Raw genomic sequence first — 72,089 nt, forward strand, 5'->3', positions numbered from 1 at the left:
AACAGGAGGGGTCCAATCGCAACATCGTTTGAAGAATATCAAGATGTGTTCCCAGCCAACCTACCAGTGGGATTACCACCAGTCTGGGGGATTGAACACCAGATCGAACTTATTCTAGGTGCTCTATTACCTAATAAGCTTGTGTATTGTTGTAACCCTGAAGAGACGAAGGAATTGCAACGCCAAATCAAAGAATTCATGAAGATAGGTTTCGTTCATGAAAGTATGAGTCCATGTGTTGTTCCGGTTTTGTTAGTGCCAAAGAAAGATGGACGTTAGAGAATGCGTATCGATAGCAGAGCCATTAATAATATCAATATCAATTATCAGTTTCACATTCCGAGACTTGATGATATGTTGGACGAATTACATAGAGTGGTTATTATCTAAAATATCGATTTGAGAAGCTATTACCATTAAATAAGGATGAGAGAAGGAGATGAATGAAAGACGACATTTAAGACTAAGCACGGTCTATACGAATGGACTGTGATTCCCTTTGCTCTTACGAATGCACCAAGTACATTTATGAGGTTGAGAAATGAAGTCCTAAAGTCATTCTTGGGAAGGTTCGTGGTGGTGTATTTGGATGATATCTTGGTTTACAACAACAACATGGAGGAACACTTATCATATCTAAAACAGATCTTTGAAATCCTTAGAGTTCAAAAACTCTATGGAAAACAAGATAAGTGCTCGTTCTTTGTTGACGAGGTGATATTTTTGGAGTATGTGGTATCGAATGATGGAGTGGCAGTAGATCGATCTAAGATTCAAGCTATTCAATCATGGCCTAGTCCTACCAGTATTAGCGAAGTTCGTTCTTTTCATAGGTTGACATCATTTTATAGACAATTGATTCGTGATTTCAGCACTATCACGAGTCCCATTACGAATTGCTTGCATAAACGTACTTGTACGTGGGGAGAATATGCCCAAAGGGCATTCGAGAAGATTAAGGATTTATTGTGTGCCACTCCATGATTGGCACTCCCAGACTTTTCGCAACCCTTTGAGGTTGAATGTGATGCATGCACTGTTGGGATTGGTTCCGTGTTGATGCAGGCGAAGCGCCCTATCGTCTACTTTTCTAAGAAACTGTCAAAACCCGAAAATTTCTATCTTATAAGGTCAAACACATCAACTTAAGGTCAAACTTATGGGTTTCTTGACTTAGTATAAGTCAGGGTTGTGTGTTAAGAAGTGAACCACTAAGGAAACGAGTTACAAGTATTGCGTTCGAGCCATAAAACCTCAACAAGTGAGGTTCACGGCCAAGGACCATGTTCACGGCCGTGAACCCTTCTTAGGCCATGAACTCAAGCTATATAGATGAGTTTTAGCCACTTTTCCTTCACTTCTTCTTCTCTTGGCCGCAATCACTCCATTCTCTCTCAAGTATCATAGCTCAAGAACACCATATTTCACTCTTAAACACCCCTTTTCCTTTGCTACTCCATAGAAGCTTACTAGGATTTTCAAACACTTGCCAAAACACCAAAATCTTCAAGATCTTCAAGAGTTCACGGCCGTGAACCCTTCATAGGGCCCTGAACCCTTCAAACTTGGCCGTGAACACTCACGTGTTCTTAGGCCGTGAACCCTCCCATGGCCGTGAACCATCCTTCAAGTGGGTCGTGAACCTTCATTTGGGCGGTGAACCATTCTTCAACTTGGGTCGTGAACACCCCATAGAGCCGTGAACACCTCAAGCCCAGCCGTGAACACCATATCAGCCTCTTAACTTGATTCTAGCACTCTTTTGGTGAGTTATTCTTGCATCCTAGGTTGTTTCCCAATCACCTTTGTAGTTAGATTCGCTAATTTCATACCTATATGTATCATTATATGTCATTTAGGACTCCTTTGTGCCTCGGGACTTAATTCGTGGAACTTATCGTCCTTATTCGAATCTTCACTTGAATCACCCACATAAGATAATCTATATTTTAATTGTTTTCAAATGCTTTTAGGGGGGGGGGGGAATACAAGTTGAACACAATATAATTGTGTTAATATTTACCTGTGATAACCATCACATTAAAGGAATACCTTTGCTTTTGTAAGTGATCAAATCAATTCAAAAAGTCTTTTAAAAAGATGTTAGATTGTTGTTAATAAAACTCCATTTTTAAAGTACATGCTTAACTCAGTATCTAATTGAGTCTTTCCTACACATCAGTAATAGTCCAAACAAACATACTAGTAAAATATCATAGGTATAGTTTAGGGATTCAATACATACTATAACTAGAACAGAAAGGAAAATACATACTATAACAAGAACAAGATAACAATAATGTGAAACCACTACTTCATGGCATAGCAATATACTTGTTGTGCCATGTTTTGTAACCAGAGTCTTCTGGAGGGGGAGCGTGAGTTTGTGTATAGATCTATATGGGATTGAACATCCTACACCTTGGTGCTAGCTACAGTGGGACCTGCAGGTCTACGGGTGACAAATGTCATACCATTTTCGACACCTGAAGAACGTCGTGTTTTATACTAGTCAATCAAGCATGGTTATAACCTCATCACATTTTACCTTAATTAAACAAATTGGTTTTAAAGGTAGTTAGTACTCCAGTAGTTATTTATATACAACACTATTGTACATCTTCAGTTTTCCATTACATTCATACAGTGATATTCTCACATCAAGTAATACAAACTATTTTCTAGTAAAGATAGCCATAAACTTGGGAAAATATACATTTTTACGAGAGAACAAACGTACAAAGCAACCGAGTCTTGGTACATTTAGTTAAAAGGGGGCCTATAATGCTAACTTTATGATTCATTTGTAGATACATTAGGCATATATATTAATCGGATCCGACAGACAGTAGGATGTATGCTTTCCGCTTCATTTCCTGTTCCTTGTGTGGTTGTGGGCTTAGAGCAGATTCACACAGTCTACTATCTATTCGATCTTAGCTATATATATATATATATATATATATATATATATATATATATATATATATATATATATATCATGTATACACCAAGTAATCATAGGGAGTAACATGTATGGGTCAGGTCACATCATACAAATTCAGTATACCACTGTCTAGTACAAAAACATACTTTTCGGATAGAACATTAAGTAGGTGAAACTAGAAACTTATCTATAAAAGGTTTGATACACATTATTAAACCAGTATAACCTAAAGGATCTTAGGTGGTTAATTCTATAATACCCTAGTTTATACATTAGGGTTATATATAATTAATATCTGATAGGCATTTGAATGTGTACTTTCTGCTTCATTTCTTGTTCCTTGTTTGGTTGTGGACTTACATTTAACTGTATGTTCGATATTAGATTATATATAACTAGTATAAACTAAGTGATTATAGAAGGAACTATCGTGGTTACCATTTTTACTAAAGGAAATATATGATTTTCTAAAGGAATGTTTTCTTCAAATATAAAAGAACTATTACAGTTAACTCCGTAAGTGCCAAATGAATATGCCAGGATTATATACAATGAAGATCTAACAAACAATGGGATGTGTGACTTCCGCCTCATTTCCTGTTCCTTGTTTGGTTGTGGGCTTAGGGCAGATTCACATAATCGATTGTCTGTTTACTCTGGATTGTGTATAACTTGTATCCATTAAGTACTCATAGAAGGAATTGTAGAGTCATTTTTACTTATTATTCATCACATCAGAAAATATAGGATTTTTTGGAGGAACAGGCGAACTTTTCTAAAGAACTTATAGTTTACTTTTCATAACTAATATACTTATGAACTCACCAGCTTAAATGTTGATCTACTCTTTCATAATAACTTGTATACTTAGACAGGTACGCGCTCAGGGATTCAGAAGATGGAGCATAGTAGCTTCATGTCTTGTTTTGTTATTTACTTTGGAGTCAATCTTTTGTGAATCAAATACATTGTAAACACTTTAATATTAATGCAATGGTCGTTGTTACTTTGATTACTATGATGCATGTGTTGTGATACTACATATGACATCCTCCGCCCCCGAACGTTTCCTCCGTTCTGGTTTGGGGGATGTGACAGAAACTTCGAGGAACACGCTTGAACTATTGCACATACGACAAGGAGTTCTATGGAATCGTACATGACTTGGATCATTGGAGTCACTATCTTTATGTGAATCGCTTCATATTACATTATGATCATGAATCATTGAAGTATATCCGTGGTCAACAAAAGTTGAGTTCAAGACATGCGAAATGGGTGGAGTTTTTGCCATCTTTCAGTTTCTCTTCAAAATATAAAGATGGAAAAAGCAATGTTGGCTAATTCTTTATCTGGATGTTATGCACTATTAACAACTTTGGATGTTCGAATGTTAGGATTCGAGAGTTTGAAGAACTATTATGGAGCTGATGATGATTTTTGTGAAGTATTCGAAACGTGTGCAGCAAGTCTAAGTGGGGAGTTTGTTCTTCAATATGAATTTTTCTTTAAAGGCAATCGTCTTTGTGTCACACCATCCAACCAGATGGCGGAAACGTTCGGGGTGGAACAATAATCACAGTATCACAACAATTGTATACATTGAAACACAAGTACATAAAAACCCATCATACCATATGATTATATCAGTTACATGACCCAAATGTTACTTAGTATCAAAATACATTACAAGATTTGCAGGTTATGAAATTAAGTAGTTTCCTGTAATGATAGTTGGTGTCTTGTCTTCAAAACTAGCTCCACTGATCCGAGCTTAATTGTTTCCTGAGATTACATGTCGTTTTAAAGTCAACATAAAGTTGGTGAGTTCATAAGAGTTCAGTTGTAGAAAATTCGATATTTTTTCGAATGTGAAAATTGTATCTCTGTCTTGTCAAAAGTTTTGTGTTTGTACGCCTTCAACGTAAAAGAAGAATGTATGTATGTAGTATGTATCCAACAAACATTTATAAAATAAAAGTTCCCATAACTTCTAAAATTATAAAAAAAGTGTGACTTGTCATGTGATTTTTATTATCCAAAAATCAAGTGTATAAGTAAATAACCATACTTATAATTGTAGTGTATAAGTAATAATAACCATACTTATAAATGTTGTGTATAAGTAAATAATCATACTTATAAATGTAGTGTATAAATAAATAACCATATTTATAAATTTAGTGTATAAGTAAATAACCATACTTATAAATGTAATGTATAAGTAAATAACCATACTTATAAATGTGTTTTGCACTAGAGTTTTACTATTCGATGTTATAGTAAGCCCTTATAATCGAGCTATCGACTGTAATGCTGCCCGCCACGATGCTTCTTTAGACGTCATGAAAATGTTAAGACAATTGTCACCCTTGACCCGTCGATTGTGCTTGTAGCTAGAAACCATATGTGGGGGTTGTCATTCCCATATAGATCTATACATAATTCTCCGCTCACTTAAGATTTAACGATTATAAGGTCCGGGACATAGCGTAATGGTTGAAGAAATGTCTCACATTAACCAGTCGAAAGTATGTTGTTGTAAGTTGTAAGTGAAATCAAAGCTTTCCCATGTTCAAAGTGTTGTTCTACATGTATGTTGGTTACCCAGTGTGTAATAGTATTACCCAATGGATAATGGTATTATCCAAGGGATAATGGTTTTATCCAATGTGTAAACACAAAGTTTTAATCTTTCAAAACTAGACTTTTGGTAAAAATGTTAGTTTGTGTTTATCCAATGTGTAATAATATATCCAATGGATAAAGATATTATCCTCCATACAATAGATCCAATATTAGAAGCTTGTGCATATGAAAGAATGAGGCTTGTGTGTTTTCTTTGAAAACATGAATATATGTATATATTTCTTAATTAGAACATAAACATGCATGTAAGAGTATTACCCAAAGGTTAAAAGTTTTATCCATCATATATTAGATCTAGGACCTTTATGTAAAGTCATTGTCCAAAATGTATTTTGTTTGCATGGCATGTAACCTCCCCCGAAAGTGTAAAATGAGTGAAAAACTAGTAGAAAAGGGGGTGTGAACTCACCTTTGTGATTTCCCTAGAAGATGGCAAGAAATTATGAGAAAGATGAGGTAGAAATCAAGCTTTGGAAGACAACACCTTCTTGAACTTCAAGATCTTGCTAGGATTTTTGATTCAAGATTATGAGTAAAAGTAACCAAAATATGATGATGAATGGTGAAAAGTCTCGAAAATTGTGAGGATAACACTTACCAAGATTCTTGAAAAAAGCTTGGAAACAACTTGAGTGTTCTTGCAAATCACTAGAGAGTGTGTAAGAGAGTTTAAAGATGGAGAAAGGGTGGGGAAAAGGCCTTTTGGCCGAGTTTTATAGAGAGGAGACGGGAGGAGGAGTGGGGTGGGTTGCATGGGGAAGGGAAGAGGTAAGCCTTATCCATTTTTTTTATGTAAGGCCCTTTGATGGTATGGTTTCTTGATTTCTTTAATATAAAGAGGCTAGGATGACGTTGGATATGGTGAGATATGTTGGAAGAAGAGAGACATAATTTGTCTCATATAGTTTTTAAAAAAAACTAGCCCTTTTTATAAAAGTTTGACATTTTTATAAAAGTGTGGTGGGATTTGAGAAATTGGTAAGGTTTAATAAGTAATAAAAATATTGTTATTTAATATTATTAACAATAATATTAAAACGTTATGATTAAATTGTTTTTCTCAAATTCGTTGTATAAAATGTGAGCGTTAAACGTGATAACTTCCGATTTCTTGATGTGTGATCTTTTTCCGGTAATTAATCGGAGTATCAAGATAAATACTAAATCATATGATGTTTGAAACATGTTTATGGATTTGTGAAAACGTAAACCTCGTGTCATGAATATTACCCAATACCTGACAATATTTGTGTGTTTTATCGAATTGCTACTTTACCTTAGTTTATTGTTCGCAATTAAAGCGTTTATTCGATAATTAATTCGAAATAGTGCATGTTGTCTTATAATATTCAACAATGCATTAGGAATATTATGAAAATTACATTTCATCTTTTTAACTTAATTTACGTACAGTTGACTTTTGTTGACCAAATTTGATGGATGTCACATCATCCCTCAATTGAAAAGAATTTCGTCCCGAAATTAGCTTTAAATATCGGATTCCTAGGGATTTGGAAAAAGTTGGGGATACTTTTGTTTCATTTGATCCTCACGTTCCGAAGTATACTCAGGTCCGCGCTTAGCGTTCCAGCGAACCTTCACTATTGGAATGCGAGTTTGTTTCGTTTGTTTGACCTCCCTATCCATGATTTCGACCGGTTTTTCGATGAAATTAAGACTTTCATTAACCTTGATCTCGTCCAACGGAATGACAAGAGTTTCATCGGATAGGCATTTCTTGAGGTTTGACACGTGGAAGGTGGGGTGTACGTTGCTGAGCTCGTGTGGCAGTCGGAGCTTGTAAGCTACAGAACCTATCCATGCAAGGATTTCGAAAGCTCCTATATACCATGGATTGAGTTTACCTTGTTTTCCAAAACGTATCATCTCTTTCCATGGTGAGACCTTTAGCAGCACTCGATCTCCCTCCTAAAAATCCAAGGGCTTGCATCTCTTGTCAGCATAACTCTTTTTCCGATCCCGAGATGCTTTCAATCGTTCTTGTATCTGAAAAGTCTTCTATATTGTTTCATGTATGATTTCGGGGCCGATGAGTGTGCTATTTGTCGCTTGAACCCTACCCAATTGAGTATCGCCAACCTCAGCCCAACATAAGGGTGACCTGCACTTGCGTCCATATAGAGCTTCGAACGGAGCGACTTTGATGCTAGAGTGGTAGTTGTTGTTGTATGAAAATTTGACTAAGGGTAGGTGAGTGTCCCATGTTTTCCGAAGTCTATCACGCAGGCACGAAGCATATCTTCTAGTGTTTAAATGGTTCGCTCACTCTGACCGTTTGTTTGGGGATGGTAAGCTATACTCATGTCGAGTCGGGTTCCTATGGACTTCTTCAACAATTGCCAAAAGCACGAGGTGAATCGACTATCCCTATCCGAGATAATGGACAGTGGCACACCGTGCAGTCTCATGATCTCTTTGAGATACGTCCTTGTCAGCTTTTCCATTTTGTCAGTCTCCTTGGTTGGCAGGAAGTGGGCGGACTTGGTTAATCTGTCAACAATCACCCAAATGGTATCGTATCCACCCAATGTCTTGGGTAATTTTGTTATGAAATCCATGGAAATATGTTCCCACTTCCACTCGGTTATTTCCGGTTGTTGCAACAATCCTGAGGGTTTCTGGTATTCCACTTTGACCTTAGCACAAGTTAGGCACTTACCCACGAAAGTGGAAATCTCAGCTTTCATGTTTGGCCACCAAAATACCCTTTTCTGGTTCTGCTACATCTTGTCTAACCTAGTGTGAATGGAATATTTGGTATTATGCAACTCATTCATAATCAATTCCCTAAGGCCACCAAACTCTGGCGTCCAGATTCGATTCATGAAGTACTGAATTTCGTCATCTCTGAGCTCAAAGTTCTTATCCATTCCTCGTAGTACTTCCTTGGGGGCGTTTTCCGTTTTCAGAGCCTCAAGCTGAGCGTTCTTGATTTGCGCAAATAGATGTGACTGTATGGTCATTGTTAACGATTTTACTCGACATCCTGAGTACTTTTTCTGGTTTAAGGAAACTGAAACTACGTTCTCCTTGCCCGGATGGTAATGAATATCGCATTCATAATCAGTTAACAACTCAACCCATCTTCGTTGCCTCATGTTAAGCTCTTTCTGGTTGAGGATATGCTGCAGGCTCTTGTGATCAGTAAATACTATACACTTGGTATCGTAGAGATAATGTCTCCAAACCTTCAATACGAATACTACCGTCCCAAGTTCAAGATCATGGATGGTGTAGTTGACTTCATGGGCTTTGAGCTGCCTAGAAGCGTAGGCGATGACCTTTCCTCTTTGCATGAGAACGCATCCCAACCCTTGTTTCGAAGCGTCACAATAGACAATAAAGTCCTTCGTGACTTCTGGGAGGGATAGTGTCACACACCCAAACGAAGGATGGCGGAAACGTCCGGGAGTGGAGGACTTCATGTATAGTATCATAATAACGAGTATAATAGTCATCAAAGTAAATACATCAATCATAAATATAATCGAGAAAGTTACATGGTTTCATGAGTTACATGTTTCAAAATCGATTACAATATAATGTTAAAATGGTTTGTCTGACGCCGTAGCGTTCCATCCTCAAAAGATGGTAGCTACCTATTTTTATTGATTACCTGAGAATACAAGTAATTTTGAAAGAGTGTCAACAATTAAGTTGGTGAGTGCATAAGCTTTTGTATGTAGAGTTTAAAACGTTTCTTTGTAAATATAGTGTATGTTCAAGAAAAATCAAATATTTTCCTTATAAAATGAGTTGTAGTCTTAAGACCCAAAGACCGAAATGTACAAGTATTTTCCATACTTATGATAGTATATGCATTTTTAAATAAATAAAACCTTTTTGAATGTAAGAATTCCAGTAAACTATATGTGTCGTTGTTTCCCTATGTGAGTTATTATAACAGTGCAATTGACATAGTAAGCCTGTAACGACGTACTTCGGGCGGCGAAATGATTTGATATTTGTCACCCCAGACCTGCCGGTCTAGCTGTTGCTTGCAGCTAAGGTGCGGGGTTGTCAGTCCCAATATAGATCTATACACAAGTAGCACGCTCTCCCTACATGAGACTATGGTTATAATACAGGACTTTAACAAGTACTCTAAAGAATACAATGAAGTAATGTCTCAAAAATTTGATTCAACGAGTTTACATGTAGTATGAAATGAAAACCCTTTTTTGTAGTATGAATGAAAAATTCCTTAGTGTGTTCATAGTGTTAATGTAGCATAAACTATACCTATTATAGTTTATCATGTGTGTTTGTAATGATGGAACACCCCTATGTGAATAATTATTTCTGTTTTATGGAGGTAAACTAACATGAAATACAATCAATATGTAGCTATTTATTGCTATACACTTTGCTCAACAAGTTACAAAGTGTTAATGAACTTATAAACTATCTTACTAGTTTTAACTTTTCTGTCACTGTTTTTAGAAAATTCATAGAAAAATCACTATAAGTTGAAAACTAAATTCGTAAACTATGAGAGTTTAGAAAATTTGTCTAGTTTGTTCATAATTTTTATTATGATTTTTAGTGGTCTCTAACCAGTGTGAAAATGTTCATCTTAACAGACTGGTCCGAAATCATTTCTGAAATGATAGGCAATTTTGTAAAAATCGCCATAAATTGTAGAAAAGTCATATGAACTTGTGCAGCAGTCATTTGAAAGCTACATACCTGCACTATTTGCATATTGAACAGTTTTGAAAAATAGTAAGTTTAAGATGGTCAAAACAGTTGGCGAATAGACCATAACTTTTCTGTTGAAAGCTGTTGGTTGAGATAGAATATGTTTTGGTGTTGTAACTTGTATTCTCCCCCTTAAAACTTGAAGAAAACATGAAACAATAGGAGTATGAACTCACCGTGAGTGATTTCCTAAGGTGGAAGGTTGAAGAAGGGGAGTTTTAAGTCAAGAACACTTGAAGGATGCTTGAAGATTTGAAGATCCTAAGAACAAATATGTCGATATTTGTGTAAATGGTCCATGATTTGTATGAAGAAGTGTAGAATATTTAGCAGTTAAAGGAAGATACTTACCAAGAATGGAGGAAAACTCAAGAACTTCCTAGGGAAATTGGGCTCCAGAGAGAGAGAGAGAGAGAGAGAGAGAGAGAGAAAGAGAGAGAGAGAGAGAGAGAGAGAGAGAGAGAGAGAGAGAGAGAGAATTTGCTTTGGAGGGAAGAATGAAATATTGGAAGAGAAATGAAACAAAGCTCTTGGATTTGTTTATAAAAGTTGGTTGGATGGGAAGAGTGTTCAAAGAGTTAAATGAATTGACTAGCTAGATGTGAATAGTGACATAAAGTTGATGTGGGGATGGCTTGGTGTCATAACTTTATGGAAAAGTCAAAGAGTACCTTTATGCACTCTTGATATTTTATCCTAAGCAAAATATGATTTATATTAAATAAATCTTGAAAATGGGGATAAAATATGAGTTTAGAGGGTCTAAGATGATAAAAATACGAGTTGGGTGAAAATCCCACGTCAAAAACGGGCTGAGAATGCGAAAGTTGTCAAAAAAACTGGGCATGAGAAGCGAATCTGCGAAGGTGAGAGGGTTGGACGCGAAGAGAAGGTTCATGGGGAGAGGAAGGGCTTTGGGTACGAGAGGTTCACATGCGAGACACAGAGTAAGAAGCGAAACTCGGAATAGGGTGTGAAAGTCAGAAGTGATGCAAACCTGGCCGGGGATGCGAAAGTCCCCGGTTCACAATCAGTGGCCTCGGTCCGAAGGGCTGCGATGCGAGTCTTGTCAAGTAGAAACGAACGTTGCCGGTGAGAAGCGAAAGTACCCGACCAAACACGAATGTGTCCGAGTAAAGGTGAAAGTGGTCGAGTAGAAGCAAAACTCGTCGTGTAGGTGCGAAACTAGTCGTTTTGGGGTGCGAATCTTCTCGGTTAAGTGCGAATATATTCAGTTTCGCTTGTGAGAGGGCCAGATGCGAAACTTCCTGGTAGACACGAACCTTCACCCAAAAACGAAACGTGGCTGAGAGGCTTGCGAGGACCTGCGAGGGTTTGCAGGTGAACAGTAACCTACGAACCTTCAGGCCTCTTTTTGACTTCCTTCTTCCGTTTTAAGCTATTTTCGACCAAGGGAAGGTTCGGGATGGTATGGATGTTCATATAAATGTTGGAAAATGTGATTTTTTTTTACCAAGAGGTTTGAGAGATATTGGGAGATATTTTGGGAGAGATAGAGATAGAGTGGGAGAGATTGAGACTTTGTTTATAGCCTTTGTTAGTGTTTGGCCCCGTAATGCAAGGTTTGTAAACCCCACTTTGTCTCGTTATGAGTGTTTTGCTCCCTCGAAGGGTATATAATAGTGCTTTATAGAGTCGTTACATCACTCACCCTAGTTAGGGTTTAGAATTTCTGAACATATGAAACTTTCGAGTGATACTTTGTATTAAGATGGAGAGTTGTACATTCGTAAACATAGAGTAAGCCCTAACATACAAGCACTAGTTGAGTTTAACGGTTTGACTTTGACTTGACAAGAAATTGACAGTTGTCACATCATCCCCCCGTTAGAGGGAATTTCGTCCCGAAATTAGCGTTTAGCCTGGGACTTCAAGGGTTGGGCAAAAGATGTGGGTATTTTTGTTTCATCTGATCTTCGTGTTCCCATGTGAACTCGGCTCCTCGTTTAGTCTTCCATCAGACCTTCACAATGGGAATGCGACTTTGTTTTGTTCTTTTGATCTCCCGGTCCATGATTTCTACCGGTTCTTCTACGAAGTGGAGACTCTCGTTGATTTCGATTTCGTCAAGATGGATGAAGAGAGTCTCATTGGACAAGGACTTCTTTAAGTTGGACACATGAAAGGTAGGGTGCACATTATTGAGTTCTTGTGGTAATCGAAGCTTGTATGCTACCTAACCAATCCTGGCGAGGATCTCGAACAGCCCGATATACCTTGGATTTAGTTTCCCATGTTTTCCAAAATGTATCAATCCCTTCCAGGGTGAGACCTTTAACAGCACCCGGTCTCCAACCTGCAATTCCAAGGGCTTCCGTCTATAATCCGCATAACTCTTCTGTCTGTCTCTAGAAGCCTTCAGTCGTTCTTGGATTTGAACAATCTTCTCGGTCGTTTCTCTTATGATCTTCGGGCCAGTGAGAGTGCTGTTAAGGACTTGCCCCTTAGCTAGTTGCGTGTCACCCACTTCAGCCTAGCACAACGGTGATCTACACTTGCGGCCATAGAGGGCTTCGAATGGGGCAACTTTGATGCTAGTGTGATAGCTGTTATTGTATGAGAATTCGATAAGTGGTAAATGGGTGTCTCAAGCTTTACCAAAATCTATCACACATGCTCTTAGCATGTCTTATAGCCATTATATAGTTCTCTCACTCTACCCGTCGGTTTGTGGGTGGTAGGATGTACTCATGTCCAGCCTAGTTCCCAGGGATTTTTGAAGTGACTGGCAGAACCGTGAGGTAAATCGACTATCCCTGTCGGAGATAATGGATTTAGGAACGCCATGCAATCGCATGATTTCCTCAATGTATGTCCTGGTAAGTTTTTCCATCTTGTCGGTTTCCTTTATTGGTAGGAAGTGTGCGGATTTGGTCAACCTGTCAACGATCACCCAAATGGTGTCGAGGCCACCCATTGTCTTGGGTAACTTGGTTATGAAATCCATTGTGATCCGCTCCCACTTCCACTCGGGTATCTCTGGTTGTTGCAACAAACCCGAGGGATTTTGGTATTCTACCTTGACCTTGGCGCAAGTCAGGCACTTGCTTACAAAGATAGGAATTTCGGCTTTCATGTTCGGCCACCAATAAAGTTTCTTAAGGTCCAGATACATCTTGTCTGAACCGGGATGTACGGAGTATCCAGTTTTGTGTGCTTCGTTCATGACGGCGTCCCTGAATCCACCAAACTTCGGTGTCCAGATCTGATTCATGAGATAACAAACTCCATCGTCCTTGACTTCTAAGTTCTTATCCATTCCTCTTAAATCCTCTCCTGTCACATTCTCTGGTTTCAAAGCTTACAGCTGAGCCTTTTTGATTTGTGTCGACAGGTATGAATGGATTGTCATGGTTAATGACTTTACTCGGAGGCCCGAGTATTCCTTTCGGCTGAGGGTGTTAGCTACTACATTGGCTTTGCCCGGGTGATAACGAATCTCGCATTCGTAATTGTTCAGAAGTTCTAACCATCGCATATGCCTCATGTTGAGCTCTTTTTGATTTAGGATGTGCTGAAGGCTTTTATGATCGGTGAAGATAGTACATTTCGTTTCGTAGAGGTAGTGCCTCTAGATCTTTAGGGTGAATACTACTGCTCCCAGTTCGAGGTCGTGCATGGCATAGTTGACCTCGTGTGTTTTTAGTTGTCTCTAGGCGTAGGCAATGACCTTTCCTCGTTGCATTAACACACATCCGAGACCCTGGTTCGACGTGTCGCAGTAGACCACAAAGTCTTCAGTTCCTTCCGGTAGGGATAAAATCGGAGCGCTGCACAGGGCATGCTTTAGCGTTTGGAACGCGGCTTCTTGCTTTTATCGCCAGTTGAAGGTTACACCCTTTTGACTCAGGGTGGTAAGTGGTTTGGCGATCTTGGAGAAGTTTTGGATGAACCTCCGGTAGTAGCCAGCGAGGCCTAAGAATTGACGGATTTTTGTAGGCGTCCTTGGTGTTGACCAGTTCTCGATCGCCTTGATTTTGGAGGGATCCACGTGTATCCCTTCCTCGCTAACACATCCCCAAGGAAGTCCACTTCTCCGATCCAAAATTCGCACTTTGATAATTTTGCATATAATTTCTCCGCCCTTAATGTCTCTAATACTTGTCGTAGGTGTTGGCGGTGCTCTTCCTTAATCCTTGAATAGACCAGAATGTCGTCTATGAAGATAATCACGAACCTGTCTAAGTAAGGTCGGCACACCCGGTTCATTAGATCCATGAACACCGCGGGTGCGTTTGTTAATCCGAAGGGCATCACTACAAACTCGTAGTGACCGTACCGGGTTCTGAACGTCGTTTTAGGAACATTCTCCTTCTGGACCCGTAGTTGATGGTATCCCGACCTCATATCGATTTTTGAGAAGGAAGTTGCTCCTTGGAGTTAGTTGAATAGGTCGTCGATTCGGGGTAGAGGGTATCGGTTTTTGATGGTAAGCTTATTCAGTTCGCGGTAGTCGATGCACATGCGGAACGATCCATCCTTCTTTTTCACGAACATGACTGGTGCTCCCCAAGGTGAGAAGCTCGGTCTAATGAACCCTTTTCTTAGCAGTTCGTTCAGTTGGCTGGATAATTCTTGCATCTCGGCTGGCGCTAGGCAGTATGGCGCTTTGGCTAAGGGGGTAGACCCAGGAATTAGGTGGATTCGGAATTCGAATTGTCGTACGGGGGGAACTCGAGGAAGGTCTTCTGGAAATACATCGGGGAAATCACAGACCTCCGGAATGTCCTTGATGTCCTTCACCTCTTGTTTCTTATCCACTACGTGGGCTAAGAAGGTGTGGTATTCCTTGCGGAGATACTTTTGGGCTTTGACGCAAGAGATGATTTTTAGGTTTGTGCTAGGTTTGTCGCGATAAATGACAAGAGTTTCGCCACTTGGCAGATTAAGGCGAACGACCCTTTCGTAACACAGAATGTCGACACGATTAGAACTTAACCAATCCATGCCAACGATGATGTCGAAGCTTTTTATTGAAACAAGCATTAGATTGATTTTGAATGAATGGTTGTCTAGAGTGAGGGTACACCCTGTGTATATATCGTTAGTGCGCTCTGCCTTTCCATTTGCCATTTCTACGATGTATGTATCTTTTAGTGATTGCATACTTTGTTTAAGTAATTGTTTGAATTGGTGGCTAACGAAAATCCTCTCCGCTCCACTATCGAATAATATGCATGCATATGAGTTATTGAGGAGAAACGTACCGGTAACCACCGTGGGATGTTCCATTCCTTCACCATTCCCTAATGCCAAGAACCTTCCAACATCGCCGACATTTGTGTTTCTTTCTTTTGGGCAGTCTCATTTGTAGTGCTCGGTCTCCCCATAGCCGTAGCAGGCTCAGATTGCCCGACATGGGCCAGTATGGTGAAAGCTGCACTTATTACATTTCGGGAGGGTCCCAGCATACTACCTCAGGGGTGCTGGAGCGGCAGGGGTAGTGGCAGCGAGAACCGCCACTATTTGTTGCTTCTTGGCGGAATCCTAGGATGGTTGGTTCTTCTTGTTGTTCCGAAACTTCCTTTTGTTGTTTCCCCCTTTCGCTTGCTCGGGGGTGGCCGCCACGGTGCCATAGCTGGCCCTATGGTCAATGAGTTGTTGTGCCAAATGTTTGGCACTGTCAAAGGTAGTCGGTTTTGAAGCCAATACGTTCCCTTGAATATGGGGGGTTAGTCCCTAGATGTATTTCTCCAGCTTTTAACTCTCCGGGGTGACCATCCCGGGACATATTATGGCCAGATCGCTGAATCTGGCCGTATAAGATGTGATGTCAGAACCGGTCATTTTGAGGCCCCAGATTTCCTGTTCCAATTTCTGAGCCTTGCCCCTTGGGCAATATTCTGCTAGCATTAAGGTCTTCAAGTCCTCCCAGCTCATTGCATTCGCCACTAGGAGAGTCAGTGACTTTACATGACCGTTCCACCAGGTAAGGGCTCGGTTAGAGAAAGTGCAAGCTGCAAATTTGACCTTCCTAGCTTCAGGGCATGCACAAATCTCGAAGACTGATTTACTCTCTTCGAATCATTGCATAAGAGTGATGACGCCCCCGCTTCCATTGAAGGATTTGGGTTTGCCATTTGTAAAATCTTTGTAGGAACATTCCTTTGAGTGTCCCTAACTGTCTCCCTGGTTAGAGTTCGTAGTACCATTTCCCGTTCCACCAATACCATTTGTACTGATTTGTGTCATCGCGGCTGCCACAGTTGCTATCACGGCAGTTTGGAAAATGGCGGGGTCAAATTATGGAGGTGGTGGCGGTGCGTTGTTGAAACACCTAGGATTTTTCTGCGGTGGCATAACTCTGCCACAAGTTTTTAAAGACGAAAAGATGGTAAGCCTTTAATAGTAACGATAAGCCGGTTGTTATTGGACTAGATTATCTGTATTATGTCCCAACTTTAAAGTATTTGCAAGCAATTCATAATGGAAGTCCATATGATTCAATTTATGAATTTAATAGTAATGTCTTGATGAGATCTCATGACCTGATCCATACTAGGTCCTTCTACAATCGCTTGGTGTATGCTAGTTGTGTATAACTAATATTGAATAGATCGTTGAATCTAATGGATCTGCCCTAATCCCACAACCAAACAAGGAACAGGACCTAAAGTGGAACCACCATTTCTAAATTGATAGAATCTTAATTACATACAACATTACTGTATACACTAAGTAATCATAGATTTACCATAAGTAACGATACACACTTTTATGAATTTAGTGGTAACACTCCTAATGAAATATAATATGCATGCCAGTTTAATTGATATGGTTTAGTACATAGTGTTTGGAAAATTTGACCTTGATGTAGGTCTACATCACATCAATGCAAGGAAAAGTTTGGACAGCATTACGATCCTTCGACTAGTGTAATCACTTAATCGCATGATTGAACCTACACACAGAGAAAAGTAGCACCAACGCATACTCATAAACCTAATCTATAAAGATATGTGAGTAGTATGAACCCTACTCACGGCGACCAATCCCCTGCGGTCCCTGAGACGAAGTCGAGGGGCCCTATGTTCTGCCAACTGACGCTCGGCTGCGGTCACTCTCTCCTCGAGAAAAATCCAATATTTTCCTTATAAAATGAGTTGTAGTCTTAAGACCCAAAGACCGAAATGTACAAGTATTTTCCATACTTATGATAGTATATGTAGTTTTAAATAAATAAAACCTTTTTGAATGTAAGAATTCCATTAAACTATATGTGTCGTTGTTTCCCTATGTGAGTTATTATAACAGTGCAATTAACATAGTAAGCCTATTACGACGTACTTCGGGCGTCGAAATGATTTGATATTTGTCACCCCAGACCTGCCGGTCTAGCTGTTGCATGCAGCTAAGGTGCGGGGTTGTCAGTCCCAATATAGATCTATACACAAGTAGCACGCTCTCCCTACAGGAGACTATGGTTATAATAAAACACTTTAACCAGTACTCTAAAGAATACAATGAAGTAATGTCTCACAAATTTGATTCAATGAGTTTACGTGCAGTGTGAAATGAAAACCCTTTTTTGTAGTATGAATGAAACCTTCCTTAATGTGTTCATGGTGTTAATGTACCATAAACTATACATATTATAGTTTATCATGTGTGTTTGTAATGATGGAAGACCCCTATGTGAATGATTATATATGTTTCATGGAGGTAAACTAACATGAAATACAATCAATATGCAACTATTATTGCTTTACACTTTGCAAAACCTGTTACAAAATGTTACTAAACTTATAAACTATCTTACTAGTTTTAACTTTTCTGTCACTGTTTTTAGAAAAATCACTGTAAGTCGAAAACTGAATTCGTAAACTCTGAGAGTTTAGAAAATGTGTCTAGTTTGTTCATAATTTTTATTATGATATTTTGTGGTCTCTAACCAGTGTGAAAATGTCCATCTTCATAGACTGGTTCAAAATCATTTCTAAAATGATAGGAAGTTTTGTAAAAATTGCAATAAATTGTAGAAGAATCGTATGAACGTGTGCAAGTAGTCATTTGAAAGGTATAAACCTGAACTATTTTCATATTGAACAGTTTTGAAAAATATTAAGTTTAAGATTGTCAAAACAGTTCATGAATAGACCATAACATTTCTGTTGAAAGCTGTTGGTTGAGTTAGAATACGTTTTGGTGTTGTAACTTGAATTCTCCCCCTTAAAACTTGAAGAAAACATGAAAAGATAGGGGTATGAGCTCACCTTGAGTGATTTACTGATGTGGAAGGTTGAAGAAAGGGAGTTTTAAGTCAAGAACACTTGAAGGATACTTGAAGATTTGAAGATCCTAAACTGGGCATGAGAAGCGAATCTGCGAAGGTGAGAGGGTTGGACGCGAAGACAAGGTTCGTGGCGAGAGTAAGGGCTTTGGGTGCGAGAGGCTCGCATGCGAGACACGGAGTAAGAAGCGAAACTCGGAATAGGGTGCGAAAGTCAGAAGCGATGCGAACCTGGCCGAGGATGCGAAAGTCCCCGGTTCGCAGGCAGTGGCCTCGGTCCGAAGGGCTGTGATGCGAGTCTTGTCGAGTAGAGACGAACGTTGCCGGTGAGAAGCGAAAGTACCCGACCAAACACGAATGTGTCCGAGTAGAGGCAAAAATGGTCGAGTAGAAGTGAAACTCGCCGTGTAGGTGCGAAACTACTCGGTTTGGGGTGCAAACCTTCTTGGTTTAGTGAGAAAGTATCCGGTTTCGCTTGTGAGAGGGCCAGATGCGAAACTTCCCGGTAGACACGAACCTTCACCCAAAAACAAAATGTGGTTGAGAGGCTTGCGAGGACCTGCGAGGGTTCGCAGGTGAACAGTAACCTGCGAACCTTCATGCCTCTTTTTGACTTCCTTCTTCCGTTTTAAGCTGTTTTCGACCAAGGGAAGGTTCGGGATGGTATGGATGTTCATATAAATGTTGGACAATGTGATTTTTTTTCCCAAGAGGTTTGAGAGAGATTGGGAGAGATTTGGGAGAGATAGAGATAGAGTGGGAGAGAATAAGAGAGACTTTGTTTGTAGCCTTTGTTAGTGTTTGGCCCCATAATGCAAAGTTTGTAAACCCCACTTTGCCTCGTTATGAGTGCTTTGCGCCCCCGAAGGGTACATAATAGTGCTTTATAGAGTCGTTACATCACTCACCCTGGTTAGGGTTTAGAATTTCTGAACATATGAAACTTCCGAGTGATACTTTGTATTAAGATAGAGAGTTGTACATTAGTAAACATAGAATAAGCCCTAACATACAAGCACTAGTTGAGTTTAGCGGTTTGACTCGTTGACTTTGTTTGACTTTTACTTGAGCAGAAATTGACGGTTGTTACAGATAGGATCGGTGCACTACATAAGGCTTGCTTCAACGTCTCAAAGGCGTTCTCTTGTTTGTCTTCCCAGTCGAAACTCACCCCTTTTTAGGTTAGCGTCGAGAGAGGTTTAGCTATTTTAGAGAAATTATTTATGAATCTCGGGTAGTACCCAGCAAGGGCCAAGAACTGGCATATCTCTGTTGGCGTCCTTGGTGTTTCCTAGTTCTCTATTTCCTTTATTTTGGATAGGTCAACATGTATCACATCATTACTGACCACGTACCCTAGGAAATCTACCTTTCGCAACCAGAACTCGCACTTAGAAAATTTTGCGTATAATTTCTCCTTTCGTAATAACTCCAGTATCGATCTCAAGTGCTGACCATGCTCCTCTTCATTTTTATGAGCATATCAACATATATTGGATGAATACAATCACGAACTTGTCCAGATACGATGGTTCATAAGGTCCATGAACACCGCTAGAGCGTTGGTTAGTCCGAATGGCATTACTACAAACTCAAAATTACCATATCGAGTTCTGAACGCTGTCTTCGAAATATCTTCTTCCTGAACTCTAAGTTGGTGGTACCCTGATCTCAAATAGATCTTTGAAAAGTAGTTGGATCCCTGTAATTGGTCGAACAGGTCATCAATTCTGGGGAGTGGGTACCGATTTTTGATGGTTAGCTTGTTCAGTTCCCAGTAGTGAATACACATTCTAAAGGATCCATCTTTCTTCTTTACAAATAGAACCGATGCTCCCCAAGGCGAGAAGCTCGGTTTGATAAACCCTTTATCTAATAACTCATGTAATTGAGTAGACAATTCTTGCATCTATGTTGGGGCTAGTCTGTATGGAGACTTTGCTACGGGGGGGCTGCTCCTGCGGCTATATCGATTCTAAGTTCGACTTGTCGAACTGGTGGTAACCCCGGGAGGTCTTCTGGGAATACATCAGGAAAGTCATGAACTTCTGGTATATCCTTGATTTTCTTCACCTCTTTCTTCTTATCTACAATGTGGGCTAGAAATGCATAATACTTCTTGTGTATATACTTTTATGCTTTCATACATGAGATGATTCGAAGGCCCTTACCTGGTTTGTCACTGTACACGACGAGGATTTGTTGTTCGTCAGGTTGAGTCAGACGGCTTTCTGATGACACATGATGTCGGCGTGATGAATGTCTAACCAATCCATACCGACTATTACATCAAAACTCCCAATAGTCATATGCATGAGGTTGATTTGGAAGATGTGGTCGTTTTGTGTTAGGGTGAAGTTTAGGTAAATTTATTTAGTATTTTCGGTTCTTCCATTAGCCATTTCTACTATATAGATTTCTTTAAGTGGTTGGGGGTTCTGTTTTAGTATTTGTTTGAATTTATGACTAACGAAGCTTCTTTCGGAACCACTATCAAAAAGTATGCATGCATAAGAGTTATTGACAAGGAACGTACCCGTTACGGCGGTAGGCTCCCGCATTGCTTCCCTTGTTCCCATGGCCAATTCTCTGCCATGTCCACCTCCACTTGAACTTTTTTCCTTTGGACAATCCTTTTTGTAATGTCCAGTTTCCCCATATCTGTAACAAGCACGGGTCACCCCTGAGTTGAATGTCTGATTATTTCCTTGGGTCGGTGTCTTACATGACTTGGCAGTGTGCCCCTTTTGTTTGCAGTTGAAGTAGTACATCTCCCGACATGCGCCAACGTGATGATACGAGCACTTTTTGCATTTGAAAGATTTTCGGCGTATTGCTTTGGTTGATTGGTGGTTGCAGGGTTGGTAGTGGCGAGGACTGCCACCATTCCCTGCTTCTTCTGGGGGCCTTGTTAAGGTCTTTGTTTCTTCTTATCCCAAAATTTCCTCTTGTTGTTCCTCTCCTTTGGAGGTTCAGCTTTCGGAACCATGGTCCCTTGTCGGATGCCCTGTTCAGTAAGTTGATGAGCAATGCGCTTTGCACTGTCAAAGGTAGTTGGTCGAGAAGAAATGACCATCCCTTGAATCTGTGGGACTACGCCCCAGATGTACCTCTATATCTTCTTGTACTCAGGAATAACCATTCCTGGGCACAAGACCGCCAGGTCATTGAAGCGATTAGTGTAAGTTTCTACCTCAGAACCTTTCATGGTGAGATTCCAGAATTCTTGTTCCAGGCCTTGCATCTCGCTTCTCGGGCAGTATTCTTTTGTCATCATGACCTTTAACTGCTCCTAGCTCATGGCATTTGCAGTAGTAAGGGCCATAGTCTTTACATGGCCCTTCCACCATGAGAAGGCGGAATCCATGAAGGTTCTTGCAGCAAAATTCACCTTGCAGTCATTTACGCAGGAGCTTATCTCGAATACGGATTCAGTCTTTTCAATCCAGCATGTTAGTTCGATTACCCCTCCATTACCATAGAAAATTTTGGGTTTGCAGTTAGAAAATTCTTTGTAGAAGCCAATTCGGGGATTTCCCCTATTGTCGTTATGGGAACTGTTATTTACGTGTCCTGACCCATCGTGTCTATCGGCGTGGTAGTTGGCTACCGCGTTTGCTACTCTTTGTGCCACCATTTCTTCAATTGCAGCCACGTCCATGGATGTCGGTATTGGGGTTGGTGTTGATGTTGGTGTTGGTCTTGGTCTCGTACGAATTCTTGAGCTTCGCCTGATTGGCATGACCTTGCTTCATGGATCAAGGTTTGAAACATGTTCGTAAGTGACTCGAGTTGTTACTAGTCGTATTCTATGGATATGATATGTTTTATTGTATGCTTTCCAGTGTTTTGATAAGCACTATCCTAATGTACTTAAGATAACAAGTGGTAGTAGTAAGCACATAACATTGGCTACCAAAGCGGGGTAATAGGGGTCTCCGTGGTGAAATCCTGCCATGTCTGAGAAGGAAAAGGGGCGTATAAGTGAGTGCACTATGTGATTCCTAATACAGTAACTAATAATATTAGCGCAGACTCTTGGCGGGTTTATTAAGTGTTGTTATGTAGATTACTCGAGTTTTTATATTGGTGTCCACTATGCTCACACTTAGTTACGTGTCGGTCAAACCCTAGTCACGCGTAGTTGATCAGGCTACGTCCGCCCATGATTCGACAACACGTTATACTAAGTCTATTGATAGTGTCCAACCTAAACTCCGATGTTCTTGGTTTTTTTGATTGCGACACTACCTTCGGGTGTATATGTATACTTTTATATATTATTATTATTCTATTCTAAAGTATAAGTGTAAGTTATAATTTTTAGTAAGAGGTATTAGTCCCCATATCTATAGTTGTATTTCTTACATGGAAGAATATACTGAGTTCACTATCAACAACTGCTCTGATACCAATTTTTCACACCCCCAATCTGGATGGCGGAAACGTTCGGGAGTGGAACGAGAATCATAGTATCATAATAATTGTGTACATTGAAACACAAGTACATAAACAACCATCATACCATATGATTATATTAGTTACATGACCCAAATGTTACATAGTATCAAATATCATTACATGAAACTACTTAATTTGATAACCTGCAAATCTTGTAATGTATTTTGATACTAAGTAACATTTGGGTCATGTAAATGATATATTATATGGTATGATGGTTGTTTATGTACTTGTGTTTCAATGTATACAATTATTATGATACTATGATTCTCGTTCCACCCCCGAACGTTTCTGCCATCCGGTTTGGGGGTGTGACACTTTGTGTGCAGAAGTATCCAATTCGAGAATTATTGGTCCGAGAAGCGCATGGTGGAGGCATATCTGGTCACTTCGGAGTAAATAAGACGAAGGAAGTATTGAAGGAACACTTTTACTGGCCAAAGCTGTTTGGGGATGTTAACAACATTGTGGGGAAATATGTAACTTGTCATATGGCGAAAGGATCGTTTAAATCGGGATTATATACTCTAGTACCTGTTCTAGTCCGTCCTTGGGAGGATGTTTCTATGGATTTTATTGTGGCTTTACCCCAGACACAAAGGGGCAAATACTCTGTTATGGTTGTTGTTGACAGGTTCCTAAAGATGGCACATTTCGTAGCTTGTCACAATGTAACATCCCGACTCCCAGGTACATATTTTAAAGCTTTTATATTCATATTATTATGGGAACTCGACGATTCGAGGCCCCAAATCATCGCGTAGAACATGGTCGGCCCGCGTGGATTCTAGAATATACTTGACAAGTTGGAGGACCCCAACTCGATGAGTAGATACTGTGCATGGAAACCCTAATTTTTTAGGGTTTGCATCCTATTTAAAGGACCTTAAGTCCTTTCCCCCAGCCACCCTTGCCACTTTTGACGTCCAGAAGCAAACCCTAATAGATCTAACCCCATTCTTGAGTATGTGTGAGGCTAAGTTTGTATTTTGGTGTATTCCTTAAAGAGGCTTGAAGATTTAAAGGCTTGGAACGGGAAGAAGCTTGTAGATCCAGTATCTTCATCGTGTTACTCGGACACATTCGTGTTTGGTCGGGAACTTTCGCTTCTCACCGGCAACGTTCGTTTCTACTCGACAAGACTCGCATCGCAGCCCTTCGGACCGAGGCCATTGCCTGCGAACCGGGGACTTTCGCATCCTCGGCCAGGTTCGCATCACTTCTGACTTTCGCACCCTATTCTGAGTTTTGCTTCTTACTTCGTGTCGCTCATGTGAGCCTCTCGCACCCAAATCCCTTCCTCTCGCCACGAACCTTCTTTTCGCGTCCAACCCTCTCACCTTCGCAGATTCGCTTCTCATGCCCGGTTTTTGACTACTTTTGCATTTTAAGCCCGTTTTTGACGTGGGATTTTCACCCAACTCGTATTTTTATCATCTTAGACCCTCTAAACTCATATTTTATCCCCATTTTCAAGATTTATCTAATATAAATCATATTTTCCTTAGGATAAAATATCAAGAGTGCATAAAGGTACTCTTTGATTTTTCCATAAAGTTATGACACCAAGTCATCCCCACATCAACTTTATGTCACTATTCACATCTAGCTAGTCAATTCATTTAACTCCTTCAACACTCTTCCCATCCAATAAACTTTTATAAACAAATCCAAGAGATTTGTTTCATTTCTCTTCCAATATTTCATGCTTCCCTCCAAAGCAAATTCTCTCTCTCTCTCTCTCTCATTATCTGGAGCCCAATTTCTCCAGGAAGTTCTTGTGTTTTCCTCCGTTATTGGTAATTATCTTCATTTAACTCCTAAATATTCTACACTTCTTCATACAAATCATGGATTATTTACACAAATATCGATATATTTGTTCTTAGGATCTTCAAATCTCCAGGCATCCTTCAAGTGTTCTTGACTTAAAACTCCCCTTCTTCAACCTTCTACCTCAGGAAATCACTCAAGGTGAGTTCATACCCCCATCTTTTCATGTTTTCGTCAAGTTTTAAAGGGGAGAATACAAGTTACAACAACCAACAACTTTCAATAGAAAAGTCATGGTCTATTCACGAACTGTTTTAACTTGGCTTTCCATTTCCTAAATCTCTTTGTATGTTAGTTTATGAGCATTTTGGTGCAAAATGGGGGTCATTCTCTGGTTGGAGCTTGTGACAAGGATATGGCTTCAGATTTAGACTCCTCAAGTCCGTCTTTGACATAAAGCCTCAAGCTTTATGAAGCTTTGGCCCTCCTCCATGTCCAAAACCTTCTATAAGGCTAGTTATCAATGTTTTAGCTTCTTGGAGCCTTGCATGCATGTAAAGTTAGCAACTTTACGTGATAACTGCAGCCTAGGAGCCTAGATCTATAGTTTGGAGCTTTGGTTTTGCTTAAAAGCGTTTGAATGAGAAATGGACTGAAGTAACTCGACGAGTTGGATAGTTAACTCAACAAGTTGGATGAGGGTTTCCCGTTTTCTGGATTCTGCATGAATTCGGCGAGTTAGAAAGGTAACTTGACTAGTTGGTTAGGGTTTTCCCGACATTCTGAACATTGCATGGACTCGACGAGTTGTCTGGAAACTCGGCGAGTCGACTAGGGTTTTCACGACTTCTTGAGTTCTGAAGGAACTCGACGAGTCAGTAAGCTACACTCGACGAGTTGGGTCAACATGGACTGTTGACCTTGACCGTTGACTTTGACTTTGACCAAGGGACTGACCACTTTGACTTCTGGGGGTATTTTAGTAATTTTCAAATTTATGGAAGTGGACCGTTGGTGAATGTAGGTGTTTAAGTTTGGAGCTGTATTTGGGGAGTTTGACATTATCATCCCGAGCTACTTGTGAGGTGAGTTCTTCTCACTATATCAACAGGGTCTAAGGCACCAAGGTCGGCCCTTTATGCTTTATATCCTGGTTATAGGATTATGCTATGTGGTTGGTTAGATCTGTATCCTGGTTATAGGATTAAGCTATGTGATCTGTTAGATCTATATCCTAGTTATAGGATGATGCTATGTTAGTGACCGGTTAGGTCGGTATCCTGGTATGTAGGATGATGCTATGAAATTGATCAGTTAGATCGGTTGGACTGTTTGTATATGCTAGCATTTGTTATCTATGAGTTGATTTTATGATTGGGGGTGGGTTGAGGAGGACCTGCTTTGTGCTGTAGGCCAACATACCTAGGGTGGCCGGGATAGACTGCAGGCCATGGGGGCATATCAGTCAAGCCGAAGGCCCAGAGAATGGTCCAGACAGGCTGAAGGCCCGGTAGGGCAGACCAGACATGCTGAAGGTTTTGAGAGTGGGCCAGATAGACTGAAGGCCCAGTGAGGGCGGTCCAGTCATACTGTAGACTCTATATACATGCTGCTTGTATGATATTGTTATGGTTTGTATGGCGTTGGTATTTTGGGGGAACTCACTAAGCTTCGGGCTTACAGTTGTTGTTTTTGTTTCAGGTACTTCTGATGGTCGCGGGAAGGCGAAGGCGGGATCGTGCACCTCCTTATGTTTTTACGATTTGATTTCTGTGATACTCTGACATGAAACCATTTTGAAAACAAATTTGTAATAATTATTGGTTTTTGATGATTTAAAAAGTTTTAAATTGGCATGATTTTTATGGGTGTTACACACAAGACGGACGATGCAAGCAAAGTGGCGGATCTATATTTCAAAGAAATAGTGCCACTACATGGAGTTGCAAAGACGGTTGTTTCTGATCGTGATGCAAAGTTTCTAAGTTATTTTTTGGAATACATTATGGAGAAAGATGGGTACAAAGTTATTATTTAGTACCTCTCATCACCCACTAACCGATGGGCAAACTGAGGTCACAAACCGAATGTTGGGAGCATTGCTGAGAGGATTGGTGAATAAAACACAAAATGATTGGGATTTGAAGTTGACCCATGCAAAATTCGCTTACAACCGCTCTCCTACTTTTTCCAATGTTCATTCACCGTTTGAAGTTGTTTACGGTGCGAATCCATACATGCCTTTGTATCTAATTCCCTTACCTAAGGAAGGGTTGGTCCATAAGGATGCTAAGGCGAAACTGAATTCCATGTTGAAACTTCATCAACATATCCATGATCGCATTAAAGCATTTAGTGAAGTCTATAAGAAGAAGTCCAACAAATACAAAAGGCCTCAAGTTTTTGTTGAATGTGACTTAGTTTGGTTACACTTGAGAAAGGAGCGTTTTCCAAATAAAGGCAAGAACAAACTCATGCCAAGAACCGACGGTCCTTATAGAGTAGTGGCACAAGTGCGTGATAATGCATATAAAATCGAACAGCCGGGATAAAATGGATTTCATGCAACTTTTAATGTTGGAGACCTTTCACCCTGCCTTGATGACGATGGCCTTATAGAATTTGGGACAATTCCTTTTCAATAGGGAGGGAGCAATATGAATACGGAAGGTAGTGCGAACGTCGAGTCACCTATATTGGATGTGAATGGTATGTTGGATGCAAATTTTATGTTGGATGTGAATGGTATGTTGGATGTGAATGGTATGTTGGATGTGAATGGTTTGTTGGATGCGAATAGCCAATACGAATGGATGCGACTGGGCGCGATGGATCGCAAGCTGTCACAAACATTTGTGCGTCAAGAATCATTGGATCTTCGTTGCAACTTGAGTATTGGTACAATGGGACATAGTATTACTACGACTGGATATGAATAGGAGCCACATTACGAAAGAGAGATTGGTTCCAGTTGCCTTGGTTCTAGACGTGGAGTATGCATGCTAACGTTAGAAGGCTGAAGATGTTACTTTTCTTTGCATTGAATAAAATCATTTAAGTCTTCAATAAAGCCTTTTTAAGGCCCGTTTAATTAGTTAATTATTAGTTTTATTTAAGTTACACTTGTAAGGCTATATAAGGCCATTTCGTGATCATTTGTAATCATTAATTATTGAAGAAACATATAAAACATTTGAAGTTGTGTTCATATAATCTCACATACATGCATAAAATCATACATAGCATACACATACACATAGATCTACACATTTTACTTGTATTCTCCCCCATAAAACTTATGAAAACCGAAAAGAGAGGGGTATGAACTCACCTTGAGTTTGTGGGTTCGGTTTTGAAGAAGAATGGAAGAAGTTTGATGCTATTCTCGGCCTAGCAAGCTTCTTGGAGGATTTTTGGCTTAGATGTGTTCTAAGAGGCAAGATCACGAATTTTGTATGAGTTAAGGGAAGATTTTTAAGGAAATCAAGAAGTTAAAGTATGGATCAAGCAACAACTTACCAAAGATTTGTGATATTAAGAAAAGATCTCCTTGTAGCCCTTGTGATTCTCGAAATTTTGAGGGAAAGTATAAGGATGTTCTTGTGAGTGTTTAAGAGAATTTGGAAGAGTGTGAGTGTGTGTGATGTGTTCTCGGCCGAAGAAGAAAAGAGAGGGGAGAAGAGAGAGTGTGAAGTGATAGGTGCTTGGAAGTATGAGATGTTGCATGGATATCCTATGTGTAATTGTGAGGTGGCATGTAGGAAAGTCAACTCTCCCCCCCCCCCCCATTTGTGTAGTTGGGCCGAGAGAAGGAGAAGAAAGAAAAGGAATTGGGCCTTTTTGTGCTTAAGTCCATATTTTGGCCCAATTAGATGATTTTTGGCCCAATTGGTCTTTGGAGAGGGTTCACGGCCCAAAATAAGTCAAGGAATGAGTTTTATGGCCTATTAGGGCTATTTAAATTTGTTATGGCCCAATAAGGCCCATTGAATATATCCTAGTTCATTTTAGGCTTATAAGGCCCAAAATATTAAGTTTCATGCATATGGGTCCAATTAGGGTCCATTTAAGAGTTCTAAGCCCAAAATAGTCAAATTGGAAGCTTATTGGTCCATTAGGCCCAATAAGAAAACCCTCATCCAAAATGGACTTAAACCGGGATTTCTAGGGTTTCCAATTCTTTGTTGACTATTTTCAGTGCTTGTATAAAGTGTTTGATGGAAGTTTTGTTGTTATTGAATAAGCATCTTACATGCTTTCACATTTTTGGTTCACAATGTTATCATTGTTGTTGTTACAAAGCATCAAAATTCCTAGTTGTGACATCATCCCCCCGTTAGAGGGAATTTCGTCCCGAAATTCTTTTGAAAGCTAGATTTGAGAATGCGAGAATAGGTGAGGGTACTTCTGCTTCATTTGGTCTTCACGTTCCCATGTGAATTCTGGTCCGCGTCCCGCGTTCCATCGAACTTTCACAATCGGAATGCGACTTTGCTTAGTACGCTTCACCTCCCTGTCCATGATTTCAACTGGTTCCTCGATGAACAGGAGATTCTCGTTGATTTCGATTTCTTCAAGTGGAATGATGAGGGTTTCGTCGGATAAACACTTTTTTCAAATTGGAAACATGGAACACGGGGTGTACACTGCTAAGTTCAGCGGGTAACTGCAGTCTATAAGCCACTGGACCTATTCGGGCAAGAATCTCAAAGGGTCCAATGTATCGAGGGTTTAGTTTTCCCCGTTTCCCAAAACGAATCACCCCTTTCCAAGGAGAGACCTTTAATAACACCCTATCCCCGACTCTAAATTCCAAGGGCTTCCGCCGCTTATCGGCATAGCTCTTTTGTCTGTCTCGTGATGATTGCAGTCGGGCCCAGATCTGAATTATCTTCTCAGTCGTCTCGCATATGATCTCTGGTCCCGTTAGTGCATTGTCTGATGTTTGCCCTTTTTCTAACTGAGTGTCTCCTACCTCAGCCCAACATAACAGTGATCTACATTTACGCCCATACAATGCCTCGAAAGGAGCGACTTTGATGCTCGAGTGATAACTGTTGTTGTATGAGAATTCGATCAAAGGCAAGTGGGTATCCCACGACTTTCCAAAGTCTATCACACATGCGCGAAGCATGTCTTCAAGGGTTTGAATGGTTCGTTCGCTTTGACCATCTGTTTGTGGGCGGTAGGCAGTGCTCATGTCAAGTTGTGTTCCCATAGCCTTCTGAAGCGATTGCCAAAAGCGTGAAGTAAACCTACTATCTCTATCTGAGATGATAGATATGGGCACTCCGTGGAGTCTCACGATTTCCTTGATATAGATCGTTGTCAGACGTTCCATCTTGTATGATTCTTTTATTGGCAGGAAATGAGCAGATTTTGTCAACCTATCAACTATTACCCATATGGTGTCCAAACCATTAGTCGTCTTGGGTAGTTTGGTCACAAAGTCCATAGTAATCCTTTCCCATTTCCACTCGGGAATTACTGGTTGTTGTAGTAATCCCGAGGGCTTCTGGTATTCCACCTTTACCTTAGCACATGTGAGGCATTTGCTAACGTAAGTGGCAATCTCTGCCTTCATGTTAGGCCACCAATAATGTTGCTTGACATCCAGGTACATTTTATCTGAACCCGGATGGATGGAGTATCGCGTCTTGTGGGCTTTATTCATGACTACTTCTCTGAATCCCCCAAGTTTAGGGACCCAAATGCGGTTCATGAAGTAATATGCTCCGTCCTCCTTCACTTCGGAATTCTTTTCCATTCCACGTAGCGCTTCGCTCGTCCTGTTTTCTGCCTTCATGGCATCCGACTGGGCTGCTCTGATTTGCGAGGTCAGGTGGGATTGGATGGTTATGGAGAGAGTCTTCAAACGACGATTCGAGTAATCCTTCCGACTCAAGGCATCAGCTACTACGCTAGCTTTACCTGGGTGGTACTTGATTTCGCACTCGTAATCGTTCAGCAATTCAACCCATCTTCGTTGTCTCATGTTTAACTCCTTTTGATTTAAAATGTGCTGGAGACTCTTTTGGTCGGTGAAAATGGTGCACTTGGTACCATAAAGGTAGTGCCTCCAAGTTTTCAGGGCGAAGACCACAGCTCCTAATTCAAGATCATGGGTGGTATAATTCACCTCATGTGTCTTTAGTTGCCGGGACGCATAAGCTATCACCTTTCCACGCTGCATGAGTACACAGCCTAAACTTTGATTCGACGCATCACAGTAAACTACAAAGTCTTCTGTTCCTTCCGGTAGTGATAGTACCGGTACACTGCAGAGTGCTTGCTTCAGAGTCCGGAATGCAGCTTCTTTCTTATCCGTCCATTCAAAGGGTACGCCCTTTTACGTAAGCAAGGTAAGTGGCTTGGCTGTTTTGGAAAAGTTCTGAATGAACCTTCTGTAGTAGCCTGCGAGACCTAAGAATTGACGAATTTCGGTGGGTGTTGTTGGGATCACCCATCCTTCAACGGCTTTGACCTTAGAAGGATCCACATGTATCCCTTCTTGACTAACAACATGACCTAAAAAGTTCACACTACGGAGCCAAAACTCACACTTAGAGAGTTTTGCGTATACCTTTTCGGTTCACAGGGTTTCCAGGATTTGTCGGAGATGTCGGCCGTGTTCTTCTTCGCTTCGAGAATAGACGAGGATATCGTCGATGAAAACGATGACAAAGTTGTCAAGGAATGGTCGGCAGATTCGATTCATTAGGTCCATGAATGTGGCAGGGGCATTCGTTAGACCGAAGGGCATTACGACAAATTCATAATGTCCATAACGAGTTCGGAAGGCGATTTTGGGGATATCCTCCTCCCAGACTTTGAGCTGGTGGTATCCGGATCGCAGGTCTATCTTAGAGAAGTAACTTGCTCCTTGGAGTTGGTCAAATAGATCGTCGATTCTTGGAAGTGGATAGCGGTTTTTGATAGTGAGCTTATTAAGTTCCCTATAGTCAATACACATCCTAAATGTATCGTCTTTCTTCTTAACAAAGAGGACCGGAGCTCCCCAAGGTGAGAAACTGGGTCGGATGAATCCTTTGTCCAAAAGCTCGTTGAGTTGACTGGACAACTCTTGCATTTCCGCAGGAGCTAATCTGTAGGGTGATTTGGCGATGGGAGTAGCTCCTGGCACTAGATCAATTCAGAATTCGACTTGTCTTTCTGGGGGTATCCCCGGAAGGTCTTCAGGAAATACATCCGGGAAATCGCAAGCCACAGGGATGTTTCGAATATTGATCTCTTCTTTGGACTTATCCACTATATGAGCTAGAAACGTCAAGTCCTTCTTTCGTAGATACTTCTGTGCCTTAATGCACGAGATAAGACGAAGGTTCGTGTTGGGTTTGTCTCCGTATATAATTAGGGTTTCGTGATTTGGGAGGTGAAGGCGAACGGCCTTCTCGAGACACATAATTTCAGCATGGTGGGGGCTTAACCAGTCCATGCCGATAATCACATCAAAACTCCTAATGGAATCAGGCATTAAGTTTATTTGAAAGACGTGATGATTTAAGGTCAGGGTACATCCGATGTAGATTTCCCCAGTGGATTCTGTTTTCCCATTAGCCATTTCCACCGTAAAGGTTTCATTAAGCTTCTGGGGTTGTTGTTTTAACAAGTGTTTGAAATTATTACTCACAAAACTTCGTTCTGCCCCGGTATCAAATAGGATGCATGCATAAGTGGTGCAGGTTCGGCAGCGTAACAACTCTATGAGTAGTGTAATCACTTAAACATAGAGTCGATATCATATAAGCATAATACTAACGATAGATATGACTAGTCCTAACACTCTAAGGAGCGCTCGACGACGGTAGTGAGATCATATACCGAAGTGTTGTGCCAACAACTGGGCCATCTCAGTCATTTCTCCAATGACTTCATCTCTCTCCAGTCCCGCTTGCACCGCTCGTGTTTCCATGGCGAATAGTTGTTGCCGCAGAGCAGCAATCTCAGCTTGCGGAGAGCGATTTTCCCTCGAGGGGTTTCCTGGTGGGGCAGGGTGATCCTGCTGCATCTCACTGGTAGGTGATGCGGCAGAATCCTTGCCTGAGTCTTGTTCTTCATCCATGTCGTCGTTGGTCCCATCAAACTCGTAGTCTGTGTCCGTGTACTCGTCGGGACCAATGCCGTGTGCTCCCCCTTGGTCTCCCTCGGGTTCGTCCTCGACCATTCCGTGGGCCACTAAGGCCTGATGAAACTGAATGCCCTAGTGTTCTCCTTCCATGGTGACTGAGAGGAGGTATATGAATAAACTATTATTACTCCTAAGATGTTTTAATTATTATGTAGATTGAGTTGATGTTCTTTTCTTGGTAACAAGGGGTATGTTTTTAGGTTTACCGTCCATCGAGGTTTTTACCGGGGTATGTAATAGTTGTACTTCGGAGAAAATGTAGATGATCAGGCTACATCCACCCCTTAATACAACTAAGAACAGTCCCGACTTAACCAAGATGTCAGTATTATTTTATTTGATTTCGTATTATGTTCTTTTTCCTATATCGCACAAGTAAAGATGTTTTATCGTTGTGTTTTATTTGTTTTGTTCAGAGTTGTTTTAATCCCTCTTTAGTTTATAGTTGCATATCAATGTGTGGTTAGATATGCCAGTTCACTATAAACAGAGCTCTGATACCAACCTGTCACACCCCCGAACCAGACGGCGGAAACGTCCGAGGGCTCGCGTGACTTAAATTGAATATCATCACAATGGATATAAATGAATCATAACATAAACATCACCATGCATCAATACATTACAACTGATATTGTTCACATCCAGTACATTGTTTTAAATATTACACACCCATAACATAAGTTGTTTAAGAGTTTTCAAAACATAGCTTCCTAACATACTTGATATTACCCTGCAGCTTACCAGTTACCTGAGAATACAAGTTATTTTGAAAAACGTCAACATATGAAATGTTGGTGAGTTCATAAGCAGGGTTGTGATAAAAATGATTTGTGTTGTTTATAAAAACCCAGAAAATCCGATATTTTCTGAAAAGACAATTGTTTACCGAAGTGTGAAGATCCATAAGTTGATGCATGAATGATTTCAAAACGTGTATAAAAGGGAGTTTGGTATTATAGTTATAGAAAAATACAAGCGAGTGGTATTGATTTCCTTGAAAAACCCGATGTTTTCTGATAACATAAAATATAATTGTTTTTCAAATTGCTATACCGTCACAACGACTGATTTTGATTACTCTTCCTTGATTTCTCGGATGGTATTGGATTAACTAATTATGTGAGTCGTTATAACCATGCATGATAATGACTAGTTATAACTACAGACTACGAACGACCCTTAGAGGTGTCGCCCGTTACTACTCACTTAATCCAAATAACATTGATTACTATTGATTAACGACCTGAATTTGTTTACTTTGATTACACATAAGACTAACAAATGAGGAGAAGAGGAATACAAGGTCCTGCTACTTTCGTGAGTTATTTTAGGCTGTTAGGTATACGAAGGACACGTTGGCTCATTTCGCATTTGATTACTTGGACCTTACTAGCAATGCTAATGGGTCACTAAGGCCCAATAGCACTTAAAAGCCATTGAGGGTCCCTTTAATATGAAATTGAGTCATAGAAGGCCCAATAACATTTATTATTATTATCCCTTGGGCCCAAAATCATGTTAATGGATCACAAAGGCCCAACAAGCATGATTGGAGCTTTCAAGCCGAAAGTTTTGAATGTTTACTTGTTTTAGGTATTGTATAATTGTTGGAAGGTTTGATTGAACGATTGATATTTTTGGATGGGCACGAGGCCGTTCGGTTGTTTATAACGATTTTTGGAATTATACATATATTCATCTTTCTATTTTCATGAGTTGTAGTTTTTGGTATTTTTGATTCAATTATCTTAACAATAAAATTATTGGTTCAAAATGTTGGTTTTGACCTTTTCAGCCTTTCTTTAACAAAAATGATAATTTTAGTCCCTTATATATATAAAAAGACATTTTAGCCCTTAAACCATTTTCTTGACACATTTGACCCATAGACTTGTTCAAGTGATATTTTTAGCTCATAACTTATTCTTTGGCAGTTTCAGCCCTTCCAGAAAAGTGTTTTTCGGTTAAAGTCCAAAATTTTTGCAACTTTTACAATTTTGGCCCAAATTCCAAAAACTTTACATTTTTGATCCTTTTTGGAAAAGAAAAGCATTTTAACCCTTGAAATAGTTTTGTTTAACTTTTTATCCCCTGTTTTGAGGAATTTATCATTTCAGCCCCTTGAAAATCATGTTTTTCGCAATTTTGGGCTTAATGGGCCGAAAGGCCCAAAAATTGGTCCATTAAGCTACAATTTACATTTCAAGTCCTTTGAAAAGCATAGTATTCATAAAAACATTTATTTTAACTATTTTGACTCTTTTGACCCTTAAGAAAACCGTGAAGGGCAATTTTTAACCCAACTTTTGTTTATTGGACAATTTAAGCCCAAAAATTGGTTTTATGTTGAAATATGTTTATCATAATATTATAGGGTAATATTCTTGACTTGTTTAGTGTAATATTTCATAGATCATGTTTTTTTTCCTTATTATGCCATAGATTTCGTGATTTCTTCCGTTTTTGTTACATATTTACCATATAAACACATATAATCTCACATACATGCATAAAATCATACATAGCATACACATACACATAGATCTACACATTTTACTTGTATTCTCCCCCATAAAACTTATGAAAACCGAAAAGAGAGGGGTATGAACTCACCTTGAGTTTGTGGGTTCGGTTTTGAAGAAGAATGGAAGAAGTTTGATGCTATTCTCGGCCTAGCAAGCTTCTTGGAGGATTTTTGGCTTAGATGTGTTCTAAGAGGCAAGATCACGAATTTTGTATGAGTTAAGGGAAGATTTTTAAGGAAATCAAGAAGTTAAAGTATGGATCAAGCAACAACTTACCAAAGATTTGTGATATTAAGAAAAGATCTCCTTGTAGCCCTTGTGATTCTCGAAATTTTGAGGGAAAGTATAAGGATGTTCTTGTGAGTGTTTGAGAGAAATTAGAAGAGTGTGAGTGTGTGTGATGTGTTCTCGGCCGAAGAAGAAAAGAGAGCGGAGAAAAGATAGTGTGAAGTGATAGGTGCTTGGAAGTATGAGATGTTGCATGGATATCCTATGTGTAATTGTGAGGTGGCATGTAGGAAAGTCAACTCTTCCCCCCCATTTGTGTAGTTGGGCCGAGAGAAGGAGAAGAAAGAAAAGGAATTGGGCCTTTTTGTGCTTAAGTCCATATTTTGGCCCAATTAGATGATTTTTGGCCCAATTGGTCTTTGGAGAGGGTTCACGGCCCAAAATAAGTCAAGGAATGAGTTTTATGGCCTATTAGGGCTATTTAAATTTGTTATGGCCCAATAAGGCCCATTGAATATATCCTAGTTCATTTTAGGCTTATAAGGCCCAAAATATTAAGTTTCATGCATATGGGTCCAATTAGGGTCCATTTAAGAGTTCTAAGCCCAAAATAGTCAAATTGGAAGCTTATTGGTCCATTAGGCCCAATAAGAAAACCCTCATCCAAAATGGACTTAAACCGGGATTTCTAGGGTTTCCAATTCTTTATTGACTATTTTTAGTGCTTGTATAAAGTGTTTGATGGAAGTTTTGTTGTTATTGAATAAGCATCTTACATGCTTTCACATTTTTGGTTCAGAATGTTATCATTGTTGTTGTTACAAAGCATCAAAATTCCTAGTTGTGACATGTAGCTACAATTCAAACCTGGTCGTTGTTAGGACGCGTCTCCGAATTTTGATCTTGAACTCAAACCAAAATGTCTTTGTTTGTTTTCACCGAAGATTTAAGCTATAGCTCTAGTTTGGACTTCAAATCTATCTCTTTTTCATTACTTGTTCTTGTCCTTCCATTCATTTGTTTTTTGTTCCGCTGCAAGGGTCGAATTGATCCTCCATATACGCATCATCACGATTATCAAAAATAAGATTCATAGAACTACAAAAATTGTTACCATATAGTCATGGGTTTTACCTATATCAGTGTTTTTCATGTGATATAGTCAGAAATATTAAACTTCAACATAACTTATCGAAAATGACTTGAACTATGGTCATGTTTTCACTGAAAAAATGAAATGGTTGCTAGTTATCTTTGGTAACGGGTTTTTACATGACTAAGAACGTTTTGTACACTATTGTACAACATATTTTGCTCATTTTGGTATAAGTTTATCACATAGGCTATCTTACTCCTAAATTAAGGCTTAGGATCAAGTGAGTAGTTTGTTTGTACACTTCACGTGTGTTTGGCTATGTGTTAAGCTATGATTTGTTATTTACTACACTATATCAAATTTTTATATATAGTGGTGTTAGTCATTGTAAGTTAATGTGTTTCTTGATTATGCTCATATCTTCTCTGGATATTTGAGAATTTCCTTTTGTAACTTTTACATGTGATCAAATAAAGAGCTTAATCGCATTATTTACATAATTGTTCATTTTACTATCATGTGTAACAACCGGTTTCTAAATTGAGTATTTGACTGGTGCACTTACCAAATTGTTTATAGGAAGGTTTCATGTTTTGGAGGTTTTTAGTTGTAATACTCGAGTCCCAATTATTCTTTTCGGGACTTTAGATTGGTAGTTTTATAGTCCAAAGGAAATTTGAAGGATGGGGCGCAGCAGGAAGCCATTAATTGCATTTGCTGAAAAAACTAAAATATTGGTTGATTTACACTAAAGACGTTGAACGCTTCTCACCCAGTGGGTTGAACGTGTTATTAGGGTTTTATGGATATTTAAGGTACATTAACTCCAAGGACTTGTCAGTTCCCAACCTCCATTAACCCTAAATCGACCATCATGAAATGTAGGCTCCTTTTGTGAGTTTTGAGCTCATTCTCTATGTCCTAAAATCCTATTTGGTGCTCAGTTTTTACATAATTGTTCATTTTACTATCATGTGTAACACCCGGTTTCTAAATTGAGTATTTGACTGGTGCACTTACCAAATTGTTTATAGGAAGGTTTCATGTTTTGGAGGTTTTTAGTTGTAATACTCGAGTCCCAATTATTCTTTTCGGGACTTTAGATTGGTAGTTTTATAGTCCAAAGGAAATTTGAAGGATGGGGTGCAGCAGGAAGCCATTAATTGCATTTGCTGAAAAAACTAAAATATTGGTTGATTTACACTAAAGACGTTGAACGCTTCTCACCCAGTGGGTTGAACGTGTTATTAGGGTTTTATGGATATTTAAGGTACATTAACTCCAAGGACTTGTCAGTTCCCAACCTCCATTAACCCTAAATCGACCATCATGAAATGTAGGCTCCTTTTGTGAGTTTTGAGCTCATTCTCTATGTCCTAAAATCCTATTTGGTGCTCAGTTTTTACATAATTGTTCATTTTACTATCATGTGTAACACCCGGTTTCTAAATTGAGTATTTGACTGGTGCACTTACCAAATTGTTTATAGGAAGGTTTCATGTTTTGGAGGTTTTTAGTTGTAATACTCGAGTCCCAATTATTCTTTTCGGGACTTTAGATTGGTAGTTTTATAGTCCAAAGGAAATTTGAAGGATGGGGCGCAGCAGGAAGCCATTAATTGCATTTGCTGAAAAAACTAAAATATTGGTTGATTTACACTAAAGACGTTGAGCGCTTCTCACCCAGTGTGTTGAACGTGTTATTAGGGTTTTATGGATATTTAAGGTACATTAACTCCAAGGACTTGTCAGTTCCCAACCTCCATTAACCCTAAATCGACCATCAGGAAATGTAGGCTCCTTTTGTGAGTTTTGAGCTCATTCTCTCTGTCCTAAAATCCTATTTGGTGCTCAGTTTTTACATAATTGTTCATTTTACTATCATGTGTAACACCCGGTTTCTAAATTGAGTATTTGACTGGTGCGCTTACCAAATTGTTTATAGGAAGGTTTCATGTTTTGGAGGTTTTTAGTTGTAATACTCGAGTCCCAATTATTCTTTTCGGGACTTTAGATTGGTAGTTTTATAGTCCAAAGGAAATTTGAAGGATGGGGCACAGCAGGAAGCCATTAATTGCATTTGCTGAAAAAACTAAAATATTGGTTGATTTACACTAAAGACGTTGAGCGCTTCTCACCCAGTGGGTTGAACGTGTTATTAGGGTTTTATGGATATTTAAGGTACATTAACTCCAAGGACTTGTCAGTTCCCAACCTCCATTAACCCTAAATCGACCATCAGGAAATGTAGGCTCCTTTTGTGAGTTTTGAGCTCATTCTCTCTCTCCTAAAATCCTATTTGGTGCTCAGTTGGTGGTCTTTGGTTCTCTAGACTGAAGTAAAAGAGAAATATTTATCAAGGAAGCTTTACATCTGAAGTATTCAACCTTCTTACCACTTCGGGACTTTTGTAAGTTATAAACTTTCATGCTTTACTTTGTTTCATCTTTAGATCTAAGAGTATATGGAGTTTTTAGTGCTTTATTTTGTGTTTTGATCCCCTTTGATGGTTTGATCTTTGGAGTTTGGACAACTCCATGAAATTGAGTAACGTTTCACTTTAGATATAATGTTTTGGTGGAGTATAGAGTGCATGGAAGGGCTTTCTTTACTCCTAAAATAGGATCTTGGACTTTTTGGAAACTCGGATTTTATATGTAGTTGTTTTGGGATGTTCTAATGGATAAATTTGGAAACTTTATCCATTAATACATCATTTGGATCCAGATTTGAGAATTGGAAGTTTTGACTTGAGGGTTTAAGTTGAAAAATATGTGTTGAATAACGCTAGGCATGATGTGTTTGGTAAGGGCATGGGGCGCCTTCTGATTTCTTCTAAATACACCTAATTTAGACTGAAAAATGTCTATTTTGTCCTATGTGGGTGCAGGGCGCCTGTTTGACAAATTGTTGACTTTTTGATATTTCGATTAAGTTTAACCATGGGGCAAACTTTGGGCTTTTAGGTCATAGATCGAGGCTTGAGCTTTTTTTAAATATCTAGGTGGTTTGTGAGATCGGTCTTTTCATTATTCGCATGTAGTTGGGATTATCCGGTTTATATGTGATGCGAAACTTCTCATTATACTATGTAGGACACTTGGTGTCATGGTCTAGTTGTTGTCCCTGTGACTCTTGCATGAATGTTTATGTACTTTTTGGGTGGGGTCTATTTATATACTTGTGAGGCGGGGCCTGTTTATATGTTTGTGGGTGGGGCCCATTACTCAAGGAAAGGCTCGTTATTCAAGGTGGGGCCCATCATTTAGGTCGGAGCCCATTACTCTATGTTGTATTTGGTATTTTGAGGAACTCATTAAAAATTTTTCATATGGTTTTAAGTTTAAATGTTTCATGTTGTTCTGGTAGAAAGGGGAAGAGCAGTGCTTGATTGTATTGCATCCACTAAAGATTTTCGTGTTATTGACTTTTATGTTATTTACTCTGATATATGATTTTGAAATTTCAAACTTATACCTTGGTTACCTTTTGTGGAATAATGTTGGGTTGGTTTTATTATAATTAAAAACGAAAGTTTTACTCTATGTTTTTGGACGTTACATTATGTATTAAGTGATTCATCATCTTGTTAATTTGATCTAACATAAGACATATTATGTGTAATTTTGTGAGTTCATCTACCCAATTGTTGTTACATATCCAAGTTAAAGTTTATTAATGATATGTCTACCGACACAACATGTTTGTGATACAATATTAGTTATACGGGCCTATTTCGGTTACATAATTGGCTCACCCCAAACCAAGAATAATTAATTAGAGTGATTAATTTGACATTTATTGATTCATAAAATACATAACTAGAAATTAATTATAAGGACTATTTGAGAAATAAAAGTCAAATGTTTGTATTATAGTAATATGACCATAATTTAATGAAATATAAGTGGCTAAGAAAGGCTCCTTGATTTCCACTCTCTATATAAGGGATGGAAAACCAAATGATCCTTCTTGCAATAAACCATAGTTCAAAAACCATATCCCTACCTCTCTTTTAAATCTATGATGTAAAAGATTAACCAGAAAGATTTTGGTCATGTTTGCTTGAACACCAAGAACACCAAGGAGCTTTTTTGCTTGAAGAAGGGGTGTAATTCCTTTAGAGCGGACTGCAGCTTGAGTTCTTAATCTTATTGCCATCATAGAGGTATTTCTCAAAACCGCCCCTTGATAGTTAGTTAGTTTTTATTAATTATGAACAATAGAACAATGGTTCAATCAAGATTATTATTTCGATTTTTTTTTCCTTGCGTGCCTTATACTATTATCAATTCGACCATCATGATCCAACAATCTTGTGATCTCACGATCTTAAAATCCATAGATCTACTTGTGATGTCGGTCTCAGTGAGACCTTATCAAGAGTAACATATAGCACAATATAGTTGGATCTACCTTATGATCATAAGATCCTAATATGATATGATCTGATTGTAGCATCATGATCCAACAATCTTTACTCTTTGGTTTACATAGTAATCTAATTTATATGTTGGTTATTTGTAAGTTGAAAATTTTAGGATTTAAGAAAATGATAAATCACACAATCTAGGTGACCCATGTGGGAGGTCAATCACATAATATTAACGATAGTTTAGGTGTGTTAGGATTAAACCATTAATCATTGTGTATTGAATTTCGCACCTCAACTACTATAGTAGATAAAATTTTAGGTTTTATAATGGAAATGGTATTGATGCATCATTTATAATGCTAGATAAAATTGGATAATTAGATTCAGAGTTTACATTATAAATGCAACCTTATTATTAATTTATAAATTGTTTCTAATATGTGACCTCGTAGATAGAGATGAATATATATGAATTTTCATATTTTAAACATAGAATTATTTTCTTTTGTTAATTAGTGACTTTTGTTTGTGATCCGATATCACGATCAGGGCAGACCCGACCCAGACGATGTATAACCTGGGTGGTCGTTCTGGGCCCATGTCTCCAAACATCCCAAAATTAGTAGAGTACATGGTATATAAAAATAGAGAAAAAATTAAGTTATCTAAAAATGTCAGTATAAATATTTTTCTTTAAATTTTAGTTGTTTGTGTAATGTTGTGATAATATTTGTATTTTTCAATATTAATAGTGAATTTTATAACGATATTTTTATTTTTAATTTAATTTTTATTATATTTATGAATTTAGAAGCCTAGGTGGATTAGTAAGTGGCTAGTTATAGATTGGGTAATCTTGGAAAGAGGGAATAGTCAACACATTTGATACCGTGATTTTGAAAGCCTTTGATGTCAACTAGCGCACATGACGTGCCAAAATTTTAATTTACTCTAAAAAATTACATTACTTTACTAGAAGACAATTTAATTAATTACAGTAGTAATTTTCAAAATTGACACTATCTATATTATAATACCTAGCATAGCTGACTAAAAAGGTGCATGTGTGACTTTGGTGCACGGCAGATAGGAGTTTTAGAAATTGCGCGTTGTCACCGCCGCCCGCCACCGCCACTAACACAACGAGAGACAATTTTCTCACAAGAAAGGCACATGCTGTGGCTTGCTGCCGGAAACTGTATGTTGAATTGCGGAGGGACGGAGATGGTGGTTCTTATTGCTTTGAGTTCTTGAATTTCCTTTTCTAGCCTTTTGTTATCACTTTTTAGTGCTTCACAACACTTCTTAAGTAGTGTACAGTCTACTTCATTTTGCTTTAGTTTCGTCCTGTTGACGCTAGTTAATTATAAGTAAATAACGGAATAAAAAGCAAATTTAAACATGAAGATATTTGATTCTGTACCTCGCTCGTCTATTCTGGAACCATACCTCAACTTGTCGTTGCTGTAGAACAAGACTTGTTGCCAGGGCTTGCTTTTGCTTCTATGTATAAAAAGAAAAGATAGAAGAAAGCAGTATAAGAACATGTGTGAGCCTATATTGCTGATCAACCAGATTAAGTTTTGGCTCCATTAAATTGAAAAGAAACCATGTCTTTGTTACTCACACGATTAAGGGTGTCATGTTGTTTGAAGCTTTCTTCCAACACTAAAGTTTGTTCATTTGTCAATCTCAGTTTCTTCCTTGCACCACGTCCTTCGGATTCATCTTGGTCAATTTCAATAACAGCTTTCGACAACACCTTCTCCACCTCTTGACTACCACCGTCTCTCTCCCTCTTGATACTTGTCGATTTAGAGAATGAAGAAATTGTATTGACAGTCGAGTTTGAAGCTTGTGGTATCCAGTTGATTGGATCTGGATGCCTTTCTTGATCTCTACCTAACCCTAATTTCAAACAAGGGACGCACCGATCCCATTTCAGAATAGATTTCCTTTCTAGTTGTTCTTGTTCTTGCTCTTGCTCTTCATCATGAAGATAAATAAGATGGTTTGTCGGAAAACCATGATCGCCTAAGCTCAGATTTAAGCTTGTGACGCAAGAAACCTCATGATCCATGTGTTAAGAAATCCTACCGATTTTAGTTACGAGTTGAAGGGAAAAGTTGCTAATTTATGTGTGTGTTTTAGTGCATTGAGTAGAAATAATTAGAAAATTACATACGTGGAATCACATTGAGGTGAAAGTGGGGATGGATTGGGTCCCAGGGGAGGGGAAGGGGGTTGTATTTTAGTCTTATTATGAAAATAGTTATTCCCTACATTGGCGCTTATGTTGTCAGCTATTTCTGTAATGTTCTGTTAGGCTAAGGGGGTTGTATTTTAGTCTTATTATGAAAATAGTTATTCCCTACATTGAGTAGAAATAATGTTCTGTTAGGCTAAGGGGTATGGTTACCACCAGCCTACTCAAAAAGTCACGCCACATCAGCGCCACATCACCTCCACTACAAACCCACTACTAACTCACTAACCTTTGGAAATGGTTACACTCAACATCATTTTTATTTTTCTTTTTTATATTTTTTTGACAATATTATCTTAAAGAAAAGAAAGAAAAAGAAACTGTCAAAAAAATGGTCCACCAATCGCATTCGTCGTCTTCCTCCGTAGCTAGCTTCATGTCACAAGACACCTACCCCCATTGGGGCGGTGTTCACGCGTGGCTAGGGCTGCCACGTAGGCAGCACGCGTAGCCTTCCTGACTTGATAGCGGATAGCCTTACATATGGATTGTTCTTTTCCCTATTATACATGGTCTATATGTGTGTAATTTATTCTAACATACTGTTTAATACATGAACATGGATCGTTTGTAAAATTTTGATTTTAGAGAATGACTATTTCTAAAATGTCCTATTATATGGGGACTATTTCTTTAATATTGAGGATCTTTTTTCTTTCTATGGTATTATGTATGGTCCATTTCTGCAATTACGATATTACACAAGGCTTGTTTATGTAATCCTGTTATTATACGGAGACAATTTTGTAACATTATTATCTCAGAGGGACAATTTTGTAGTTATTTCTTACGCGACACAATTTTGTAGTTATTTCTTACAAGACCATTTTTGTAACTATTTCTTATAAGGACTCTTTTCGTTACTTTACAAATCTTGTAGGGACCATTTCTACAACTATTTCATACATGGACCATTTTTATAAGGGATTGTTTTTTCTAGTGACTATTTCTATAAAGGGATAATGACTTAATATATTTTTGATTTTTGTCATTGATTTTTTTTCGTCCATATTACTTCTTCAACTTGTTAAACTTTACACATTCAGTCCTTATGATCGGCTACTTCATGTTAGCCGGAAAAAATGACTTAATAGGGTAATATATTTATCACTTTTTACACATTTAGTCATTAATATTTTTGTACACATTTAGTCCTTAATGTTTTTTTTGTTGCAAAATAAGTTATTTTTATTTTTTTTTACTCATTTAGTATTTTTGAATGATTTGTTTAGGTTTTTCTCACGACATCTTACGTGGAACAATCATTAATGAGGTGTTTGAGGCTTTTGATGCTTATGTCCATCGGGATCTCGACTATTTGATTGCTTATGTCATGTGTTCTGAACGGCATAACTTCTTCGTACGATCTCATATTTTAACGATGTTTATATCCATGTGTTCGTATTTTAGTCTACTACAATTTTCATTTAGATCACTCCCGTTTTTATGAATGCAAGTATATATATATTTTTTTCATAAAATTGTAAATAAAATGATATTACATGTTAACGGGAGTAATCTTAACGAAAATTGTAGTAGACTTAAAAAACGAACATATGGATATAATGATCGTTAAAATCTGATATCATATGAAGAAGTTATGACGTTCATAACACAATACCTAAGCCAAACAACAAGACCTATGCAACCAAGCAGTCGAGATCGCGATGAACATAAGCATCAACAGCCCCAAACACCTCATCAATGATTGTCTCACGTAAGATGTCGTTAGAAACACTACTACAAAAAGCCACATAGAACCCGCCTTATAGGACCCGGTTTTTTAAAAAACCAGGTTATATTATGCAAAAACCGGGTTTTATAATGGGAAGTGTAATATGACCCGGCTTAAAGCGAACAACCGAGCTTTATGCTAGATTTAAAAAACTCGCATAATATTGACATAACCGGGTCTTTTAGCTATAAGGTCATATAACCCGGTTTTTCTAATACAAACGTGTTCTATGGGTACAAGGAGTGGTTTATAAGATGACTAAAGGATCCAATTTTTCAAAAACCAAACTCTATGTCTGCCAACGCCCATTTTTTTGACGTGTTTATTTCCAAATCATAGCACTAGTGACATGGCACCATATTTAATAATCTCTATGTAATTACAAATTGAAAATATCATTCTCATTTTTTCAACAAACTCTTTAATTATTGTATATACAGTCAAATTTGTGCAGAAATTGGCAGAAATTCAATAATCAAATTAGAAATTTGTATGCAGTTGAATTCTGATGTAAGATTATCTAATGCTTAGTTGCAATGTTTAACTCGTCCAGAAAACCATCAGGTACAATCAAAGACAAACTTTCACCTTTAGTTCTTTAAATAGGATGTCTTAAACATACTTTCAAAACAAGTCACACTAGGAAGCCATATGACCCGTTTTCAAAAAGCAGCTGTTTTTACTTCATTTAGCAAGGTCTTTTTACTTCATCTAGCAAATGCAAATGTGGCTTAATGACTTTTTTTTGTTTTGAACAACTATGACTTTATTAAGCACACACAAGAGGAAGTTGGAACAAAGTCCAGTAGTAAGCAACAAGAAGAGCCAAAGAAACAAAAGCTAAGCTAAACAAACAAACAGATAACTAAAAGCAATATGAAAACACCCCACAAGGGTAAAAAGGTCCAAATAGCAAAGATGTATCCCACTAGCAACCTAGAGAGCACTGCAAACCAGGACAAAAGCACACGGATGAATAGAAGCAAAAAACTTCAGTCAACAAGCACACCACACCAAAAAATGCCAAGCAGGGGCAAAATGGTCAATAAACCAAAAAAAACCCCACCAACATGTAGAAAGCAAATAACAAGGACCACAAATAGAACCGTAGAAGATCAAGAAAGTATGCCAGCAGCTCCAAACAACACCGGATAGATGATGCCTGCATATTTCACTATTTAATATCCTTATCACGTTGAAATTCATGGACTCTGAAAAAAAAACAGATAAGATATCTATTACTCAAATACTTAACCGTTCATGGATAAAACTTTAAATTTTAAAGTTTAAAAGATATTGATAAAAACATGGACTGAAAGATAATGACCACTGATTCCAATGATTATCTACTTAATTGCTATATTTTCTTCCATTGACGCACACATAAAAACAGAGAAACCATATGAAAAAAGTTGTATTTATTCATCAATTAGCATACACAGAAAGTCACACGTGCAGAGAATCGATAAATCTTGTATGAAGGAGATGAAAATCGTATGATACAGCACACGTATTCTTCTTCATTAAGTCTGAGTATGTATCTTTAATCTTATTGTAGACTTGTAGTGTGTTAATTTAATCATATGTTTAATTTAGAATTTTCGTTTTTTTAACAGTTGAGGTTTGTGGTCAGCCTCAGATTTTCACATTTGAGTCGGTTAATGTTTAATTTTTGAAAACTTACATAAAAGTTGAGCAGAGTCAGAAGCTGTGAACGACATAGACCATTGCAAAGGTTCAACTTCCTCAACAACCAAAGCCATCTCTAGTCTTGCTGCAACCTTCCAAATATCCCCTGGAATTATAGATATCATTAATCCTTTCCCTTTCATCTTTGGCACACACATTCAAAGGTAACTTCCAGACGAGAACATAAAATTTCATTATATTTAAGTAGAATTGAAAATCTAAGACAGGTTCCAGACGATGAATATCACAGGAATATTTTTTGAGACTTAATTGAATCATAATATTTTTTTATGTAATTACAGATGGATCTTAGTTACTGGAAACATGGAAATAAACGTTCAGACTATGAATACTTGCAGGATCACCATTGTGTGGACGTTATGCATATCGAAAAAAGTGTTTGTGAAAGCTTGATAGCCTTAATGTTGAACATCAAGGGAAAGTCAAAAGACGGGTTTGGGTTTAGTGTTCGAGAAGATGATGTTGACGACACCACTCACTTACGGTCAGATCATGATAAAGGACTATAATTATTTTAACCCAATGATAAGCTTGGACTGTTTGGCCAGGTCTATCTAATGTGGAAGTAAGGTAGCTTCAAGGCTAAACAATAAAATAGGAAAGTTATTATGAGTCTTTTATTTGAATAAGGATTATTATCCGGTTGTTTAGTTATTTGTTTAGACTGAGATACTTATTTCTAATTTATAGGATTTTGTTTAAGATTGTCTAGCAGGTCATTATAGATATGGTGCACCATTGATTCCTATTTTTAAACAATTAATAAAGCTAATCAAAGGCTATTTTGGAGATTACATGTTCTTGAATACAGGCTGTCCTTTTACCCTAAGGATCGAATCTCGTAGTTATGTTCCACATACTTTGTAAAGTAAAACAAGTTATTCAATATGAAATGTGAAAGTGATTGTAAATTTGCACTAATTTAGTTGTCATCAATTGATTAATGATTATGAATTTGTAACTTTATAGGAATATGAAGTAAAACTATAACTCATATGAACTTTAAAAGTCAAAACAAATTTGTGACCTTTTATGTTGTTAAAATCAGAGGTAACATTGATGTAGATTTGTAACACTAAACACTCCTTAGTTCTTACTTAAAAAATACATCATCAATACTTGTTAACCTTTTATGTTCTACCAAAATGGAATATGCTAATAAAGCAAAACAAACAAGGTACCTCTAATCAGGCGTGTCCGGTATTTTTCCCGATGAATTTGGTACCGTTACGGGATTGGGAAATGATACTAACTGCTCATCTCTAATTGTGTGTTAATCATGATTTAATTCACAATATACAGCACCAGAATCACGAATTACACCACACCGGCAATGGAACTCCTTGTCTGACAAGTTCTATTGTTCACACACACATACGCATACAAACATTTTATTGAAACAGTTGGATATGATGCTTATAATTAACAGAAGTAAAAAAAAAAGTTGTGATGTTACTATCAAGTAGGAGAAGAATATAGGAGGGTTAAGAGCATTTATTATAGCATGACAAGGGTACAGACGTGTGAGGGAAAATGATAAAGCAAAATTAATCTTAACCTTATCGATTAGCCTTCACTTTTCAAAATGACAACTAATATTATAAGAAAAATCATATATTTAAATTATAAAGCTGATGATCTGATGAAGATACACACAAAATATATATATATATATATATATATATATATATATATATATATATATAATATAATAAAATTTAAAAAAAAAACAGATCACATACGACTGGGATGGAAACTATTAGCTACAACACATGTGTTCTTCTTTATTAAGTCCAAGTATGTACCTCTAATCTGACCATAGTGTTTACTCTGGTTTAGCTTTTATAAACTACAAATTGCAGTGTATCACACCAGTATTCTATTTTGGCAATCTAAATAAATGGGTTCAAAGATGATAAGAGTTGTGGTAATTTAGAATTTATTTTTCTTTTTCTATTCTTTTTTATAATATTTTATTATAAAATTAAAATGTATTTGATATTTTTAAATAGATGACGTAAATTTAAAAGTCACAAGCAAATTGTATATTGTATTTATAGCTCAACTTCATTCATCTGTAGTCATCAACTTGCCTTATTTTGTTTGACCATTTGGAATGAATACAATTCATATTTATAGTTTCTGTCAACGAGATTTTGTAACTCAATTTTCTTTATAAAAAAAAAGCATCAACAATACTGTTATCAAACTAGCTTTAAATTTATATGACCAAAGAGTGTTATCAAAGTAGCTCTAAATTTAAGTCAATTTTCATTTGACCTTTCTGAAGGTCTTCATTGGTATTGTTTATGTGATAAATAGTCTTGTAATATTATAATTCTTAGATATTGATACTTAAAATACGTCTTATACTTTTTTTGTTTATGTTATTCATGTATCTAAACCACCAACAAAAACACCCTGCCCAAAACATTTGTTTGACTGTTTTTCAAATTTACTGCCATTGAGGATAAGCTGATAACGATCAATGCAGAATAGTTATATAATAATTGCATAACAAAAGTAACTAGTATAGACAATGGAAACACCTTAAACCTTAAGTGGTGACATCGTTTTCTTCTTTTTTCCTGTTTCTTCTCCAAACCTTGGAATAACCCTGCAACAACAAATAAGAAGTAAAGAACAGATATAACTGAAATTTAATAATTGTATTCAAATGCTAATCTGAAAAAATAACAAGAGAGTGGCAAGCTAGCAAACCCATCACCTGAGCCTTTTGGGGTTATATGGTGGAAGGTTGTAGAACATGGGCGACTCATATTCTGGGATAGTAAAGGTTATCAACCGTAGATATCTAGTTGGGCTTTTGGGGGAAAATATACAAAATATGACAGATTGAAAGAGGGAATCAACTGATTGGTAAAAGATCGCCATATGAGATTATGTTTTCGGAGGTTTTGATATGTGACTACGGTAGAGTATGAAAGACACGATGCAGTCATTGATAGGGTAGAAGGTGAAAGAGACCTTTGGCGTGAAAAATAAAGAAAGTCCCGCCTTCCACTAAATTAGTTTTTTCTATAATATTTGATGTTATAAAAAAGTTATTTATATGCATTTCTATTTAATATCTATCAATTAGATAAACGATTTTTAGCTACTCATATAACAAATAATATAATTTGTTTTAGGATTAAAACCCAATCAAAATAACAATGGATTAATAATAATAATAATAATAATAATAATAATAATAATAATAATAATATCTTATTTTATTACATAATTCGTTATATGACTTATTTACTGTTTGTTTGAATATTGCAGGAACTTATTGAATCATCAAATAATACATTACTCATCTTGTCTAACAAGTGAAGATAAGGTATTTTTATTACTTTCAAACACTCAGTCATATTTTAGTAAGATTAAATTTGTATTAGGTAAATTACAAATGCCTTTAGATGTATTCTTAGTCTTACATGCATGTTATTAATATATGGTTTATGTAATAACAGATGGATAGAATTAAATGTTCATGTGATGAATATTTGGCATGTTTGGGTGGTTTTCTTAAAGCTGCAGAGGAAAATCAGGTGAATAAAGGAGAAAGCTACATATGGTGTCCTTGTGTAGATTGTCAGAACTGTCGTATGTACAATAATTCTGCCAAAGTACAGGAACATATAATAATTCGTGGGTTTATGAGAGATTATATATGTTGGTCACGACATGGGGAGACATTGGTTAATCGTAATGAGGTTGTTTCAGAGTTTAATGATGATAACAATGATTCAAACAATGACAAGTACGATGACTTATCTGGAATGTTACATGATTGGGAGGACAATGTCGTTGAAAAGGATTATGAACATTTTCAACAATTATTTGACGACTCAGAAAAACTGTTGTATACCGGGTGTATGAAGTATACCAAACTATCTGCTGTTTTGAAACTATTTAACCTAAAAGCAAACAATGGTTGGAGTGATACAAGTTTCACAAATCTTCTAAAGATTTTGAATGATATGCTTCCTCAAGATAACGAGTTACCTATTTCAACATATCAAGCAAAAAAACTAATGTGTCCAATGGGAATGGAAATCGAAAGAATACATGCATGTCCAAAAGACTGTATGTTATATAGAAACCAGTATGCAGATCTAGATAAGTGTATCACATGCAGTACATCACGGTATAAGCAGAATAATCATACAGAAGAAACCATTGATGTGAAAAAGAACCACCTGCTAAAGTATTGTGGTATTTGCCTATTGTGCCTAGATTAAAGTGGTTATTTGCAAACGCCAAAGATGCAAAATTAATACGATGGCATGCCGATCGTAAAATAGAGGAAAAAATAGGACATGTGGCTGATTCCCCTCGATGGAGAAATATTAATTCCAGTTTTAAAGAATTTGGTCAAGAGATTAGAAATATTCGGTTCGGACTTAGTTCTGATGGAATTAATCCATTTGGAAGCCTAAGTAATCGTCATAGTACATGGTCGGTTCTTCTTTGTATCTACAATCTCCCACCTTGGTTATGCATGAAAAGAAGATACATCATGATGTCATTACTAATTCAAGGTCCAAAACATTCGGGAAATGATATCGATGTTTATTTAGCTCCATTAATTGAGGACATGAAAAAATTGTGGAGTCCGGGTGTCGAAGTGTATGATGCATATAGTGGGGAAAATTTCCAACTTCGGGCCATGATTTATTGCACAATAAATGATTTTCCAGCATATGGGAATTTGTCTGGATACAGCACAAAAGGAGCAAATGCATGCCCAATTTGTGAAGATGACACACAGTCGTTATGGTTGTCAAATTGCAAGAAAAATGTATATATGGATCATCGAAGATATCTTCCAAAAAATCACCCATATCGCAAGAAAAAAAAGGTGTTCAATGGTAAAACTGAGGAGAGGACAGCAAGGAAACCATTACGAGGAGAGACTGTATTTTCTCGTGTTGAAAATCTAAACGTTATATTCGGAAAATTCAAAGGTAATGGTAAAGGAAAACATAAACGTAAACGTACAGGTACAACTCCTCCCAAAATTATTTGGAAGAAAAGATCTATATTTTGGGAGTTACCATATTAGAAGCACTTGCAGGTTCGCCATTGTCTTGACGTTATGCATATTGAAAAAAATGTTTGTGAAAGCTTGATAGCCTTATTGTTGAACATCAAGGGAAAGTCAAAAGACGGGATTAATGTTCGAGAAGACATGGTTGAAATGGGAATTCGCCCCGAGCTTGCTCCTATTAGGAATCCTGGAAAGTGTACGTATCTGCCTGTAGCTTGTTATACCATGTCAAAGGATGAGAAAACAAAATTTTGTAAGTGCTTACATGGTGTAAAGGTTCCATCAGGGTATTCTACTAACATTAAGAAGTTAGTGTCAATGAAAGAACTAAAACTATTTGGTATGAAGTCCCATGATTGTCATGTTTTAATGTCACATATGATTCCCATTGCAATTCGTGGAATACTACCAGACCGCATTCGACACACAATCACAAAGCTATGCTTGTTTTTCAACATGATTCATTCTAAAGTTATTGATCCCGAGGTATTAGATTCATGGGAAAGTGATATTATCTTGACATTATGCCAACTCGAGATGTATTTCCCACCTTCGTTTTTTGATGTCATGGTTCATCTGACATCTCATATTGTTAGAGAGATAAAGTATTGTGGGCCAGTATTCTTACGATACATGTATCCATTTGAGAGATATATGGGCGTCTTAAAAGGGTATGTAAGGAATAGGCATCGACCAGAGGGTAGTATTGTTGAAGGATACGCAACAGAGGAGGTAATTGAATATTGTACTGACTATCTACAAGGTGTTGATAGTATTGGCGTTCCAAAATCTCGACACAAGGGTAGACTTGTAGGGAGTGGGACAATTGGATTGAAAAAGATCATTCCAAATCGAGAAGATTTACAACTTGCACATTTTACAGTCCTACAACATATGACAATCATTGCTCCATATATAAATGAGCACAAAAGAACACTAGAGATGTCAAATCATGGTAGGAGCAATAGATGGTTGGTTAAGGAGCATAACAAAACGTTCTCACGATGGTTAAAAGACAAAGTGAGAGCAAGTTATGGCATCGATAGTGTGGATCAAGCTGTAGTACATCTGGGGAATGGTCCTGAAGATCTTGTGGCAACGTACCAAGGATACGACATTAATGGTTATACATTTTACACTAATCAACAAGATAGAAAAAGTGCACTCCAAAATAGTGGTGTAACAGTAATAGCCTCGACTGAAGTATATGGAGATAGTCATGATACAAGGGTGAGGATCGCCAAAGAATCATATTATGGTGTCATTCAGGAAATATGGGAATTGAAATATGATTCCATCATTATACTTATGTTAAAATGCAAATGGGTTGACAACCAACGAGGTGTTAAAGTTGACAATGATGGTTTTACAGTTGTTGACCTTTCCACAAACGGTTATGTATCAGAACCATTCATTTTAGCTAAACAAGCTACCCAGGTATTCTATGTTGAGGACCCAAAGGAATCGGGAAAGCACATCGTCATGCATAGCAAACGACATATACTTGGTGTTGATGATGTTGTGGACGAGGAAGAGTACGAACAGTTTGATGAACTACCCCCATTTTCTATCGGCATTCCATCTTCAAATGATGATGTTGATGACACCACTTACTTACGGTCAGATCACAATGAAGGAATATGGATATCATAACCCATATCTGGGGCAAAATGAAGAGGTTTTGGGTGAGGTCTCAGACATAGATAAGACAAAGATATGATTTACGATGAGACGTGACATTATTTAATATGTTTTAGTATCGTTTGAATTTTAATTATTTTTGTTTGTATTAATGTTTTAGTTGGAACATGTTTCCATGGATGTTTTTAATTTTCATTTGGATGTTTAAGACTTAAGTTTCTAAAATTCGGATATGTTTGCATCAAGAACTTATTCATGTTTAATTATCAATTTTATTTATGGAATCTCACCCACGAACCCAAATCTGGCCCACGAACCTATGAACCCAAATCTGACCCACGAACCTGTGAACCCAAATCTGACCTACGAACTTGCCAGCCTGTGAACTTATATAAATACGTGGGTTGACTGGTTATATATGGGTTTATATTCTAAACCCGCCAACCCATGACCTTTATAGTTAAATGGGTCGTGTTCGGGTTGATATATTTTGACTTGCCAACCCGCAACCCACCAACTCGATCACGACACGATTGTCAGGGGCAAAAACGTCAAAGGCACCAAAAATGCACCAAATTACCAAACTAGTAAAGCATAACTGCATGTGTCAAGACCACCAAGTCAAACCAACCAAAACAAAAACAACCGGAGACCGATAAATGCATGTGTCATGTCACACCCTCGAATAATGTGTGCTTTGGTGTTCAAAACAATAGTTCTGGCTCGACGTCGACATCTGATGCTTTAGATACGATAAAGGTAATTCTTTATTATAGCATCAACCTTTAACAACTAATAAAATCCACAACTCAATGAGTCAATTTATTTATTTTTATCACTAATTCTAGTTGATTACATTTATTATAATTATGTGGTACAAGTTGGGAAAAGAGTAATAAAATTCACTTGTTTATTGTTTCGGGCAAAACAAAGTATGAAAATAGATACATAATTGAGTAAGAGTTGATGACTGATCATAGTCTTCTATAATGTCCAACTGTTTCAAAAAAGCTACAAAATATTCCCCTGTATGTGTTATGTATCTGCTGTACAGAGCAAACAATAAAACTAGATAAATAGAACTTGTGTAAAAATTACAGAATGGTCCTTATGTTACAGCAATTACAGAAATGGTCCCTGTAAGTTTTTTCTACAGAAATGGTCCCTATAAGTTTTTTTTACAGAAATGATCCCTGTAAGAAACAATTACAAATCCTTGAATTTACAAAAGAAGGCACTATGCAGAAAAAATTACAAAAAAAGGTACCTCTAATGTATAGAAATGCAGAATTTAGCATATTTTTTTTGTTTTAATGTGTTAGGTTTATGTTTTTAGAATTTCTTGATATCATATGACTTTGAACTTTGCTGTCAAATTATGTTTTACATCGAATTTTCTAACATATTGACACATGAAATACACTACATGCTATATGATTGCAAACTATTACTTATTTTGATTTGGTGTTATCTTATGGTGATATGAACCAAAAGTGTATAGAAATGCAGAACTGGTCACTATGTTATACAAATGTACAATAATGGTCCATGTGTGATAGAAAATATATTAAAATAGTTCCAAACTTTTGTATTTAGCATATTTTTCTGTTTTAATGTGTTAGGTTTATGTTTTTTGAATTTCTTGATATCATTTTACTCTGAACTTTGCTGTGAAATTATGTATTATATCAAATTTTCTAACATGCTGACACATGAAATACACTACATGTTATATGATTGCAGACTATTACTCATTGTGATTTGGTGTTACCTTATGGTGATATGAACCAAAAATGTGCCAGAGGGATGGTCTTTCCTTATAATGATGGGTTAATTCACTCACTTCCTCTACGCGAAAATCACTTGAAGGTTATGATAGACAACATTGATGAAAGTTATAAAGGTGTTCCTATTCCCGTGATGACAAATGAAGTTGGTATCCTAGAAGATGCAGTTGGCACTGTAATTCAATGGTCGCGGATCGCAATTGTTCTTAGTAAGGTACATCTTCATTATCCTTTAATTTTTTATCTACCATATATACATTTTCTGAAAATGAGAGAATTCCCTATATGCTCCTATTAAACATCAAAATATTACATTTAGACCGACAAATAAAATATTTTGATGTTTAAGAATGACATATACGACGTTCTCGCTAATTAAAATGAGTTATTAATAGGAACAACAAAGCAAGGCGCCATCACAACAACAAATTCATACCACAAGTGCGCGACCATCAACCACAAAGGCTGTTATGGAAAAAAACATGCCTAACCAAAAGATCAACAAACCAAGGCCCATAGAGTCACTTCGTGACCTTTTGAAGACCAACCTAATGGTTCATGTAGTAGCCGATGCTGGACATCTCGAAGCTGGGGCGTTTGATTTTTCAGTTACATACGAAGAATATTATCGTTTGTTGAAAAAACAAACAGCTGATTTGTCCATCATAACAACTTGGCAGATGTAAGTGCATTCAAATTTTACTATTACTTTTTTTTTCCATGATATTTTCTTTTGAGGCTGCTTATAAGATATTACTTGATTGTAATTTTTTTGTAATATTGTTTGTAGCCTTCTACACTTAATGCTTCGGAAACATATGGGAAAATGTGCTTTCCTAAACCCATATAAGATTCTTGGGAAAGCATGTCAGGAAACTCCGATTGATGTCGTCAATTATCTCGTTGATGCGATGCAACTTCATCATGGAAAATCGTTTCTTATCGCACCATACCTGCAAAAGTATCATAAGTTGCTATCTATATTAATAGTTATTTGTTTTTTTTTTGTTTTTTTTATACTAAAATTTCAAACCAATACTAGTACGTATTGGGTCCTCTTGGTGATTTGCCCTTCAAATCATATTGTATACATTTTGGATTCTCTGATGAAGCCTATGAAAAATCTTGTTGACAACTAGTATCTGCTCAAACTTTTAGAAAAGTAAGAAATTTCTTAATGACATAAAAATAACATTCTTTCTATAAGTTTGAATACAACTCTGCTGCTTGTTTATTTTTAGGGCTTTTGAGAGGTATGAAAAGAACACATCAATTCCAATTGTATGGAAGCTCACTGAGGTAATTTATCTTATTACTTATCCACTAGTTAGATGTAGTTTCGTTTGTGATTTATGTTTACCTTCTATTTTAATTTTAGTGCAACCAAGCCGGTGTATTGGAACGTGAGCTGAGTGGGCATTATATAATAAATTGGATCTTTGATTTTGTGTTGAACAGACAACATGGATTTCCGAGTAGAGTAAGTTCTTCTAAAGCAAGAAACAAATTTTTTCGTTATTTAGTAGTTTTAATTTTATTTTCATATAGTTTGGTACCCTTTGGAATGACAAAACTGCATTTGAGGAAAAGGCGTTGGTTACAACTGTTGCTACATGGGCCAGAGAATTTCTGAAAAAATTTATGAATGATGTTGTTTAAAAGTGCATATAAGGTTAGTTGTTAATCTTTATAACATCCTACTTTTAGTTTAATGATTGTTTGCTAAAGTCAACTCTTTTAAAATGCTAGACAAAAAACTAATTATTTGTTGTGTTTTGTTTTTCAGTGAGGATGAAGGATAGCTGTTGTGTTTTGTTTTTAAGTGAGGTTGAAGGATAGCTGCAACACTTGATTATTGGACAATACCTCTCCATGGGAAAACAATTTCTTTTTTGAATTTATTTATGTAAGTTTTATGTAGTATGAAATGACCAAATCAAGGAGTTTTTAGCAGCACTTAAGCATGTTTTTGTTGATGACTAAAATGATTGGTTATTTAGCATGTTTATATTAATATAATTTGTTCATCAATGAACAATTTTTGTTTTGTTTTGAATGTGTGCTTTGGATGCAAGTATCAGTTTGTGCTTTTTATCATTTGTTTTCATTATATTATGGTTATTTGAATAAAGTTTGTCACCAATTTATTTTTTATAACCATGCTTTTTGGTACCGCCATTATAGTTTTGCAAGGCTGAAAAAGACCCGGTTATTTGAATGGAACCGGTCCATATTTAATCCTTATATGACCCGGTTTAGGAATTGGAACCGGGCTCATTTAGCTATATATGACCCGGTTTTGTATGGTTGAACTGTGTCCTAATCTTCATATATGATCAAACATTAGACGTTATATTCCTCTTATATGTCCCGGTTTTATGAACAACCGGGTTCTTTTGTGTCAGATAGGACCCGGTTCTAAAACCGGGTTCTATTTCTTTTTTCATATAGGTCTCGCTGGATTTAGGACCCGGTTCAAAACCGGGTCTTTTAATTGATTTAACCGGGTCCTACAACCTTTTTTGTAGTAGTGAAAATCTAAAGAAATCATTCATAAGTACTGAATGAGTACAAAAAAATGACTTATTTTGAAATGAAAAAATATTAAGGACTAAATGTGTACAAAAATATTAAGGACTAAATATGTACAATATGAGAAATATATTACCCTATTAAGTCATTTTCCCGGATAACTTGGACTAACCGGTTATAAGGACTTAATGTGTACAGTTTAACAAGTTAAAGGAGTACATGTGGACGAAAAAAAACTCAGCGACCAGATGTGTACAAATCGAAAAATATATTACCCTTTTAAGTCATTATCCATTCTATAAATTTGTTACCAAGTATTAGAATCGACGACATTATTTACACGTGGGTTTTAGAAATTTGTTCTTCGTGTCAATTCTTATAAACACAAATTTAAATTCTTGTTTTCTGTCTTATGTGTGTCAAACACGTGTTTAAACAGACTAGTGGTGTATCCGTGCAAAGCGGCGGCAAGAATGGTTTCTTTTTATTTAAAAAATCCGACAAATAATTTTGTTTTAGAAACATGTCGTATTCGTCGCCGCTTAGGTTTGTCGGTTAGCCTTGGTTCTTTAGAGTATGAAAAATACAATGCTATAACTGGTTAGTTTTTAAAAAATATTGAGCATCAATGGATAGTTTTTAAGAAATATTGAAAACGATTAGTTTTTTGAAGAAAAAGAATGAAAGTGAAATGCTAATATTGGTTGGTTTTTCAAAAAATATGAGTGTGCAAAGTGCAATGCTAACAGCGGTTAGATTTTCAAAAAAAGAAAAAAAAATGAAAATGCAATGTTACAATTTGTTAGTTTTCAAAAATATTGAATGTTAATTCTATGATTGGTTAGTTTTTAAGGAAACTTGAAAATGTTAGTTTTGTAGAGTTCTTTTGTATGGTCAAGTTAACATAGTAGCCATCAGATAAAAAAAAAACCATTGTGCTAGGTATACTTTCCCTTGTTCCCTTCTTTGATTCATTTTTCAACTATACTTTTTTCATTTAATTAATTAATTACATAAAGGTTTTTAATGACTATTTGACAAATAGTTATTTTATTTTATTTTATATATTATGAAGTAAAAAGAATAAGTAAACCTTGGGGTTTTTTATTTATTTTTCCTTACATGTTTTTATTGGAATTTTAATTTTGTAACACAGTAGCAAACTATAGCTATTTAACATACTTGTTGACAAAAATATATTACAGTCAAATAGTAATAAATACACGATTAAAGTTGTAAAAGATGCAAAGAAACTAATCAAGTCCTAAATCTTCTCTTCAGATTCAAGTGTCAATTAGTTTTATCCTCATGCAAATGCTCGTGATTATTTCCCTCTGTATACATACATACAGTTACAAAAGATGCAAAGTTAGTAAAATGTGTTGCAAGTAGTAGAATAGAACAATGCAATGTACATTCATATAATATCTTATCATAATATATAATTGTTATTTAAAATACAAAAGATAAGGATTCCTTATGTCATTTTTATGGGTGTTAGGGTCCACCCGAGTTTAAAAGCCATAACCAGTTCCAATTGTCTATTTTCATTTCCAACTGCTTCGATACCCACTTTACCAGCTCTAATACTCAGAATCGAACCGGCACCGGTTCCTATATATCGGTCCGGTTTCCGGGTCTCAAAATCCTTCAATTCTGATTTCCGGGTCTGGGTCCATTCGGGTCGAGGTCGGACCAACTTTCATCCCTACATGACAGCCACTATGCAAAATAATAGAGAAAGAAACCAAAGCCATATGAGCAAAGTAGAGTCGAGCAAGATCGGCCCAAATGAAGAGTTGTATCCAAATAAGCACAAGCAACATATGAGCAAAGCAGTCGAGAGAAACACTAAACCACACCTGATCAAAATGAAGCAAGGGCAAAACTGTCAAAAAGGGCAATAAATCCGTTAAATTTTTTTGGTAACTCCTTATTAGTGATTTTCTTTCGTAACTGATTTTTAAAGATCAAAAAATTATGGTAAGTTATAGAAATATGTAATTCAAAGATATACCTGGGGTTGGAATTTTATTTTCAAGATCTCATAGTGATACAAATTCAGCCGAATACTCACCTTCTGACAGAGTTCCCAGGTAAGCAATAAAATCCTGCAAAGTTACATTTGATTCAGGAGATTTGGTTCTTTTGCTTCTAATAAGCAAGAATACTTTTGAAGTATTATGTTCTTTACAAAATAGAGTCTAATATTTACATTTTAATTAGGTATCAATAGCGTTATTTTAAGGTGCAAAATCAAGTTTAAAGAATTTATAGTCATAAAACTCTAGCTATTCATTTGTATTATTTGGATTTTCCAAAATTTGTTTCTATTTCACTTTTAGATAGTTGTAAAAGCATGTGGTGATCAAATATTTGAGCAGTTATAGGGGTTGTATGAATCAATTTTTGCTTTTGTGGCCATTTAGCAATCTAAAAAAATATTTCACCCTTTTACTCATCCATAATTGCTACTTTACACCAAAAACCAGAAAACATACAAATGAATAGAAAAAGAAAATGATTTGATTACCTTCAAGCAAATGAGTAAGCTGAAACACATGACGTCCAACACCTCTCATGATGTTAAATATAAAATGATTGATCGGCGCAACTTTTGTTGTTGGTTTCCTTTACCTCCAACACATTAAACATGTGTTTGTCATATACAAAATCTAGAAAAGTGAAAAAAAATCGACGTGATTTAGAGAAAAAGTAGAACAAGAGATGTATTGCTTCACGATATGCTATATGAATGATCTAGATCTGAATAAGGATCAAAATAAGAAAATAAAATAAAATTGAGAACAAAATATTTTGCTAAAATAAGCAAACAGAAAATTGAAACATATTGGTAGAAAATTCAAGAGTTTTCTATGGATTAATGACAATAACTATAAATGTAGAGTCTATGAGAATTCTCCTGGTATAAAATGATACCTCATACATAAAAAAGTTTATTGCTCAGACTATTATTGGGTGATTGATTGAATGTGATTGCAGATAAGTAATTTGAACATTACTTTGAAGGGTAAGACCCTTTTACTGATTTTTCATATAGCTTCAACCAAAGCCAATTCTCGATTTTGAAAAAGGTAAGGAACAATCCTCCATAAAAAGCCTTCACGAAAATGAAAGTTGGATACTTTTTTCTAGACCTGATACATTCAAAATGTTGTTTCCGGACCAGGTACTTAAAGAAAATAAAGGTTGTTGCTTTTTAAATAATATCTTATATAACCTGCATAATCAACACAAAATTATGGTTAACGAATATGTAAATCAGGGTTGACTCACAATTAAACCCCACACCATCTCCAAACCATAACTCTATATCAACAAATAACTCCATACACTAACCCACCCTCAATTTTCAGGAACTGACTTGATAAAATTCAAACAATAAAAAACATAATAGACCAGATTTATGTAATATGAATTGGAATTCGAGTTCCATAAAAAAATAAGAACAAATTAGAAGCCCTTCATATGGAAGATACAAAGGAGAGGAGAAAGAAAGATAAAGTTGATGGAGAGAGAGAGAGAGAGAGAGAGAGAGAGAGAGAGAGAGAGAGAGAGAGAGAGAGAGAGAGAGAGGGAGGGAGGGAGGGAGGGAGGGAGGGAGGGAGGGAGGGAGGGAGAGAGAGAGAGAGAGAGAGAGAGAGAGAGAGAGAGAGAGAGAGGGAGGGAGGGAGGGAGGGAGGGAGGGAGGGAGGGAGAGAGAGAGAGAGAGAGAGAGAGAGAGAGAGAGAGAGACCACTAAATTAAAATTATCATTCATCACAAATAAATTTCAATCTCATTGATTATGAACCAATAAAGACATACCTCTATGCAACCTATGTGATGATAATCAACTGATAGGAAAGAATAAACCATCCGCCTTTAGAGACGAACAAAGAATCAAGGAAAGTTATCCATCGACCTTCACAACATCAACAAAGAATCAAAATAAATGAAGAAGAACACACCAACCTTGAAACATAGATGAACACATCCGCTCTGATCGGCGCCTAGGGCTTTCTAGATAAGAGAGACGTATACTACAATGGTCGTTTCTATCAGTGAAAGAAAGAAAGAAAGAGAGTGAGAGAATTTGTTTCCGATTTGTGTAATTTGTTTGTGATTCACCCAAATACTTTCACCAGCTCCAGATCGTCCTACCACTAAAAATGAAAGGAATAGATGAAAGAAAGTGAGTGACAAATGAAACTAAAAATCAAATCTTATATTACATGAAACCGACATCATAAGACAAGTGGGGAAGCATCGTCAGAGGTGTTGGCATATTGGAACCAATTGGTGGCGAAGGTGTGGTCAGTGTTGATGAGTGGTGGTAGGGTTGGAGAGCGAGGTAAGGTATATATATATATATATATATATATATATATATATATATATATATATATATATATATATATATATATATATATATATATATATATATATATATATATATATATAGAGAGAGAGAGAGAGAGAGAGAGAGAGAGAGAGACGAGTCGTGGTGGGTTCTTATTGCCGAAAAAGTGTTGTGAGAGCAAACACTAGGTGGAGATGGCGATTAGATATGGCGGGTGGTGTAAGGTTGAAGAGTGAGTGGTGATTCAATGTCGATTGTGGTGAGGACGATGACTCGGGCAGATGAGGTGTGATGTTGGCTCTTCTAATTAGGGTTTTGTTGTTTGAGAAAAAAAAAATTTGTTTTAAGGTATAGAGGAGAAACTAAAAACTATTGTTTAATTTTTTTTATTTCTGAAAAATTCGTGCTTAATGTTTAATGTGATTTAATTTCCAAAACGGAAATGTAATATGTGTACTGAATGGTAAACATAAGTTGATTTTACATGATGTAGTTGGTATGGATTCTCTTAAATTTTAAGAAATGTCTAAAATGCTTTATATAATAGTAAATATATAGACACAAATTAAATTCGTTTTGACATGTGACATGTATAAACACGCAATACGTATAGACACAAACTAAATTATTTTAAAATTTGTGTTTACCGTGTTTTCAAATAACATGGTTAAAAACATGTATATTTGTGTCTTGTCATGTGTCACATAGATTAATAGAGTACGGTTGGTTATTTTGACCGTACTCTAATATGATTTAATCATTTTTTGTTTGTTTGCGTTTTGATGAACAAATGGGTGAAAAATATGTTCTCTTTTTTTATCACGAGAGCACATTTCTTTTCATTTTCACTTCATCACTTTTGTCAACGTGCACCCATCATCTCCTTACCATGACCACATGGCTATCATCATCTTCGAGTGAAGGAATAGTCCTCCTATTCCTTTGCTATATTTGTCAAGAAGGTAAGGTGTTCCTCGATAAGTTATGCACACTTTTCATCTCCTTTTCAATATAATCCTCTATCGATTTTTTTTGATATTTTCTAGTGTTTCGATTGGCCTTCTTCTGATTTTAATGCGTTTCCAAATTTGTATTCTGAATACTTATGTGATATGACTATATCATTTCCTTTCTCTCATATGTTTTATAATTTTTTTCTGATTTGTAATTGCACATAATATGTTCGATGTAATGCCTGAGATTATTCATATTATTTTACCTAGATTTGAAATCTGATCCTTACCTTTTCATTCATGATCAAATGAATAGATTTAAGAAGACTTTGCTTTAATATTAGGCGGTGGAGTATATCAAGTATAAAAGAACAATATCTTATGAGGAGGTAATTTAGATGATGATTGTTCATGTTTTAAGTTTTTCATGTTTGTTTTCGGATTCAATTAGGTGGAGGTGAGAATTTTTAGTGGAATCAACAAATATGAATTCTAGAATACCGGAATATCGGTTAGCTAAAAATGACTCACCTATATTTAAGCTAGGTGGTATGAGACATAGTGTTTTGATGATATTTCTAGGTAATTTTGGAAATAGATGATTGTTTAGTAGTTTACTATTGTTAAATCCTTGCATTGTTGTCCATATTTACATTTAAAGGCAATTATATTTTAGCATCCATGAATCTTGTAAACGAATGCTTGAACTAGTTTATTATGCTAAAAAAGGAGTAGTGTGATATTTATGTGTCCATGATCTTTTCACTCTATCGGTGAATTCGGTCTTTAGCATATATCATTTTGAGATCACTCCTAGAATGCTTATATAGTAATGATATAGTTATACACTCTACAAGATGTCCAACTCGACATATATGTGCAATGCTGATTAGTTTATGTTTAAGACCTTCTACATAAGCAAAATTTTGGATTGTGAAATTACCAGTTGTAAGAACTCCAAATCTTCTTATGACTCAATTTGAATTATTACCCAAAGTGAAAATATCTTTATCGGGAATACTTTTGAAATCGCTCCGCTGTGCATAGTGCCTTCAAAATCACATAAGTGATTTAGGCACACAAACTTGATTATATATGCTTTAAATGAGGGCGTAGAATAGATATTGTTGATTGAGTTATCCGGATGTTGACCATAAGCACTCTTGACTGGTAATCGCATGTTACAAAATTTGGGTGTCCATACCATAATTGAGGTTATAATGGGCTTCTTAGGAGGAATGATTATCACAATGTAAAAACTAAGGTTATTTTTTTCATTTATCACACATTTATATTTTGTGTAATCCCTCTTTGCATATCTCGGCTTAATCTTCTTCAACGGTTCACTTTGCACATGCATAATTTTAGATGATGAAATTATAGATGTGAGTTCATCAGTAGAGCCAATTACTGGTTCATCAGAAGAATAATCCATAGTACTTGACACAGATGACTCGAAGTTTGATGTATTGTCCTTTGAAGTAATGGTGATTATAACTTCTTCCTTTTAATGAATAGAAGATAGAATCTTCATACTTTTTTGACACTTTGGTTGCAATGTACAAAAACTTTTGGGTGGTTTTGTTTTTGATTTATGAATTTGAATTAAATGCAAAGAGATTCTTCACATCCTGATATGTTTTATGCCAAGTTTTTGCTTCTTCTTCCATTTTAACTTCCTTTGTGAGAGACACGATTTCTAAGCAATTTAATCCTGGATAGAGAAATGGAATTTTCTTTCTACAATGCTTCTTCAATGTAACATCCTGTTTTGAGAAGTTTCTTATTTCAGGATTATGGATAATAAATGGATCTAGTAAATGCATTGGGCTTCAAGGGAATAGGGTTTAGACACTATTGGATGTTAATAATATTGGTTATGAGATCCAAGCCCTTGGTTTGTGTTTTGGAGTCAAAGGGTAAAATCGGAAAAGTGATGTTTTGGGCTTCTTTCATGAATTAAGGATTTTATTTCGTTATGCTTTAAGTCAAAGATAATTAGATACAAATGTGGGGCTCTTCAATATCTTTCTGTGCATATAAAGAACACCAAAAATGGAGTTTAAATGAAGAAGTTACGGTTGTTTGAAGTTGAAGTGGAAATTAGGGATTTTGTCTTACGCATGGCGTAGGAAAATTATGCAGGGTGTAATAGCTACGCATGGCATAACTAATAATCACGTAGGGTGAAACTTAATGAATTATGGACGTGGTGTAACGCCCTATTCTGAATCGTTTCATATTTCGGTGTAGTGATCAAAGATCGGGTATTAGTAGGCTTAGGACCTTTGAAGAATTGAGATCTGGACTCATTTCGAGGTGGGTGATGTAAATTAGATGATCCGGGTATTTGGTATGTGTTTTGGAGCCAAGGGGTATTTTGCGTAAGGTGTCATCTCGGACTTTTATGGAAATTGGATTTTCTCAGGAAATTGTAAGGCAGGTATGGGTTGATTAAAGCGTAGAGCTTCTCGTTACCTTTTCATGGATATAAGGATCGTTGAAATCGGGTTTATAATGAAGAAGTTATGGTCTTTGGAGGAATTTAGGGTTTAAGGAAAAAACCTAGTACGTGGGGTGTACATAGGTAGTACGCGGGGCGTACTAGTGCAAAGTCAATATGTGAGGCGTAATTTGGTGTACGCTTAGCGTACTACGAAGGGTGGATCTGGAGTGTGAGACCTCGTCCGCTGGGCGTACGAAGAGTTAGTGGAAACCCTAATTTAGGGTGTTGTACCCTATTTAAGCACCTAAAGTCTTTAGGGCTGGCCTTTCTACCAGCCTCCAAGCCCCCAAAACCCTAGAAATCGCCCCTTCGCTTCCATTAATGAGCATTTGAGCTATTAAGGAGAATATGGTGTTGTTTTTGCTCATTTTGAAAAGATTGAAGAAAGAGGAAGGTTCATAGCTTGGTGGGGAACTTAGAGATCCAGAATCATTCATCACTTTGCAAGCTCCTGGAGGTATCAAGTTCATATCTTGACTTGTTAATCCTTAGATCTCTTCTTGCCTTTATTTTCATGCTTTTGTGTCTCTTTTGGGTTGATTGATGAGTTAGGATGTTTGAAGGACTTATTCTTTTGGATCTAAGTTTATTGGGAGTTCCTTATGCATAAAGGTGCAAACTTTATGGGGTATTGGGTCTCATGCATGAATTAAGTCATATGTTAAGTCCTTTTAAAGCTTAAGAGCTTCATTTAGCCATGCATTAACGTTAAGTTGGTAACTATATGTGATTAATCATTCCATGGTAGTCAAATTTAGGTTGTGGTGTAAAGTCTTTATGGAATAAGTACTTAAAATGGAAGTTGGTTGCATGCGAGGGTACGTAGGTCCTCAGATCGTTGGGCTGCAGTTTGGGCCATTCTTTTGGGTCTTGATGCTTTGGGCTTTCTTGGGTTATCAGAATTCAAGTGTTTTTGGACTAAGAATGTTTTGGAACTTGTTTAAAGGCCCATGAGAGGGTTTGGGCCCAATTTGGAAAATTGGGCCATATTTGGGCCTTGGGTGTTTAATTGGAATTTGGGCCTTTGGATTGTTGAATTGGGCCTTGGCCTTGGGCCAAGTTATGGAGAGGGTAAAAAAGGTCTTTTACCCTAGTTTAGACTCTTCGTGTGAGTTGGGATCCAAGTATTAATTTAATTATGTTTTATGATTATAGCGCGGGGATTTTAGCGGGCTAGCGGTCGGAGACTTATCTTAGGGATTCAAAAGTGAAAGGTGAGTTTCCTCACTGTGGTTAGTGAGTCTAAGGCATCAATGTCGGCCCATGGTTTATATGTTAGGATGCCAGATGTCTGCGTGAATCTTGAATGTGTTATGTGATGGTATGCGTACCGGGCAAGGCCCGATGCCAGGCGGGGCCTGATGAGTATATTGTATGCTACTTATCAGTATGTGTTTTTATGCTTACCGGGAAAGGACCGATGTCGGACGGGGCTCGATTACTGTATGGTATGCTATGGTCTTTGTGATTATTACATATGCTAGTAAAGTTATATGTTTATATGATTAAGTGGTTAGATGATTTTGTGTGTAACGGGTGGGGCCCGATTTCAGGCAGGGCCTGGTGATTGAATGATCTGTAATCCGAGCGGGGCTCGATGTCGGGCGGGGCCCGAAGCCGAGTAGGGCTCGATGTTGGGCGAGTAGGACTCGATACCGGGCGAGGCCTGATGGAGGGCGAGAACCAGTATGTGATTTATGTATGTATGGTATGTGGTGTCTTAGGGAACTCACTAAGCTTTGTGCTTACGTGTTTCAGCTATTTCTGGTATTAAGGGTAGGAGCTCAGGATGATTGCAAGGCACACACCACCTCGTTCTGTGTTTTGTGATTTACTCTGATTTCATTTGTCGATTGATACAGTTAGTTTATTGGGATTGTATTGATGATGTTTTTGGAATACTAATTTTATTAATTAAAAATGGTACTTTATTGTCTTAATTTTTGGGACGTTACAAGTTGGTATCAGAGCCTTGGTTTGAGGGATTCAGACATACTCTCTGGTGTGTCTGAACTCAAAATGAGGATTTGGTAAAAAAATTTGAAAAATGAAAGAAAAATGATTTAAAAAGGAAAACAAGTTTTCTAAAACAAGAAATGGTGTGGTGAATGAAATCTACCGAACTCCAGTAAGTCTTTCCCAAATTACCCACACATGTTATCTGATATGATTTGATTTATGAATCTATGAATCACATGCTAGTTAGGGCTAAGGATCTGCTTAGTTTTGCATGATAGAATGCTAGGAGAGATGCCTTGTGTGCCTATTGTATGATCTTGTAGACTTTCATGATAGTTCTGATTAGCCAGTGATATATTGGTCTGATATGTGATGCCTTGTAGCCTAGGGAGCATCAGATGCTAGATTTGGTATAATAGAATGTGTAAGGAAATCGACAGTGAGGGAGTGGAAGCTCCTAGCATGAGTTGTAGTAAATGAGTTTGAATGTCCTTTGGTTATTCAATGGATTAGAATGCTACTGCATGAATGTTGCTTGCTTTGTGCTTTGTTGAACTATTAAGTGATGCGAGTTAGCTACTAAGTTAATATGTTAAGTCACATGTGGCAAAGGTTGGATAATCTCAGAGTGATGAATTTGACCCTATTGTGCAACTCTCGTGTGAGTCTAACCGTTGTAGGGATGATTCTTTTAGTTGACGGAGTATATGAGCTTTATTGCATGTAACTATGTTTACGAAGTAGCTAACTGTCATTCTGAGGAGTTCTTCAGCAGCTGATGGCAGGGTGAGGTCAGGAAGCTAGGGAAAGCCTAGGAAGTGCTTTGGTGGTTTTAGTTGCACTTTTTAGCGATCATGTGTAGTATCAGTTTGAGAAGGTGACTAGAGGATCTGGGATGATTCTTGAGGAAAGTATGGATATGTGTGGAAGGTAGTATTCAGCCCGTACTTTTGAAAGCACATGTTTCATACTCGAACCGGGGAAAGTTTTGAAGAATCTAGGGAGCCTATGGGATGAGGATTATTGGGCATGTTCTGATCATTCTACATGTTGTTTTCTATATGGTGATGAGCTCTTGGGAAGGAGGTTCAGGTTCGGGTTTAGGCTCAGGTACAGTTACTAAGCCGGTCGATGCACGGATGCGGGAATTCATGTAGTCGGAGATTACCCATGATATTTTGGAGCAGGCCTCTATGATCGTTGATTAGTCAAGGAAAGGATTTTGGATCTCTTGGATGGTCATCTCGGGACCTTCGCGCCGAGATTGTAGCGGGGTAAGTCTGTTATGTTTTCGCTGAATCAAGTGGGCCACAAGAAGGCCAATTGTTGGATGTTTAGGGGTGGGGCAGTGAGTGCATCTGATCCAGTTTCCTTGAGGACCTCTGATGGTCGTGAGGAGGGGGAAAGAGCCCAGCTGGGAGGAGCCGATGATTTCTATCACAACTAGCCTTCCTGGCTAGGAAATTTCACCCTCAAGTAAGCAAGGACTATTGTGAGACTTGTGCTAACATATCTAAGTGTTCAATATGAGTTCCTAAGGAGCCATATAGTGTTAGAATGCAAATCTCTCCAAGTATAGTGAATCTCTCCCAAATCTCTCCAAAAATAGTGAAATCTCTCCAAGTATAGTGAATCTCTCCCAAATCTCTCCAAAAATAGTGAAATCTCTCCCAAATCTCTCCAAGTTTGTGAAATCTCTCCCAAATCTCTCCAAGTATGTGAAATCTCTCCCAAATCTCTCCACGTATCTCAATTCTCCCTAAGTACATTCCTCAGTCGAAAACAGCTCAAAACCGGAAGAGAAAACCCCAAAATGACCCTCTTGGTCCGGAACCCTCTTGGTCCGGACTCCTCTTGGTCCGGGCTCCTCATGGTCCGGAACCCTCTTAGTCCGGACTCCTCTTGGTCCGGAACCCTCTTAGTCCGGATACCTTCTAAGAAACCAAGAAGCTTCTTGCTTCGGAACCTTCTTTGCCTCGGAAGCCTCTCATCCGGACCATCTCGCAATATCCTCTCATCCGGAAGGCTAGTCTCGCTTCGGAAAGTTCAGCTGACTTCGGAACCCTCGGTCCGGACTGCTGGCTTTGCTCCGGAATTAAGCAGATGGCTTCGAAATCCGAGAAAGTGCTTCGGAAATGTACTCCTTTACTCCGGAAATTAGAAGCTGACTTCGGAACTTCTCCTAAGCCCTTTGGACCTTCGCAGGAGCATGATCCCACTCCAGATTTTCATTATTTTCGGACTTTTTCACCATTTTAAGGCATTTTGACGCCGAAAATTACACCAAACTCGTATTTTTCTATCCTAAACCCCTTAGACGCCTATTTTATGCTAAAATTAATTATTTTAAGCATATTCTTCATAAAAATAAATCGTTGGGATTTAGGAAAACCTTATCCTAAATCAAGAAAAGGACAAAGGGATTGACTTTGTGACTTGATGAAATTCTTCATTTCCCATACAAATCTCAGTTAAACACAAAATATCCATGGATAACCAAGCATTATACACCAGTCCTCCAAGCAAGTGTCATATCACTCTTATCCCTCCACTTAGAATACGTGAACTCCTCTTCTTCCTTTTCCCCACTTCTCATTTTTCACCTCCAGCAAACTTCTAAGAGTGCTCTCAACTCCTTCAAGCTTCAAGTTCATCTCTTCAAGAGAAATTCCCAGAATTCTTGGGTGAGTATTTTATCCTCTTTAAAACAATTATTCTTCACATTATTCTAAGATTTCATCATATTTACACATGAAAATTATTCTTAGAATACTCTAGAGATTTAAGAATCTTACAAGTTTGGAGCTTGGAAACTTCCTCATCACTCTTCGAATCACCCAACAAACAAACCAAGGTGAGCTTCATACCCCACCTTTTTCAATGTTTTAATGTTTGTGGGGGAGAGTACAAGTCAAATCTTGCCTAAATTCTTAAATGATTTCATATACACGTATGTTTGTATGTGTGTGTGAAATATTAGTAAATTAATATTTTAGTAATATACTCATGAATGTAGGAATTCTCAATTTCATAAAGAACAGAGGATTCTTTGTACAAAAGAGCCTCCCAATTATTGGGTGTGTCCAACTTAAGACCTTTATCTATGCTTTCATGTCTAGAAATAAAACTTATAAAAAGGAACCTTGATAAGTTGACACTATTTCTAGTGATTTTCGAAATTGAGAACTTTGTGACTATTTTGCAAACTGTCAGGGAGTATTTTGTAAATATTCAATATAAAAGTTTGCGTCAAGAAAATACACAAATAGATCCTTTATGACAGAAATATTTGCATGTCATAAACTGTTGTCGTAAAACTTCCAACAACATAAGTAATGTTCTATATGTCATAAAACAAAAAATGCGTGTCATAACCGGCAGTTATAAATGTATACAAATTATAACTTCACACTTTTTCTCTTGACTAAAATGACTCATTTCTCAATAAACGAAAAGGAACGAACACTAGCACCCAGTTAACGAGCACAATCAACGATATGGAACGAGAACGATATTTCTATTCAATAAGTACGAATTTCATTATTTATCTAACAAATAATGGATCTCTAACGATTACTCAAAAGGTTGTTAATATTCTAGTCAGACAAATCTCAAAAGTACCTAAATATAAAAATATTAGTGTACGTCTAAGTCCTGTAAGGAGTTATAGCCAGAGTCTCCTGGAGGGAGAGCGGGAATTTGTGTATAGATCTATACGGGGTTGACACCCCGCACCTTCGCTATTCGCTACAGCTAGACAAGCCAGTCTAGGGTGACAAATGTGTTTTCCAAACCGAGGGCGCCTGAGAAACGCCAAAACAGGCACTCCGTCAGATTAGTATGGTTATAACGACTCACTAGAATATGTTATATTAACTAGAAATTTATGTAAGGAAAACCTCATAAATAAATTTTGGAACGTTGTGTTGACTGTCCTATACGTGATAAGTGATGGTCTGCATTTGTTGCGTTGACTGTCCTTTCTTTTCACCGTGTAGAATGTCCACAATTGCCATGTTGATTCTTTCTCCTAACGAAGTATAGAGTCGTAATACTGCTATTTCACAAATTAAAAAGCGTAGGACTCTATGGAAAACGATTTTCTACGATTTTGATAACGATAAATTAGAACTTACGAATATTTTATAGCAGAAAATATAGGATTTTTTGGAGAAAAAGATTTTCTACGATTTTGATAACGATAAACTAGAACTTACGAATATTTTATAACAGAAAATATTGGATTTTCTGGAGAAAACGATTTTCTACGATTTCGATAACGATAACCCAGAACTTACGAATATTTTATAGCAGAAAATATAGGATTTTCTGGAGAAAACGATTTTCTACGATTTCGATAACGATAAACTAGAACGCACACTCAATTTTACTCGATAAGA

At 37.2% G+C, this 72,089-nt stretch overlaps 1 protein-coding gene and 3 long non-coding RNA genes across 4 annotated transcripts; 1 reads left to right on the top strand and 3 right to left on the bottom strand.

Annotated features, from left to right (window-relative positions):
- The first annotated feature begins 40,796 nt into the window (after positions 1-40,796).
- LOC145136055 (uncharacterized) lies at positions 40,797-47,784 on the top strand. The gene is made up of 4 exons (XR_013720195.1): positions 40,797-40,971; positions 45,954-46,712; positions 46,796-47,032; positions 47,171-47,784. It is a non-coding gene; the product is annotated as an uncharacterized LOC145136055 (long non-coding RNA).
- On the bottom strand, positions 42,221-43,374 carry LOC145138463 (homeobox-leucine zipper protein HAT9-like). The gene is made up of 3 exons (XM_079072546.1): positions 42,806-43,374; positions 42,602-42,681; positions 42,221-42,525 (listed from the first exon to the last, which is right to left on the bottom strand). The coding sequence occupies exons 1-3, from the start codon at positions 43,256-43,258 to the stop codon at positions 42,291-42,293; spliced, it is 768 nt and encodes a 255-aa protein (XP_078928672.1). The 5' UTR covers positions 43,259-43,374; the 3' UTR covers positions 42,221-42,290.
- On the bottom strand, positions 46,268-49,895 carry LOC145136056 (uncharacterized). Its single transcript, XR_013720196.1, has 5 exons — positions 49,618-49,895; positions 49,439-49,506; positions 48,071-48,246; positions 46,864-46,974; positions 46,268-46,390 (listed from the first exon to the last, which is right to left on the bottom strand). It is a non-coding gene; the product is annotated as an uncharacterized LOC145136056 (long non-coding RNA).
- A 9,495-nt stretch (positions 49,896-59,390) lies between these two features.
- On the bottom strand, positions 59,391-60,664 carry LOC145136321 (uncharacterized). The gene is made up of 3 exons (XR_013720390.1): positions 60,442-60,664; positions 59,926-60,019; positions 59,391-59,770 (listed from the first exon to the last, which is right to left on the bottom strand). It is a non-coding gene; the product is annotated as an uncharacterized LOC145136321 (long non-coding RNA).
- Positions 60,665-72,089: the final 11,425 nt, after the last annotated feature.

This window comes from Lactuca virosa, chromosome 9 (assembly GCF_052849685.1).
Source record: "Lactuca virosa cultivar CGN04683 chromosome 9, Lactuca_virosa_CGN04683_v6, whole genome shotgun sequence".
Classification (NCBI taxonomy): Eukaryota; Viridiplantae; Streptophyta; class Magnoliopsida; order Asterales; family Asteraceae; genus Lactuca; species Lactuca virosa.

Bases quoted from the DNA above. Each gene is read 5' to 3' on its own strand.
- LOC145138463 (XM_079072546.1), bottom strand. From the start codon at position 43,258: ATGGATCATGAGGTTTCTTGCGTCACAAGCTTAAATCTGAGCTTAGGC. The intron at 42,682-42,805 runs GTGAGTAACAAA...TTTTATACATAG, and splicing joins AACATGACACCCTTAATCGT to AAGCAAAAGCAAGCCCTGGC. The intron at 42,526-42,601 runs GTACAGAATCAA...TAGCGTCAACAG, and splicing joins TTCCAGAATAGACGAGCGAG to GACGAAACTAAAGCAAAATG.